Source organism: Spinacia oleracea, chromosome 2, assembly GCF_020520425.1.
Source record: "Spinacia oleracea cultivar Varoflay chromosome 2, BTI_SOV_V1, whole genome shotgun sequence".
NCBI lineage: Eukaryota > Viridiplantae > Streptophyta > Magnoliopsida > Caryophyllales > Amaranthaceae > Spinacia > Spinacia oleracea.
In genome coordinates, this window is record NC_079488.1 from 78,985,122 (window position 1) to 79,057,210 (window position 72,089).

A 72,089-nucleotide genomic window follows, 5' to 3' on the forward strand; every position below is an offset into this window, starting at 1 on the left:
CATATGCATGTGATTTGGTTAATTATAATTATCACCTTATATTCTCTACAGCAAGATTGCAGGTGCTAAATAGCCGGTGTGTTTGAAGTAAGAAAAAGGCTGACATCGCATATCAAAGGTGAAATATGGCAACCAATAAAATGCATGGATGTGATCAGTAGCTTTGGGGAAAATAAATGCCGTAGGGGCACTCCACTGTGAAGCGTAGCAGTCCATAAGGAATGGATGTGATCAGTAGCCTTGGGGAAAATAAATGCCGTTAAGGGCACTCCATCGTGAAGCGTAGCAGTCCAACGAAATGTATGGATGTGATCAGTAGCTTTGGGGAAAATAAATGCCGTAGGGGCACTCCACTGTGAAGCGTAGCAGTCCATAAGGAATGGATGTGATCAGTAGCCTTGGGGAAAATAAATGCCGTTAAGGGCACTCCATCGTGAAGCGTAGCAGTCCAACGAAATGTATGGATGTGATCAGTAGCTTTGGGGAAAATAAATGCCGTAGGGGCACTCCACTGTGAAGCGTAGCAGTCCATAAGGAATGGATGTGATCAGTAGCTTTGGGGAAAATAAATGCCGTTAAGGGCACTCCATTGTGAATCGTAGCAGTCCAACGAAATGTATGGATGTGATCAGTAGCTTTGGGGAAAATAAATGCCGTTAAGGGCACTCCATTGTGAATCGTAGCAGTCCAACGAAATGAATGGATGTGATCAGTAGCTTTGGGGAAAATAAATGCCGTTAAGGGCACTCCATTGTGAATCGTAGCAGTCCAACGAAATGTATGGATGTGATCAGTAGCTTTGGGGAAAATAAATGTCGTAGGGGCACTCCACTGTGAATCGTAGCGGTCCATAATAAAGCAATGATAAAATAAAATATGAAATATAGTGTTGAAAAAAGACCGGCAAGACATATCAATGCAAAAAGGAGGCTAGTCATCCTACAAAAATCAAAGGGGCTAGTCGTCCTAAAAAAAAAAAAAAAAAAATAATAATAATAAAAAAAATAATAAAAAAAATCAAATCAAAGGGCTAGTCGTCCTAAAAAATCAAGGGGGCTAGTCGTACTAAAAAATCAAGGGGGCTAGTAATCCTAAAAAAATAAAGGGGGCTAGTAATCCTAAATATTAAATACGCTAGTCGTCCTAAAAAATCAAGGGGGCTAGTCGTACTAAAAAATCAAGGAGACTAGTCATCCTAAAAAAATCAAAGGGGCTAGTTGTCCTAAAAATTCAAAGGGGCTAGCCGTCCAAAAAAATAAAAAAAAAAAAAATCAAGGGGGCTAGTCATCCTCAAAAATCAAAGGGGCTAGTCGTACTAAAAAATCAAGGGGGCTAGTCATCCTCAAAAAATAAAGGGGGCTAGTAATCCTAAATATTAAATACGCTAGTCGTCCTAAAAAATCAAGGGGGCTAGTCGTCCTAAAAAATTAAAAGGGCCAATCGGCCAGAGCAAACAAATTACATTATTATTTTTATCTGCATATCTTCGACTCATGAGCAGGTAATATCAGTTCTGAAGTAGTTTCAAATATCAACACAGAATTAAGATATCCGCCCATTCTGCGAATCTCTGCAGATAAGGGGGCTAGTTGTATGGGGTGATTACTTTTTCAGAGCAAGCACAACAGTCTAAGACGGTTGTACTTACTCTGAGGGGGCTAGTTGTACGAGATACTCCCGTAGGCCCAGTTCTATACCAGAATACCATATTCTAGTATTTTGGGCACAGGGAGTAATAAAGGCCAAGGCCCAATCCATGACCTAATAATCCATAAAATCCCTATAAATACTCATTTATTGGGGAAGGTAAACTTAACTTCTCTACACTCTCTACTCCCTCTTCTCTGTATTCCATCACTTTATGATATTTCACTAATGTTGGGCGTTGGAGGCTCCGATCCGGGGAACCTCCCCCGGGTTCGGGGTTCACTTTGCAGGAAATCACCTCCACATTCAAGATACGAAGATCCGACCACACCACCCGATTCCAATACCGGAACAGCATGGTTAAAAATCAACGTTTTTTTCTTATGGAAATCGTTAAGCGGTGTTGATTTATAAATTTTTAAGGTGTTTAAATATAATAAAAAATAAGTAAGGTGTTTAATTACAAAAACTAATTTTTTTAAGGTGTTAAATGACAAAAATTCCTAATTTTAATGTTTCATAAGGTTATGTATTGGCCTATTGGGCTATCTATGTTTCTAGGTCCATGTGCCTATTAAGATTTTAGTATACATAACCCTGAAAAACTTTAATATTTTTTTAAAGTAACATAAACTTCCAATCTATAAAAACAAAATTTCTAAACGAATAAGATCATTTTACCAAATAGCGAGCACCCAAGCCAAAGCCCTAATCAAAACCTAGAAACATTGATTCTTATTTATCCGAATAGCGAACACCCAATCCAAAGCCCTAATCTTGACAAAGAAGTTCCTTCAATGGCCACTCTTCCATCAGAGATAATATTATCAGAAATCCTCCCAAGAACAGCCGCAAGATCACTTGTACGGTTCAAATGTGTTTGCAAATCCTTCGAAACACAAATTTCATGTCCCAAATTCATCAACAAACACCTCAATCACTGCCTGTAATACAACAACAATCGCCTTCTTATCGTAAACATCGGTGTCGATTCCCTTTGTTGCTTGGATTTGGATTCGCCGGAATTACCCAAGTTTAACATTCCAAGTTTATACGGCCTGAAAGAAGAATACAAAATTGACAAGGTTGGATCATGTAATGGATTGATTTGCATTAGGGCATTTTACCCTAAGAGCCATAACTACAGGCGGTTGTTCAGATTCATGGTTTGCACCGGGTTTTACCTGTTTCTGGGTTTGGATCCCAAACATCACGCAATCGAATTCTCTACTTTCGGGAATTCGGGTTCGGGTATGATTCTTTGAACCAAGATTACAAGATTGTTGCCATTTTTAATAATTATGAAGAGGGTGGCATTGTAAATGATGGTTTTGGCATTTTGATTTTTAGCTTGAAAGGTAACTCATGGAGATTAATTGAGAAAGATGGTGAATTTCTATCTCAAAATTCATTAGACGAGCCCGAAAACGGCGTTGTTATTAACAATAATTTACTTCATTGGATTCTTTTACTTTAATGAAACGGATGAGCCTAAGATTGGTTGTTTCGATCTGAAGACAGAACAATGGATGAAAGATGGAGTACCATTACCGGACTACGATTACAACCCCGAATTCGCCGACCATTTTTCAAATAAATTGTTTCAGAATAGAGATAAAACAGATGATGTTCTCAAGTTAGGGGTCCTCGATGGATGTCTGTGTGTATCGACTCAGATTCCAGAACGAAGTGGAGTTCAAATGTGGGTTATGAAGGAATATGGCGTCAAAGAATCTTGGGTGAAACTATTGACAGTTTCAGATTCTGATTGTATCTATGGCGTTCCTCTAGCTACCCATAGGATAAAAAAGGATGAAATTTTGGTCATGAGATCAGAAAATAAAAGGAGGAAACTTGTTCCTTTAAAGTTTGTATGGTACAATATTAACACCAAAACTTATCAAATTCTCGACTTTCCTGGAGTTGATAAACTTAATCATGCTTTTATATGTCATGGAAGCTTAGTTGTCCTCCCTGGTGGTGAACTAATTGCGAAAGGAGGACCAACCACACTTTCGGGCTCATAATTTTACAAAATTAGGTAGCCGATTACTTTTAGCGTATAGTTCTACCATAATTTGTGATGATCGATATGATGCTTCTTTTTTGTCCTATGGCTAGTAATACAACTATAATATGTGATGATATGATGCTTCTTTTTGGCCCTATGACTAGTAATCAAATTTGTAACATCTTAAATTTAATTATGTGCACCATTATGGGTTCATTATTCACGACTTCATTCATTTGTAGCTTTTAGATCATCTGGTTGTAGCTAGGGATTAATATGAAATTTATAAAAGTTTCAAGCTAATAGCTAGATCATTGGAATGAAGCTAATAAATTAGCTTATTGCTAGCCATTAGAGCACAAAGTTGCCAAAATTTTCCAAATAATTAATTGACAAGTGGGACCAATTTAATTAACAAGATAGTTGCTAACCATTAGAGCACAAATTAGCTAGACAATGAAATAGCTTGAAATCTTATGTGGCATAACAAGCTAATTGTCAAATTAGCTTACTATTGGAGATGCTCTTAAGTCACATAATAATTAGTTGTTTAGTACATGTAGCATGAAGTTAAACTGTTTCCCTACGATTGGACCGTGGGCCTAACGTGGTGCACCTAGGGGGTGTTTGGTTTGGTCAAGGGCGGAATTAGGGGGTTGACGGGGGACCATAAGACCCCTATGATATGTTTAAAACTTAAATATGTATTATAAAGCACATATAGCTCAATAGGTAATTTTACCTTGAAAGTTGTAAGTTGTTGAGGTATAAGGATTAAATCTTGCATCCTTAACTTTATACTTGTTTATTTTTTCAACTTTTTTTTATTATTGTTATAAAAATCGTAATTTAAGTTTTGGCCCTTTATGTATAATTTGTGGTTCCACCACTGAGTTTGGTACAAAACGATTTTACCCTTTTCAATTATTTTACGTTGTTTAATTTGACAAAGAATTAACAACAATTTCCATAACTCTCTCAAAGGTGAAAATATCTTTTCCATTTAAAAGGAAGGGAAACCATTTTTCCTCTTTACCAAATTAACAAAAGAAAACTAGTTTAAAAATGTATTTTCCATTAGAAAATCATTTTTAACTAAAAAGTTCTACGCCAAACCAAAAGGGTCCCTAGTATACAATAAATTTATTGTATATTTGAGCTTTTATCTAGTTTTAGTAATTAACTTTTAACATGTTTTGGTTAATTTTTTCAATTGTGAAATAATTTTTGATGGATAATAGAAAACAAATTACCATTAAAAAATAAATAACTTTTACATTATATTGGATAGCTTTTAAACATTTTGAGTTAACTTTATATCCGTCTTATAACATGTCAATTTACCAAAATGTTTACAAACGGACTGTTCTCGATTAGACCTGGTTATTGGACAGGGTAGTCCAATGGGTATAAGGATCGGGCCAATTTTAAAAGGGTCTTGACCCTTAACCTTATTATTGGACAGGACCCTTATAGGGTATTTTCTTATAGGGCTTTTATAGGATTTTCTTAAAAGCCCAATAACTTTACACAAAAAATATAAGGGTCAAGAAAAATACCCATGTTGCCTAAAAAAATCATATAAATTAAATTTAAAAAGTTCCAAAAAATAGTACCCAGCGCTTTTTCTCTCTCCTCCTCCTCCATACGCGATCCTATCTCAGTATAATTAGGTTAAATCGCCCTAAAATAATTAGGTTGGATTTTGCTTTGCTAAAATTACTGGGGTTTACTTTGTCTACTATTGTTGTTCTCTTGCTAAGGATTTTTGTTTGTAATGCTGGAGAATACAGATAATTTCATTTTCATCTAACTTTAGTTTGTTTAATTCATTGTCTATTTTGATGAAGTAGGTTTGATTGGAATTTTTTTTGTTGACTTTATTCCAGAATCTACCAAAACATGGAACAACTTGCTATTCCTAGTACCTGTGTCTCTCATAGTTTGAAAGTTCTGGTTCCCGGAAAGTGCATTCAATGAAAGAATAGGTTCAGCAACTCCAGTATATACTGTCCAATTCATCTTCATCCTCCTCACTGTCATTTGAATCTTTGTCTTCATTACTACTAGATATCTCAACAGTGAATAGCTGAGGTTCTTTAAATTGGCACTTATGGGATTTATCATATGGAGCATCACAGTAATAACATAAGCCTTTGGCAATCTTTTCAGCTCTCACATCCGCTGGGGTATGCCTAAAATTTTTAGCATATCTTGGATTGAATTTGGTGATTTGGTTAGGTTTTGTGTTTGGGGTGGGTAGCAAAGCAGGAAGTCCAGAATTCATAGGCTTATTTGAGTTCAAAGGTATGGCTTGAATGGCTTTCTGTGTATAGGAATTTGGCTTGGTTGTATAAGCTTTTTGTGAAAAAAGCTACAGTTTGTTCTTCTTGAATCCTAGCAAATTCAACAGCTTCAGCTATGGTAGTAGGCATAAAAGCCCTAACAAAGGGTTTTACAGTTGGATTTAAGCCTTCAATAAAGCTTTCCAACACAAACTCTTCAGGCAGTCCATGGTGAGTTTTCAAGACATCAGACTTTAAATCTTCAAAATTGTCTAAGTATGACTCTATGGAATCAGTTTGTTGCATCTTATTTCACCCCAATCAACATTTCTCTTAACTGACAGTAACTTGTTACCCATTTTTCAGCCTTGTCAATCATATTCAGTGATGCCAAATCCACTTTATGTTCATCACTCACATTACACAGGCTAAAATATCTACTACACTTTTTAATCCAGACCCTACTGTTTGTACCATCAAATTTTGGAAAAGAAATTTTAGGATTATACCCAAAAGTTTTAGAATGATTACCATCCTTTGTAGTTTCAGTATTCTTGCTGTTCTCAGAACTAGAATCTCTCATTTGATTCTTCATTTCCAGCAACAGACTCATCAAACCATCAAGTTTCTTGGACTGATCTTCAATCTAGGCATATTGATTCTCCACTCTCTTTGATTGCTCGAGCATTTTTTCTTCCAATTGTTTCAAGTGATCATCCATTGCTCGTCGAGCTGCAGGAGCCAGATTTCTACAACCAATCAGTTCCAGTATTTTCTGTTGCTTAATGCAGACCCAATTTCTGTGATCAATCTCCTAGTAGACTACACTAGACTTAGCAATCATCGAGTGTAATCAGAGTGGCTCTGATACCAATGTTGCAGGACAAGAGTCACTGTAGTTGAATGATTCAATCAGAAAGGAAAGAAGAAGATTGCAGAAGCAATTTGAGAAGAAATCAGGGAAGAAGAAGAGAAAATCAGAAGATTCGGAAAGAAAGAGAAAGAGAGATAGAAAGAGATAGATTGAGATTTTAAGAAAGTAATTGTATTATTGATGATTCTTTGTAATTACAATTCGAGTATTTATAATACAAGAAGATCAGCATTGCATTATTACAGCTAGCCTAACAACTAACTGAATTACAAGAAGTCTGTTATAACAGAAATAACATAAAGTCAAATGTTTGACTTTTGATCATCAAAGCTAAAAGTCAATAAATTGACATTGATCATAATTCTCCCCTAACAGTAGTTCATTCTTAACACTCTTGTATGATGCTACCAAAACACTTATTTATCGACCTAAGTCGTTAACTCTTGGATGACAGTTCTTAAACTCATTCTAAAAGGTAATCCATTTATAATGAAAGAATTGCCTGAGTGGCATGGTAATCTGGCTGATAAGGACTTAGATACCCTCTTTTAGCTCTATACAAAAAGAAAAAAGGAAAAGGAAAGAACAATGAAGATTAGTAGAGGAAGAATGAGAACGATCTCTACAAGCTGGAAGTGGGAAATCGAAAGCACATCACGTGCTGCATAATTTGAATTTGAACATTGATGTAATCAAATAGTCCGCGGATAGAATTTTATTTCATATTTCTCCATCCGATATCCAATGAAACTATCCAAAGAATCGTGCGCCAGCGAGTAAGAAACTGATTTTCAATGGAATCACTAGCCCGAAAGCTTCGCTTAAGCTTAAGTTCGAGCTTTAAGATGTTTACAGTTTCATTTGTGAGCGAGTACAGAAGAGTGGTATTCTCAAAACCAAAGCATCAGTGTACTCTGGTCTCAAAAACTTAATTATCGTAATTTTAGGCAGAGGACCAGTAAAAGACCACCCCTAGTATAGTCTACAATACCAGTTTAGCACCGCGGAACGTTTTGCTGCTTGCCTTCTTCCTTCGGAACGAGCCCTCTCCCGATTTGGTTTGAAAGAAAAAGGAAAAAATACTTGATAAAATTACACTCGGCCTTAACCCACTGGCATGTGATAGATTATACTCCGATAGCGCTGATCCAGGATTCGGCCTTCCGTAATGATAAGGTTGGTGGGTCTTCAACTCGTTTTAAAAATATGGTTTGGGTGCATACCATTAGTCCATTCCACTAAAAAGTTCGAGGTCGATTATTTGGTATTTTTGCATTAAAGCATAATTAAACCCTTTTAAGGCTCCGTTTGGTAAGGCGTAAAACATTTTCATTGTAAAATCATTTTTCATGGAAAATATTTTTCAAAGAAAAACATAATTTCAAACTAGTTTTCCTTTGTTTGGTACCTTAAAGGAAAATGGGAGAAGATGGTGAAGATTGAGGGGAAGCAAGGAGATGGAGGTAAGGAGGAAAGAAGGAAAAGTGGTTTCCCTCCCTTTCAAATGGAAAAGAATTTTCCACCTTTGAGGGAGTCATAGACAATTGTTTTCCATCCCTTACCCGACCAAACAACGTAAAATGATTGAAAAAGGAAAAATCGTTTTCTTTGAAAACGTTTTACACCCTACCAAATGGATCGAGCCTAAAAGCAAGAAGTCCCACTTTAGAATAGTACATTGACCTTACCCCTCAAATTATTCTTTGAAAAAATCAAAATTCTCTTAAAAATAGTTTATTGACGGAATTTTCCGTACACATTCCAATTACAATTAAGCCTTTGTTTAGATACCTCCCTTGTTACTTTTGTTTAGTCACGTAAAAGGTAGTTCCATGTAAAATTTCAATTCATCTTTGGCCAATAAATTCTATAAATTCGTATTGAAGAATTGAAGCACCCCTCTTCTCTTTTTCACCAAAAATAAATAAAAAAATTAAGGAATTCAAGAAACTAAACACTCTTCATTCAGATGTGGAACATTTTTTTAACGGAAATTTCATGAGATGTCCCCGAGTTTTGCCATAATTCATCAAACATCTATCAAGTTTCAATAATTCATAAAATACCCTTATTTCAACACTTAATACCCCAACTACCCCTATGTCAATACTTAATATACCAAATACTTTTAATGATGTCATGGACCCTATAATAAACCAATTAACGTCTAATTAACTCACTAGTCCCTAATTAATCCCTTAATTAACTCCTTAATCAACACACACATTAATCCACTAACCCACACATTTATTTTTCTTTTCTCTCTCCTCTTCCTTCTTCCATTAACTCACCATCCACCTCACTATCATGGCAACCATATATGTTTCTGACATCTTCCTCCCTCACCTCCACCTCCACCCTTGTCGACGCCCACCAAAACAACACACCTCCACCCTTGCCGACACCCACCGCCTCCCCTCCCTCTGCTTCCTCTCTACCCTGGTCAGCACCACCCCCAACAACCTCACCAGAATCACCACCAAATCAAAATTGCAATCAAATTAGCATTGCATAAAAATAAATAAAAAATAAAAAAGCCCATCACCAAATAGAAGTTGTTGTCAGAGTAGCATTGCAATCAAATTCCTATCCTCATCTACAGGCCCATTATCTCACAAATATGCTTAAATGAGCATATCATCATCATCATCATCGACGTTTACAATCCATATTAGCATTGTAATCAACATATCATCATCATCGTCGTTTAAATCAGCATATTAGCATTGCAATCAATTCATTAGTTTCAAGCTAATATCATCATCATCGTCGTTTACTAGGTCTCAAGGAGTACAAATTAAGATCCGAAAATCGCATAGAAGAAAATCAAATACTAATTGCTTGGTGGCGGCAGTGAGCAATTGGACGGCCAAGATTTTGGTGGTGGCAGACGAGAATGGCAGTGGGTGGGATTTTGGGAAGAGAGAACGCCGAAAATGTTGGGGAATACAGTTAAACATAATAACATGTGCGGAACAATCCCCAAAGCCAGGAAACATGCATAAAGCACAGATTAAGCAAACTTACATTCGAAGCGTGTTTTCCACAATAATCTGTCAACGAACACGAACAAAGAACCCCACTTGTCGTTCCTCTACTTGGTTCACCGGCATGTTCAGATCCGTCTTGATAATCGTAGCTTAGACAATCATTTAAGAGTTTGTGCTTTTGGGAAGAACACATCCATGGAGGCTAAGAAAGAATTTAGGTTTTCTCTCTCTTCCTTAGGGTTTGATGTGTATATTCTAAATTAGGTTTTCTGATTGGAAAAACAACTAGTAAGCGTGGAATATAACCCTAAGGTTATATTTTGTGTAACCGGCTAAGGCACAAGCCCTAACCGGCCACACAAGCCTACACTCACCGAAGCCCATGTGTGCAACAACCAAGCAACGCAGTAGTGGGCCGCAGGCCTTGCTGCTTGCTTGTTGCATTGCTGCCCAACTGCGCGCACATGCAGTGCCGCGGGCTGGCTCGTTGCTGCGCACAATCTTGCTGGCTCGTTGGGCCTCGCGCGCATGCATGCTTGGCTCGACGGGACGGCAATTCCATTGCGGCTCGTATTCGCGACTAATACCTTACGGCTATTATTTATCGTATCGTATTCAACGAATCACCGTCGTACGATACGATTATTCGTTTTGCCCAGCTTACAAATATTCGTGATACGATATACGATTCTGATCCAACGTCATATCGTATATTATGTTTTTCCGAACTAATTCCCGAAAAGCTATTAAATGAATTTCCGATTCATTTAATCCGGTGATCTGTTACATGCCATTGGTGTGACCTTGTAGGTTAAGTCAAGAGTAAGTTGTGAGCTTAATATTCATTAGAACTCACTGATCGGAAGCATTGCTCCAGCTAGCTGTTCCGATAACTTGATCTCACTGAATTAATTGTTCGCAATTAATCTGAACTTTTGGTATTAGACTTAATGCACCTTAGATGAAGGACATATTTCCTTCAATCTCCCACTTGTCATTCAAACAAGTGTGCGTCCACATTTCTTTGTCAATTAGTGTTACTTACTGAACATAAGGTAAGATCCAAGCCATCCTTATTAGGTCCAGAAGTGTTTCTCGGATTACAGGGTTCAACTGTCAAACTTTTGCAGAAGGTTAAGCCTAACCATTCTGAGCACGGCCATGCATTTTACAGTATCTAACTCTCCGAGAGGCCTTGTTACCCAACAACACCATATCCTATCAAAGATAGGAGGACAATCCATTCTTGCAATCTATGAACACTCACTTTGATTCATAGTACGCCCAATAACTGCTTTTATAGCCTCCTTTTACGATGTGACGTTTAGCTAGTATCAAAGCGAACTAATTCTCAAACGAGCAGACATAATCGCTCATGTTCTGAGGAACGGTTTCTAATCACCATTAATGAGAACTACCTATGACATGACTTTAATCTCTTAAAGTGTTCTCATGGTCAATCCGATACAAGATCCAATAAGTATCTATGCAAAAGATTCTGACATCCAGTCACTCTAGTTCAAGAAACAGAACTAAGTAATCTACTTGCAATCTAATCTTCATTAGTCATTGGTCGTCCACCTTTCAATGACCTGGATTAGGGATCCTTTGTGACTTCAATATTCAAGTTAACTTATGGGTGTTTCTTTGTCGAAGAATCCATCTTGACATCCCATTTGAATGATTTGAATCACATGGACTTATCATTTAATACTAAACCAAGATTAAATGAACTATGAAATATAATTTAATAAATGATAAATTTTTAAACCAAATGCAGAGGTTTAGTTTATCATACTTTGCTATCCTTAGTATCTTTCTATCGAAAGCCTTTCGATGTAAGATGAAAAGATCTTTGAATATGTTTCTAGAATGATCTAGTCTTTCGTTGCTGTTCAGAATGATAATCATATCTAAAATAGAAAATCATCCAGGTAGCAGACTTGTGATCAACCTGAGTTCATTGAAGAACTCCCACTAAAAACAGTTCCCTTTTATTGCTTCTTAGGCAATAATGAAGTCATTTCAATTATGTAGAATTTCAAATGATGCTTCCCTTTTGGAATACTCCAACCAGTTCACATGGATGTGGGAGATACATTTTTCAACTGAGAACTTGGAAACTAATCATTGATTCAGTTTCCCATGCATCACATATGGTTTAGAACCTATGTAACCACCTTTTAATCACGACGCCTAATTGCCCGTGTATCTTTGTGGTTTGCCTAACAACAAGATTCAACTTTTTCTTAGGCAAATGCATGTAGCATCAAAACTTTAGTTATCTTCACTTCCTCTTATCAAGTTCTCTTCCTACATCTCCAAATGTATTGGATGTTCTTGACACTATTCCAATGATCTTTGATCCAGATCAATAGAGATTGGTATAAACTCGTCACTATCCAATGTTCACTAGTTTTCTTGGCGATCTATATATCACATCATACATGATTGATTGTAATGCAAAAACCATTCGCATTTTAAAATCTATCCATGTAACTTTGAGCTTTATTCTGTTTCAAGAGATACTGAATCTTTGCTAAAATCTTGGCATTGCCATGTGACATAAGGTGAAGGCACCTCTTCAAGGTCCTTCATGCTTAACTCTAGTGATAAAAGCCTAGCTTTATACTTAGTTAAAGCATTCATAACTTAGACTTGCTCATATGGGTTGAGAGTCTCTTTTGAGTCTCTCCATTATGTTTGATTTAGTAATTACTTTTACAGAATCCAAACAACGCTTTAGATCCCATCCAATAGATCTTTAACCCAGTATGTTCTAAGTTTCGCCATGGTTATAATATTGACAAATACTTTCAAATCTAACCATTTAGAATTTGAATGTCATTTTCAATAGAGAGATTTGTATATCATATATAGAACCAATAAACATGACTTAGCTTCCACTAAACTCCTCATCTATAAGATGATCCATATTTTCATAAAGTTATGATTGCTCAATAGCCTTTTATACAAATATGGTCCAATTCCCACTTGCATGCTTTAATCTACGAATAGATTTCTTAAGCTTGCTCTTTTATCTAGCATCCAAAACTTTTACATTGTGTGATGTACACAATTCCTTTCTACAAGTCTAATTGAGTAAGGTGTTTCGTTTTCCAATTGCCATATTGCCATATGCAATGATTGCTAGATTTATCCAAAATAGTTCAAGCATTCCGACTTGGTGAAAAAGATTTCAACATTATCAACGCCGTGAAGTTGTTTACAATCTTTAACAACCAATCTAGCTTCTCTTTTGTATGTGTATACAATATCATCTCTGTATGTTTTGAAAACATGTTTGCAACCAATGGGAGTAAACCCTTTATGCAAAACAACGTTGTATGTTTAGAAAACATGTTTGCAACCAATGGGAGTGAACCCTTTATGCAAATCAACGTTCTACGTTTAGAAAACATGTTTGCAACTAATGGGAGTGAACCCTTTATGCAAATCAACCAAATCATAGATTTGATTCTCTAAGATGAAGGTACTTTGGATGAAATGGCCTCAAACCATTTTGTATGGCCTCGAACCATACTTATGTTTTTGATGGCCTCAAACCATACTTGGGAATTTTATTTTGTCGTAGCTAACCCGTAAGTCGTATGTTTTAGAAGCATTTTCCAAAGTCTTCATAGTTTTCATTCCTCAAGATATCTATGTATCTATCCTGGTTGAATTCTATTCCTTATACGATTTACCTGGGTATTGAACATCAAACGCTAGTGTCTATAAAGACATTACTCAAGTCCTTTGAGTATTAGGATTCTCTTGAAGCACTTCTAAAGTATTCATGAAGCTCTTCCAAAGGCTTCTAAGTATGGAGTTTTTCCAAAGACTCCTAAGTATCCTACATTTGTTTGTTGCTTGACTCGAAGTCCATTCGAGGTCATTTTTCTCCCACTTGCCTTTTTGGAAATATGATGGTTTCCTAAAAGACGTTATCTTAAGCAACAACCATATGTTCTCAGATTTGCGGTAGAATCAATACCTTTTGTTTCTGTGAGTCACTCATAAAGAAACATATATCTATCCTTGAGTTTGTTTGATGTAAACACTAACTCCCACTGGGTTTGACAACCCTAGATATATATGTACTGAAAAGATGTACTGAACCGAAGTTCAATCCTTATGACGTCTTATCCTTAGCTTTGACAACTTTGTTTAGTGTGAAAGTCACTTGAGAGTATCATTTAGAAACTATATAGGAAAATAGTCGTGATTATCATTAATCGAAATAGATTCGGATTTCTCCATTTGGACATACCATATTCTTATGGAGCTTCGATTGTTATAATGCCATATAAACAATCTAGATAATCTTTCTTGGCTCATGCAAACATCACCTTGACCCAGCCTAGATGTTCCAAAATTCTTGCCAAGTTGATTTTATACCCTTTTGTGAATTGCATTGAAGCATTTCACATATTTCACTTTGAGTAAATATAGCCATATTTTCTCAAATTCTTGTGAAATAGGTAGGTCATAAAATCCATCTTTGGCTCATGAACTTCATTGTCTAGAAACTTCTAACAATAGTCCATTTCTATGTCATGTTCAACAAGCAAGACCCACGTGTCTTTAATTAACCAACTTTCAGAAATCCATGTCATGGAATCATAGAATGTTGACTTATTGATATGGTCGTATGACATTGCCAAAGATATGTGGAACACAAATCAAATGTTTGATTTGAACCTTCTGAAGTTTGAGTGTAAAGAGATTCGTTTGTTTATTAATAAATCATATGACTCAACCCTTAAATGACCATTTCATTCAAATAAACACTCAACGAATGTTTTTGTTTACTTTGAATGTGAGTCTTTCCGTTGTCCAAACAGAAACTGATTATGATGATTAATGGAACATAATACCATTAAGTTTTAGCCTTTAGAAGGACTTTAAAACAAACATGATGACCCTACAATTAATGTAGCACAACTTTGCTTCATTTCCTACTTGTAGCTCAATAACCGAACTTAGCTCCCGGAATTTGAGTTCTTAACAAGAGTTTAGAACCTCAAGCGGTAATCTAATACCATAGGAGTGTAGACACCTACTTTTGTCCCCGTTCCCGCAAGGGAAAGGTTCGATGATGAAAGCGTAAAAACTCCACTTGACAACGCATCTCCTATAAAATAAACGAATCTCGATTCCCCATTTCATTTTACCCGAAACCTGCTATTTATGGAAACCTGCTAAAAATAGTAATTGCCGTAAAAGGTAGCTTCTAAAAGTGGCAAATCATAAAGGATAGAAACCTGTCAGAATTAGGTGTTGCATTCCAACATAAATCCTAAATGAGATAGAAAACCGCGAGAATCCTATTCCTAATAGGATTCGGAAATAAAAGTCACGTATTAATTAAAATCCTAACGAACCTAGAGTTCGTAACGGGCCCAGACGCATTCCGTCATAAAATACGCACTAAAAGACTCGAATTAATCTCAAACTCTACGGATTTTAGGAATCCGAATCTGACTAAACAAAACTGCCCATACCCTATTTTCAACGCCTGGCTCTGGGCGCCGAAATCTTCGGCGCCCAGGCCTGGGCGCTGAAAATACCTGGGTACGTCTCTTTTCCTAATTCTTTGTGGATTAGAACTCTGCGATTCTATCTTTCCACGAACTCTTCCCTATAAATAGGCCCCTAGTTTCGACGTGAAAGAACACACAACAACACATAACTATATTCTGAGTATTGACTCCAACCCTTAGCCTAAGCCTCTCGCTGCGAAACTGTTCACGCGTTCTGTCGCAATCGATCCATAAATCGAACAGAACGCATCCTATCCCATAATTGAGATTCGTTAAATAAAAAGGAGAAATAGCAAAGTCAAAGTGCTTAGTTTTCTAAGAACCGTGGCACACCTCTCAAGGGTGCGTCGTAATGTGTCCCTTTTCGATGATTTAACTGCTTTCCTCGCCCTTTTTATGAACTGTTAAACTAACCTAATCTGATTATTCTATCACGCCTAACAAATATAATATTTTTGGGAAATCGGATTATCATGCTAGGTCCCTTAATGCTATTTAAATCAGATAATCACGATCGAATTAGTATTATATGTTGCATATTGCTAAAATCAAACTCAGATTAGTTTAATAGTTAACGCATGTCCCTTCAATTATTTATGCTGAGCTAGTAAGGATATCCTGCCTCTGGAGTTATCGACGAGCGAATTACTCCTCTCGGTAGTTACAGTCCCCCGAACCCTCAATCTCTACCTTGCGGGTGTATATTGAGAGATCCCCACACCAGGGATCACAAGGGAACCTACGGCCGTCGTGGTCAAACATAATTGCACTCCCTTTATGTCACGATAACCGGGTTTTGTCAGTTTTTCTCATTGTCGTTAAAAACTGAATGGCGACTCCTATATTACTAGTCAATTGGGTGTATACTCACAGGAAATCCAATTACACTTGATTGAATAAAAAGAATCGTCACACCCACGAGGGACAAGGTCACGCATTAGCCTCGCGCCTTTTCGACCCCCTCACAGTGGTGACTCCACTGGGGATAGTGAAGGAAATACTCGTGCTTGTAGGTAATCAAAATAGCCGAAGGGTGAAATGATCCTACCCCGCGTTTATTTCCCCATCAAGTTGGGACGAACTGAAAATCAGCATATTAATGTGAACGGGCAGAACATCATAACGAATCTCGGCTCCCTCGGGAGTTGGGACTAAGGATACCTTTTTTTCGCCAATAGGGGGGTGCATACGCCACACATGTTTCCCACTCAGTACTTGTGCAGGTAGTACACCTATCCCGAACCCAATCGCTCGCCCATTAGGTCCCTCTCGCCTGCATGCCCCCTTGGCTTGCACTTACGGGTTGGCCTCTTGAGCGAAATTCGTCTGTTGAAGACACTACCTCGACCGGGGCATGTGTTGGATCTACGATAGAAGCGGTACCAAGCCAGGCGCAAATAAACTACCTATAGAAGCCTATCATAAACTACGTGGCATAGTTAATTTTTAAATCCATGTTTGTAATGTAGTTATGTGTAGCGAAATATGTGATTGTGTGTGACAAACTATCCTAGAAAACCAACGACCTTAAAAATTGCCCAAACATTCATAGACTAATTTGCCAAAGAGTTATACCGAAACACGTGTTCCGCAAACCCGAATGATCGCCACAAAATAAGCGACGCTCGGGATGGCCTGTAACGAATCCCACAAACGCTGTTACGCGTAAAGGACGTTATTAGGCAAGCACGCAAATCGAAGTCGCATAAACAGAAAACAGAAAACGAGAACCAGCCAGGGACGCATTTTCAGCGCCCCTGGCTGGGCGCCAGAATTTCTCACGCCCCTAGCTGGGCGCTAAAGTTGCTGCTTGGCCTTCTGGTCAGGCGCAGCAGCCTCGGTGCCCAAGCAAAAGGAAAATACGTAGCACAAAAAATGTTCATCAAAAGAATTGCTACGAGGGCGTAAGAAAAGCACTCGATTTCAAAAGGCGACTCGTGAAAAATTAATAACTCTTTGTGTCGTCGTTAGGCCTCCTACGACGGCAATGCTCGGCACCAAAACCGAACATGCTAACAACTATGAATGTCACACGGGCAAGTGTTTCGAAAATCCAAAGAATGACCAAAATAAAAAAAAAACCCAAAAAGTGTACCGACAGAAGAAAGAGCAAAAAACCAATTTAGAGAGTCGAAGTCTAGACTAAGTAATGCTTGAAACTTTCGGAACCTAAACTTTAGCTCATCTTATGCCCAGGACTGGTCCTGCCACTTGGTGCCGATCAGGGAATCAACGGTTAGTGCGTCTCGAAGATACATCACCAACACCAGGTTTAGTAGCTCCAAGCTCCGTCCGTCGTCCCTCATTTCAAGGATCTCCGCTTCCCCAACCTCGATTCGCACCTTCAAACATGTCCATCGAAGATTTGCGAGACCAGATGGTCTAAATGACCCAACTTATGGGCCAACTGAAAACGGAAAATGAAGCTTTAGCGGCTGCGCAAGCCAAAAATGACCTCGAAAACGAGAAGAGGATTGAAAAAATGGTCCTACAGCAAACCATGGGGAGCAAATACTTCTCCCTCGATCCTGAACCTTTTCCTGGCAAATTACCAGAAAAGTTCAGTTCATCTGACTTACCAAAGTTCAAGGCCACGGATAACCCCCGTGATCATCTACTGAGCTTTGTGAATACCATGAACTTGAAAGGCGTGGACAAGTCCATGTACTTACCTGCTTTTCCTTTGTCCTTGGAACCTGTGTCGCTCAAATGGTACTATCACCAGGACCCTAAGCTCTTCCCCACTTGGGAAGACTTTGTTAATGTCTTCATCAAGCAATACTCGTCGAACATGGATTTCCAAGTCACCATGCGCGAGCTGGAAGTTCTCTTCCAAAAGAAAAATGAGGGTTTCACAACCTACTTTGCTAGATGGAGGGACCAGGCGGCCCAGCTAATCAATAGGCCTCCCGAAACAGAATTGGTCCAAAAATTCATTGACAACCTGGACCCAGCTTACAGACAACACCTTAGGTACCTGGGACTCGACACTTTCAAAAGAGTTTATGATGTGGGAATAAAGATCGAGGACGACCTCGCCAAAACCATACAAAGAAAACCCACATATAAGACCAACACCTATAATCGGGGTAACACATCCCAAGCCCAAGAAGTCCATGCTGTAGAAGAGGCTCCCGCCCGAAGAAACCGTGTAAGATGGGTCCGAGACCGAAAGTTTGCCCCTTTCGGGTCAACTTTGGTACAAGCCTTTGAAAGACTAACCAATCAAGGAAAGTTGAGACCTATAGGCCCCACCCGTGACACTCCTGTCAAAAACAAATATTGGGTCGAAGGTACTTACTGCAAATTCCATCAAGGAAATGGGCATGACACTGAAACTGCTGGACTCTAAAACATACGATCCAGGACATGATAGAGGATGAAGTAATACCTCTCCCTAACGTTGGCAAACCCAACAACAACAAGAGCCCACTCGGCTCTTGTCACATCTCTCTCGACCAACCAGAAAATTTCGACCCCACGATGTATATTACACCTCAAGGTGCACCACTCGCTGTGGTCCCTATGGATCGAATCAAGAGGGAAGTGTGCGGTGTGTGGAACGATGATGCTAAAGATATTTACCTATCTCAAGTCTCGGGCCAGGACTTCTTCACTGAAACTTGGTCCGGGTATGCTCTCATTGACACCACCCCTCAGGAGCCCGAGGTCGACAACCTCACTCGATCCGGAAGAATATACCAACCGGACATTCACCCACCTCCTATGAACGACATCCCGGTTAGGCAAACTCCTGAGAACGGACGGCACGCCACCGTCGCAGAAGTCATTGAAAATCCTCTCCTGAAACAACTAAAAAGAACCAAGGCTGAGATTACCATCTGGGATCTCATGTGTACTTCAAAGGAACATCGCGAAAAGCTTATTCGCTCATTCGACCTCATCTCAGTACCTACAGATATCACACCTGACTCATTGGTTAGCCATGTCAAGAGAGATGCCGGAGAAAAGGCCATAGTTTTCACTGATAAAGACTTACCCAAAGAGGGGGGTGCTCACAATAAAGCCCTTTACCTAGTGGTTGGATGCAATGGACAAAACATCCCCCTAGCGCTCGTAGATAATGGTTCGGCGGTTAATGTCTGCCCATTGCGAACCGCCCATTGCTTGGGGCTAGGAAACGATGACTTCCAAACCTCCACACAAGGGGTACGAGCTTATGATAACACCCGAAGGCATGTATTGGGAGAAATCAACCTTACCATACAAACCGGGCCTGTGGCACGCACCACGGAATTTCAAATTATCGACATCAAGCCCACTTTCAACCTCCTCTTGGGGCGACTTTGGCTCCACGACTTAGGAGGTGTGCCTTCAACCTTGCACCAAATGGTTAAACTTAACCATAACGGGGTAATACTAGAAATCCGCGCCCCTCCTCTCGACGTCAGTTGTACTATGGTTGGAACGGCTGAAACTGCAGACGACCTTTATCGATTTCAAATGGAAGAAACAATCCAGTTCATCGAAGATTATGATCCAGCATTCCTAGACCCGCATGCATCCCGAGTCATCCCTGGAATGCTGTTAGCTCAAGGCTATTTTCCAGGAACCCCATTGGGCATAAGGAAGAAGGAATGCACATTCCATCCTTTTCCCGACAAATCTACTCCCTTTGGCTTAGGTTATGAACCAACAAGAGGAAGATATTGCTGACCGCCTATCTAGGCTACGCCTTAACAAAACCAAACAAACCACCCTCCTTCCCCCATATCAAAGGACCCTTAACGGGATGTTCATTCGGGAAGGAGAAGAACACCCATGCTGTGATTTTCCTGAACCCTTCGTTCAGGATGGCTTGCTAAAACCCGGATTTGAAATTTTCCATGACTGCCACACCTTGGATGAGGCACCCCACCTCGCCAAGGCTAAAACAGCTGAAATATTGGACAACCAGGCTCTATGGACATTGTTTAACGAATCGAGGCCTATGGAGAACGAGACTGTGATGACTACCCTAGCTTTACAAGATGAAGGTTTCGATCCAACCCGGTTAATCTCTCCTGCATCAACACTAGAAGAGGTCGAGAACGGATGGGTGAAGACATATCAGTGGGTCAACGCAAAAGGAATGGAATTCAATATGAGTACCGGTGAAGGACCGAAGTTTTATGAGACTAAACCCCAGGCTTGAGCCATATAGAGCACCATTAGTAAAAAACGCCTAGTAGTTCTTTAGATTGATAGAAAAAATAATAGAGACTTTAGATGGTCCTAAGGCCCCTTAGAATATGGGTCAGTTTTATTTCAGTGTGTTTTCCTTACTTTCCAAATCAATAAAGGCGTAATATTTCTCCTAAAAATTTTGTTCTAACACTAAATAAACACCAAATGTACTTGCAAAATACAAAAATAAAGAGGCGGCCCACTCTAGGCCCAACAAAGAAAGCCCACTCGGTTTTGAAATAGTGCCATGGGAACTAGTTCCCAAAACCCACAAAATAAACCACATCCCCAAAACCTAAAAAGCCAACCAATGTCATCATAAGAGCCAATCCATGCAACCCAAAATCAAAGGAAATCAAAAATTTAAAACAAATGCAAATGTTACCAAAAAAATAGATTCATAAAACATAGATTCCATCATACCCTTCAATACCAACCTACCTCCAAAGCCTACACAAAGATCTTCGTAAACTCCGCACCCTGACGCCATTTTCAAAATTGTTTTGAGTCACCGATAGAAAAAGTTAATCTGGACAAAAATGCGTTTCACGCTAACAGTCAAAAAAGCCTCCAAAATAGCCTCAAAATTAACTTTAAATACGAAGCAAAATACCAAGGCACAAAAAAAAAGAGAAATAGAAATAAACGCAAGAACATGTGAAGCAAAACGTCAAAAATTGACCGCCCAAGTCATTTTCAGTGCCCAGGGCTGGGCGCCGAAATTTCGGACGCCCCAGCCTGAGCGTTGAAACTCTCTGCTTGCCAAAGGTTTTCTTTTTCGGAAGTGCTCGTCATTTTATCCGCACACAACGGAAAAACAACGAACACTTGGGGGGTACAGTACGTATCCAAATAGGTTTACCAACAAATTAGTCGAATTTTACGCAACCTATGGCAAAAAAAAAACGGCAGATGAAAATAATGATAAATACTTCACTCATTTGACCGATTAAGTAATATGTTCCCACTTCAGGACATATTTACCGAAATCCGGCATACTAGAAATTATTCTAAAGCTAGAACTACGCGCGACCTGATTCTGACAAGATACGTAGGCAATCCTTACCAAGGATTCGGTCCAAATAAAAAAAATATTCTTTGTGTAAAAAAAGTGTTAGACATATAAAAGAGGAGAAACAAAATTAAATGAAAACTAAAATACGCCTTTATTAAAATATAATAAGAAGGAAAACAAAGTGCTAGAAATAAAAAACAAACACAACTGAAATAAATAAAGGGCACCTACACCCTAGTAAGAACTACACTACTCTAGTTCTTCCGGATCATCAAATAAAGTCTTGTAGAGAGCAATGTTCGCAGGATCCACCCCCACAGTCTTCTACGCTGCCCCAATATCAATCTCCATAAGAACCGGCTCCTGGACACTAACTTCCAAAGATGTCAAGGCTTCAGAAACATTCTCAATTATAGCCCACTCAGCCTCGAAGGCACAGGCAATGATGGGAGAAGGGTTATTATCATCAACTGGGCTAGCCACTGTTTCTACAGGCGGCTGGGCCTTCCTAACCCATACATTGTTCCGGCGACGATCTCCGCGAGAGCTTGCATTTCTTTTAACAACAGCAGGCCCCTTCATGTTAGGCATCTTTTTAGGCCTGACACTGGAACGGGGAGGAACTTACTTTCGCTTTCGATCAGGACGAGCTTTCACAGTCTTAAAACTATAGGTACGAAGTCTGGCAGAATCAGGACCCTCATACTTAACACGAATACGAGGTATCAAAAGCTCAGCCGGCTTCCCATTTCGAGCCTCGGTCCTCACATCTTTGTCATCGGAACTCATCCACAACTTATAGTTTTCAGAAAGACCCACAAAGCCATTTGTAGCTACGGCCCAACGCGGGAGACCATCATAATACCTAGCCCACGCTAAGACCCGTGTTTGTGAAAAGGCCGCTACCTTAGGTGGTACCGTATCAGAAAAGGGGATAGTCTGCCTTAAACCATATTGACGCATGACTCGGTAAGGGAAAATATAAATGGGACGAGATAGCCCCAACAAAGAAACATAAACCGATACATCAGACCCCCCTGTCATAGTATTCAAACCCCACCATGGTACCACCCACTTAATAGAACAAATGCCATAAGTAAAAAAAGAGGTCCATTCTGCAAAAACAGGTACGATCGAATCAAAAGAATGAAAAGAAAGAAAAAAGGGTTCCTGGGGCGCAGTTTCAACGCCCAAGACCAGGCGCCGATTATTCCAGCGCCCAGCCCTGGGCGCTGAAACTCAGCCCCAGGCAGAAAGAAATATGTGCAAAAAAAATTCATGTGCGCAAGGAAAAGATCGATTACCTGCAGCAATAGGGGACTCCCCTTAAAATATTCAGATTTGACGCCCTTCTTCAGTTCATCCGCACTCAGCAAAGTCTCAGCAACAACCAACGGCATAATAGAATAGCAACTTTCCATCTGGCTAATCAAGGGGATCAACCTTATGTCACCGAACTCACCATTATTATTCGACAGCAAGTAATGATTCAGCAAGCAAAATACAAGGGCTCGAATGTTCAATTTTTTTTCGGCCATATTCTTACTAGGCCTAAAGTGATGTTTTACAAGTTTCGCCAAGTTAACCTTATCATCTACAACAATTTCAGCAAACATGTTATCATCTAGACCTAGGAAAGCCCTTATGGTTGTTTTACCCTCTTCAATAGTGCCAGGGGTAACAGGAGTAGCATTATAGGATAACCAAGGATCGCAGCAAATTCATCAGGCAAAGGACATATTTTATTGCCCCGAAAGGAAAAAACATGATGATCGGAGTCCCAAAAACTTAGGGCAGCATGCAGAAAATTATAATCAATATTAATTTGTTGTAAACCTAAAAGTGCCTCTAAGTGGTATTCTTTTAACAAAGCTTTTTCTGTGGGAGTAAGGGCTCGTAGCCAACGCCTAACAGTCCGTTGGAGTGAGAAAGTAGGGATCGACATGGCAAAAGCAGTAAATAATTAGAGCACAGCAAAAAGAGAGAAAGAATTTGAGAGTGATGGAAAATAAGGACGTATCTTGCCCCTATATATAGCTGAACGCACCCAATAACATCCTGATCCCATTCGGAAACGTGTTTAGAAATCCGAAAATCAAATATTACCAGGAAAGGACATTCAGCGCCCACGCCTGGGCGCCGAAATGTTTGACGCCTGAACTTGGGCGCTGAAAATGCGGCCCAAGGCCCAGATTTCACAAAACACGGAACGGGAAAGGATTTAAGACCGTGTTGCTAAAACACGAGGCCCTATTGCAAGTAGGATTAAGCCCAAAGCACCTTTAACTCCCAAATAAGCAAAAAACATATATAAAAACTTAGTTGAAACTTAGACTCGTCTCAGAAAATGCTTGTGTAAACTTTCAAAAAAAAGCAATTGAATATCATGGTCATTCTTCGAAACACCAAAAATATGTGTCATCAAGTCATTGGTTTTCCAAATAAAAATGTTTGTCTGTCAAAGGGTTAACCGGGCCAAGCTAAAATCGGATGTCGCCTGAAAACTAAAGTCGCACTCCACGGCTTCGTTAAAATAGCACACTACTATAGGAGGTCACTCGCACATACGAGCATGACCCCAAACATGATTACAAGATGCAAAAAAAAAAAAAAACAACCGACGAGCCCCAGTGCTTGGGGGCTCGCAAAAAAAATAGACTCCAACGAGGAGCGCTCGATCAAAATCACATTCCCGGACTGCGCCATACACCATGTCATGTTTGGATATCTCAAAGAAATATATTGTTAAACAAAAATATACACAGTGTGGACCCACTTATAGGACACATCTAATCAGGAAATATTACGACCCACCAACAGGTTGTAATCACAAAAGCCCTTCTACATAGGCAAAATAAGAAATTCAAAATGGGCTCGCCCACCCTCAACGAGCGGGGTCTGCGTCACTAACCGCGCAGGTCCTCAGTTTTCGAAAAATAAAGTCTTCAAATTTAAAATAGGCTCGCCATCTTCAGCCGGCGGGGTCCACGGTGCAAACCACGTAGGTCCTTATTTTCAAAAAAAAAAAACAACAAAATAAAATTTCAAAATAGATTCGTCCACTTCTAGCGGACGGGGCGTCCACCGTCAGCGGGCAGGTTCGCCATCTTCAGCCGGCGGGGTCTAAGTCACAAACCGCGTAGGTCCTTATTTTCAAAAAACATCAAAACAGATTCGTCCACTTCTATCGGACGGGGAGTCCACCCTCAGCGGACAGGCTCGCCCACCTTCAGCGGGCGGGGTCTGCGTCACTAACCACGCAGGTCCTTAGTCGCTGCAGCGATAACTTTTTTCGGTTTTTCCTTTTTCCAAAAATTAAAGGATTGGTTTTCCCTTTTTCCAAAAATTAAAGGATTGGTTTTCCGTTTTTCTAAAAAAGAACGATGTGCTGGATTTTCCTTCGTTTTACGTCCTATAAAAACAAGGGGGTTTTCTCGTTTAGTTAGCCCTGAAAATGAGAATCTTTAAAAACGTTTTATCTCGTGATTGGGCTTGGCCACGCCCAATTACACTTTACAGCTTTAATTTCGAAAACATCTGTAGTTACTCCCAATGACAAAGTGAGGGAGTTTCTACGCACCTTTAGATCCTTCCAATGACAAAGTGAGGAAGTTTCTATACTATCAGTTGACAAATCCCAATGACACGTGAGGAATATGTCGACACTTCAAGTGATGACCCTTAAGTCAAATGTTATCACTCGGGGGCTCGTGAGACCCTCGCAAAATAGGTCACATACACCATGGCTTGTGTGACGCACTCCGTCTAATACTTTGACCATCGTCTTACTCCAAGACTCAGTCAAAGTGGGGGCTAACTATAGACACCTACTTTTGTCCCCGTTCCCGCAAGGGAAAGGTTCGATGATGAAAGCGTAAAAACTCCACTTGACAACGCATCTCCTATAAAATAAACGAATCTCGATTCCCCATTTCATTTCACCCGAAACCTGCTATTTATGGAAACCTGCTAAAAATAGTAATTGCCGTAAAAGGTAGCTTCTAAAAGTGGAAAATCATAAAGGATAGAAACCTGTCAGAATTAGGTGTTGCATTCCAACATAAATCCTAAATGGGATAGAAAACCGTGAGAATCCTATTCCTAATAGGATTCGGAAATAAGAGTCACGTATTAATTAAAATCCTAACGAACCTAGAGTTCGTAACGGGCCCAGACGCATTCCGTCATAAAATTGATACGCACTAAAAGACTCGAATTAATCTCAAACTCTACGGATTTTAGGAATCCGAATCTGACTAAACAAAACTGCCCAGACCCTATTTTCAACGCGTGGCTCTGGGCGCCGAAATCTTTGGCGCCCAGGCCTGGGCGCTGAAAATACCTGGGTACGTCTCTTTTCCTAATTCTTTGTGGATTAGAACTCTGCGATTCTATCTTTCCACGAACTCTTCCCTATAAATAGGCCCCTAGTTTCGACGTGAAAGAACACACAAAAACACATAACTATATTCTGAGTATTGACTCCAACCCTTAGCCTAAGCCTCTCGCTGCGAAACTGTTCACGCGTTCTGTCGCAATCGATCCATAAATCGAACAGAACGTATCCTGTCCCATAATTGAGATTCGTTAAATAAAAAGGAGAAATAGCAAAGTCAAAGTGGTTAGTTTTCTGAGAACCGTGACACACCTCTCAAGGGTGCGTCGTAATGTGTCCCTTTTCGATGATTTAACTGCTTTCCTCGCCCTTTTTATGAACTGTTAAACTAACCTAATCTGATTATTCTATCACGCCTAACAAATATAATATTTTTGGGAAATCGGATTATCATGCTAGGTCCCTTAATGCTATTTAAATCAGATAATCACGATCGAATTAGTATTATATGTTGCATATTGCTAAAATCAAACTCAGATTAGTTTAATAGTTAACGCATGTCCCTTCAATTATTTATGCTGAGCTAGTAAGGATATCCTGCCTCTGGAGTTATCGACGAGCGAATTACTCCTCTCGGTAGTTACAGTCCCCCGAACCCTCAATCTCTACCTTGCGGGTGTATATTGAGAGATCCCCACACCAGGGATCACAAGGGAACCTACGGCCGTCGTGGTCAAACATAATTGCACTCCCTTTATGTCACGATAACCGGGTTTTGTCAGTTTTTCTCATTGTCGTTAAAAACTGAATGGCGACTCCTATATTACTAGTCAATTGGGTGTATACTCACAGGAAATCCAATTACACTTGATTGAATAAAAAGAATCGTCACACCCACGAGGGACAAGGTCACGCATTAGCCTCGCGCCTTTTCGACCCCCTCACAGTGGCGACTCCACTGGGGTTAGTGAAGGAAATACTCGTGCTTGTAGGTAATCAAAATAGCCGAAGGGTGAAATGATCCTACCCCGCGTTTATTTCCCCATCAAGTTGGGACGAACTGAAAATCAGCATATTAATGTGAACGGGCAGAACATCATAACGAATCTCGGCTCCCTCGGGAGTTGGGACTAAGGATACCTTTTTTTCGCCAATAGGGGGGTGCATACGCCACACATGTTTCCCACTCGGTACTTGTGCAGGTAGTACACCTATCCCGAACCCAATCGCTCGCCCATTAGGTCCCTCTCGCCTGCATGCCCCCTTGGCTTGCACTTACGGGTTGGCCTCTTGATCGAAATTCGTCTGTTGAAGACACTACCTCGACCGGGGCATGTGTTGGATCTACGATATGATAGAAGCGGTACCAAGCCAGGCGCAAATAAACTACCCATAGAAGCCTATCATAAACTACGTGGCATAGTTAATTTTTAAATCCATGTTTGTAATGTAGTTATGTGTAGCGAAATATGTGATTGTGTGTGACAAACTCTCCTAGAAAACTAACGACCTTAAAAATTGCCCAAACATTCATAGACTTGTAGTACCCGCATTACATAAAAATTGCCCAAACATTCATAGACCATATTTAAAACTTTACATTCAAAGATAGAACGGTACGCATACCGTATTTAACTATTCTAAATTGCCATACTAGTCACTTGTAGTACCCGCATTACATAAAATATACATTCTATGCATTCACCCATTCGTGTACTAAAACGAATGGCCCATGTAAATATGCAAGTATTTACGTGAATTAATTAAAATTCACGTTCACATAAACACGTCCTAAAAGATTAATCAATTTCCAAATTATTAATCCTTAGACTTTATTCTAATTAAAATTGAATTTAATTGAAATAATGCGACCTACGAAAATAATTTAAATAATTATTTCATTTTAATTTCATTTAGTGGCTCCCACTCAAACCAATAATTATTCCGGATAATTAATTATGAAATATTAAATTAAAACTCGCGGCCCGGCCCAAGCAAATAAAATATTAAATTAAAAATTCCGTTAGCCCAAATTAATGCAAATATACGAAGCCCAACGAAATAAACAATTTTCAATGAAAAAAGTCCGATTACGTAGTTGGGCTAGGCTTGCGCCCAGCCCTATGCCTTGCGTGTGGCCCAAGAGGCGCACGAGCAAGGCTCGCACACCCCCAGGCCCTCGCGCGCGCGCGTGCCCGCAGTTGTCGATGCCCCTGTGCTGCGTCGTTGTGCCTTCGTGCGCTGGACGTCGCATGGCCTTGTGCCTTGCTTCGTCGCAGCCCCCGCAAGCAATGCCTGCCCCTTCCTCGCCCAGCGCGCACGAGGCACGCAACATGCTTGCTGTTGCCCGTGTCGCATGCGGCTCGGCCTAAGCATAGCAGCCCGTATGGCTCGACGAGCCATACGTCCACCATACTTGTGTTAGTGCCCTTGGTTCGTGATACGGACCAACTTAATTAAAATTTAATTTAATTTCACGAACTTGCATTAATTTTATTTTTCAAAAAGATACGATTTTTATTTTCGAAAAAACAACGATTTAATAAACTTTAACGACAATCCAATTTCGTAAAATTATTAAATCAATGGCTAACAATATTCAAACTTTTAAGAACGAAAGAATCAACATTTAATGTTTGAACTTTTAATTAATAAAATCCGAAGCTTTAAATCGTTCATAAACAATTAAATTTCAGATTTTTAATAATTTGGTTTAAGTGCGATTAAAATTAACGAAACCATTCAAAATTTTAATCCAATAATTTTTAAAATTAGCCACTGACCCTTGAAATTATATCCCCTTTCCCAATTAACCGAATTATTAAACCAAAATGAATTAAAATTCAATTAGGATTTCAAATTTTACGAATTTGGGAAAGGCAAAACTAGGGTTTATACTTATCGGAAAAATCTGAATTTTTTACCGTAGATCAAGAATATACCCAGAAACATTGTGTCAAAATTTCAAGCAATTCCGAGTAGGTTAGGTCGACCTTTTAATTGAATTACTGTCCAATACTTTTAATTTTTAATGAAAAATTAACAAAAACGCCCAAAAAACGGCACTTCGAGGCCTCTTTTTGCAATTCCGTTCTCATGATTTGATCTTAGAAAATTGTTTTCAATCAAATTAGGGTTTTAAAACTCGAAAAAACGAACATTTTTTATTTCGGACCTGATTATTACGCAATTCATCAAATAATTCGTAAAAATTCCGAAAAATCAACAAAAATTCCAAATTTTTCGACAGATGCAAAAACAATAATAATCATGCTAATTCATGCTTTGAATACATAAGGCTCATGATACCACTGTTGGGGAATACAGTTAAACATAATAACATGTGCGGAACAATCCCCAAAGCCAGGAAACATGTATAAATCACAGATTAAGCAAACTTACATTCGAAGCGTGTTTTCCACAATAATCTGTCAACGAACACGAACAAAGAACTCCACTTGTCGTTCCTCTACTTGGTTCACCGGCATGTTCAGATCCGTCTTGATAATCGTAGCTTAGACAATCATTAAAGAGTTTGTGCTTTTGGGAAGAACACATCCATGGAGGCTAAGAGAGAATTTAGGGTTTTCTCTCTCTTCCTTAGGGTTTGATGTGTGTATTCTAAATTAGGTTTTCTGATTGGAAAAACAACTAGTAAGTGTGGAATATAACCCTAAGGTTATATTTTGTGTAACCGGCTAAGGCACAAGCCCTAACCGACCACACAAGCCTACACTCACCGAAGCCCATGTGTGCAACAACCAAGCAACGCAGCAGTGGGCCGCGGGCCTTGCTGCTTGCTTGTTGCGCTGCTGCCCAACTGGGCGCACATGCAGTGACGCGGGCTGGCTCGTTGCTGCGCGCAATCTTGCTTGCTCGTTGGGCCTCGCGCGCATGCATGCTTGGCTCGACGGTCCGACAATTCCATTGCGGCTCGTATTCGCGACTAATACCTTACGGCTATTATTTATCGTATCGTATTCGACGAATCACCGTCGTACGATACGATTATTCGTTTTTCCCAGCTTACGAATATTCGGGATACGATATACGATTCCGATCCAACGTCATATCGTATATTATGTTTTTCCGAACTAATTCCCGAAAAGCTATTAAATGAATTTCCAATTCATTTAATTCGGTGATCTGTTACATGCCGTTGGTGTGACCTTGTAGGTTCAGTCAAGAGTAAGTTGTGAGCTTAATATTCATTAGAACTCACTGATCGGAAGCATTGCTCCAGCTAGCTGTTCCGATCACTTGATCTCACTGAATTAATTGTTCGCAATTAATCTGAACCTTTGGTATTAGACTTAATGCACCTTGGATGAAGGACATATTTCCTTCAGAAAACGTTGGTGGTGGTGGTCAATTGGGGATCTGGGAAGAGGGTGGAAGGGGCAGGCATGGAGAAAAAGTCAGGGAAGAAGAAAGTGGGAGAGAGAAAGAAAAAGGGAGAAATGGGTTTATGGGTGGGTTAATTAGGGGTTAGTGGGTTTAATTGGAGTTGATGACGTCACTAGGGTAGATGGGGTATTAAGTATTGAAACTTGATGGGCGTTTGGTGAATTATGGCAAAACTCGGGGGCATTTCATGAAATTTCCGTTTTTTTAATTGACTAGTTACTTCATTCAAGATAAAAGAAAATGACGAAATATTTTTTTTCATATACTCCCTCCGTTTCTTTTTGTTCTTTACGCTTTCCTTTTTGGGTGTTTCAAAATGTTCTTTACATTTCATTTTATATTATCACATAAATACTTTAATATTCTATCAAAATTTGTGTTCAATGATTATTTAACCAATTAAATTCATTGGGTCATTTAATCTTTCACACTTTTCCATTTGGACATTAAAATTTTCTCATTTCCCCAATATTAGACTTTTGAAAAAGTGAGTATAAATAAACGTAATGTGTCTTGCTTAAATAAAAAAGATAGAGGAATCTCAATGTACATTAATTAGTCGTTAATAAACGTGTAAAAAACCAAACGTAAAGACCAAAAAGAAACGGAGGGAGTATATGTTTATTAGATGCGTTTAATTATATATATTAATATATATATTCAGTAAGTTAGTTGACATCAAAATTAAAGAAATAGCACGAGGTTAATATATCTTATGTGCGGCTGTCAACTAGCTTAATTAGTTGGTAAAGTCTTAAAAGGTGTACGATGTATCTAAGACATGAGATCGAATCCCGTTTACACCACTTGTCGCCTTGCACTCTGTGCCTCTATACACCAACAATTAAAAAACCCTTGTACAGTCAATTATGTACCACTTACTAACTGTGGTTGGCGTGAGTGGTTAAGTGTCTCTTGCTCCTTAACCAAGGTCTCAGGTTCGAGCCATGGGCATGGAAAAACCCTCGATTGGGAGGGAGCGATGGTACCAATGCAAACTCCCATGGGAGATTAGTCCACTCGCCGAAGGCTTTGGGAACTCCTCGTAGTAAAACCAACAAAAATTATGTACTACTTGTGTGCCAACTACTCTCACTGGTTTATATTAACGTAATTTTAGATGTAAAAATAAAAGTGATTGACTAACTATAGATATCGACCAATAAAAACGAGTGGTACATAAATGATGTGGTAGAGGATTTCAACTCGTTTCTAGATGTGTCACTTAACTCGGTACTAAAAATACAACCTACTTAAATCATGAGTGCAATGAATTAACTATCTCCCAAAAAAAAAATCACATGACATTAATGGCCACCATATGTGGCTTACATTATTGATTCCAAATTCCCAACAAGCAATAAGAATTCCAACACAACAATGTACAAGAACATGAATGCAACATTTTATGATGAAAATGTGACCACAAATGCAGCAAAAAAAGGTTACCACTTACGCCCACACATTCTCTTTTACGCTAATGTACACCAAAATGTTTATTCCTTATTTAGTACTCCGTACTACCAATAACAAGTGTCACATGCTCTTAACTTAACTAATCCACTATTTATTTTTTCTTCTTACTTTGAGTATTATATTAAATCTATTAGCCTATGTCCAATCCAAGTGTCACACGGGTGATTAATGAACCAACAATATGATATTGCCCCAGATGAACCAAAATCAACTGAATTGAAATTAAATATGAACTAGCTTTTAAGTCCGTTTAAAGAACGGACGGTTATATATTGGTTGTTCAGATGTCTTTTGAAGTTTTAATTAGTGAGTACTTGTGATTTTTGGTAACATATGAATTAAATAGAGGTGTAATTTAAAGGTTTGAAAAATATAAAAATCATAATGATGAATAAATATTGGATGTTAAAGTGGTGGAGTGGAAGAGACTAATAAGTATAGTAGACTATTAATAACTTGATGTTGAATAAGGAAAATGGAGTGGAAGAGGCATTAGAAGTTGTAAAACATAGAAACAATAAAGAAAAATTGAAAAACAAAACAAAACAAAACAAAATGATGGATGAAAGGAGAGATGCCACATGGCTTCTAATAATGAGATACCACGTATGTACATGGCTTCTAATAACCTATTGTTTTCCTTTTTAAATACTAGGGGGGCGTTTGGTTCGAACAGGTTAAAGGGAATGGAATCAACAAAGGGAAAGAGGGAGAAAGGAATGAAAATCCCTTTGATTTGGTAGGTTGTTTGGTGATATTTTCATTCTCTTCACTTCTCCCTCCTTCCTCTCCTTCTTCCTCTCCTCTCTCCTCCCCCCACCGCCAGAACTTCTTCTCCTCCCACCGCCGCCGACGCCGCAAACTCCTCCCACCGCCGCCGCCGTATCCTCCCTCTCCTTCTCCCTCCTCCCGCGGCCTTTCCTTTTCTTCCTCTCCTCCCCCACCGTCGGAACTGATTCTCTTCCCACCGCCGCCCTTTGCTCTCCTTCCTCTGCTTCCCCCCTCCTCCTGTCGCTGTTCCTTTTATTATCTCTCCTTCCTCTCCTTCTGCCTCCTCTTGCCGCCGTTCCTTTTCCTCTCTCTCCTTCCTCGCCTTCTCCCTTTCGTCCCGCCGCCGCCGCCCTTCCCTCTCCTTCGTCTCCTTCTCCCTCCTCTTGTCGTCGTTCTGTTGTGGTTGGTGTTGGAAATAATGCAAATAAAGAGTATTACCATATTGTGAAAATGTCCCACATTGGTAGAAATGAAAAGGAGGCTTTTCAAGTGGAGTATTTAAAGAAAATGACTTTGTCCCACATGGAAAGAAAACAAGCTTTTTCCTTTGTTTAAATATAGGGAAGTAATGTTTATACTTTGAAGTACTTCCCCAAGTGTTGTGGGCTAGAAGGGGGAATCCCCACGCGCGCCGCCGCCGCCCGTCCGGCCGGTTCGGTTCGTGTTCGTGTTCGTGGCACGTGCGCGGTGTGGTGGGGCCTCCTTTTTGGGCCAAGTCGTAGCTGACGGTCCAGTCTTTATGAGGCCGATCAGTTACGTAGCTCACTCCACAATCGTAACGGTCGTATTTATTACGTCCCTTGATTTTCGCTTCCGTTTTAATTACTCAAATCAATTCTGATTTTCAGTTATCAAAAGTTTTATTACATGATCAATTCTGATCAGCGGTTACAGGTGCTTTAATTACCCAATTAAATGTTAATTTTCGGTTACAAAATCTTAGTGGCTTTATAATCAGTTTGGGGATCAGTTTTGAAAGTACACCGAAAATCAAACTCTCTCTACTCCTATTCTGAGCATTATTGTGAGTTCCATGTTTCTCCTTAGTTGAGTGCACATTTTGGAGAGACGTTGTGTAAAATCTTGGGGGGCAACGCCTTTTCCGATTGCACCATAGTCGGGGCGAATTTTGCTTCTAAGACAGTGTTTCGTAACACGTCACAGCTTTATTTACATCAAATATTCGGCCCACATTTTATTAACATTTTCGGATTTTACAGTCTTATTTCCTACAGTTGGTGGTGGTGATTTCAGGTGGTGGTTGATTTGTTTCGGAGTTGTTAATGGTGGGGGTGGTTGATTTCGAGGTGGTGATATGTTTCGGAGGTGTTAATGGTGGTGGTGGTTTGTTTCGGGTGGTGGTGGTTGGTTTAGGGTGGTGGTGGTTGGTTTCCGGGTGGTGGTGGTTGGTTTCCGGGTGGTGGTTGTTGCAAGGAGTGACGGTTGTGGTGTTGGAGTTGGGTGGTGGTGTGATGTATAAGTTGGTCACCGTTGGTCAAGGAATATGAGTTGAAGAGGATTTTGGGAGTAAGGTTGATTCCCTGGGGGGGGGGGGGGGGGCGGGGGATCATGGTAGAGAAAAATTGGGGAATGGGAGGGGTAAAAGGGATGATTGAAATGGACAAACAAACAACAACAAAAGGAATGGGAGGTGTTGATTCCCATTCCCTTTCCCTTTCCTGAAGACCCCCAACCAAACGCCCCCTAGGTATAGACTAGGTATAGATTAACAATCGATTGTGCTCTTAATCTACACGCTTTGAGTTTGGTTCTATTTGTATAGTATTATATGCACGCGATGCGTACGAATATAAGAAACAAATTTATGTTATTATATTTAAACCTAAAATAACATGTACAAAATATAATATAAATACTATAAGTTGGATAGAGCCGAACACATATAAACATATTGATTAGAATGGTAAGAATTTATTTAAGGGGCTAGATTGATTAAAATGCTTCTTTGGGCTTTTCCTATTTGGTAGGTTGTTATTATATTCTCTATTCTATAAGTGTGGAAGGTGTTTTAGTAATCCAAAGGGAACACCAAAAGTGAAGTTACACAGTGAATTTCGAGTAATTTGTTGACTTGATTTCGACGCAAAATCTAAAAATAATTGTTGAAACTGAAACGAAGATTGAAATTAAGAGAGCGGTTGAGAGAGGAGAGAGAAGTTGAGAGAGGAATGAGAAGTTGAGAGAGAAATTGCAGAAGATGAAAACTGAAGAAAGAATATTAAATTGTTTATATACTTGAATAAAGGCACGTGACACTCCCATCATAGATTATTACTCCTCTGCCCTGTTCCACGCTAAGTTAGCGTGGATCATGTTTATATTAGTGTAAATGTTTGTAGAATTTTAATAAATCTACTGTACACCTTATGCGTGCAAAACCTTTTGTAAAATTATAATCTCATAAGTACTCTCATTGTTCATCCCACGGGGCAAATGTGGCAAATTAACCCCATAACTTAAATGTTATGGGCAGATCAACCTTTTAACTTTTAATTGTAGCAAATTAACCCCACAACTATCATGCAATGTGTAATTTACTACATGGATTTAAATACCACCGGAAAAGATAATATTTGCCTACTACTGCCGCATTATGAACCATAAATTAACAAAAAGAAGAATAATACAATCATTAATTTCATGCACATCTCGCATACATACCCTTTCACAGAAAAATATGTACATATATCTCATATACATATATTTGTATAAGATTAAAATCCAACATCCATGCGACAACCACAAGACAAAGTAAAGATGGCTGTGGGTCGGGCCGGCCCAACACGGAAAAAGCCCGGCCCGACACGAGCTCGAAAAAAGCACGGCCCGGCACGGGCACGAAGTCGTGGGTCGTGGGCCGAGCCTGGACCTTAATTTTTTGGAAAAAGCACGACAAGGCACGACACGACTCGACCGGGCACGACAAAACACGCTAAATTTAGTAAAATTAGCCTTAGGCACGACGGGCCGACTCGGCACAAAAGGCCGTGAGCTTGGGCCGGGCCCGAGTCTTTTTTTTAACTTTTCGGTCCGGTACGCCCGGCCTGGTTAGGCCCACGGCCCGTGGGCTCGACCCGAAGCCCGACCCGGCCCACGACCATCTTTAAGACAAAGTATAAGATAAAAGAATTGCAGAAGCCAGCAACTACTCTTTATCATTGAATGGGTTTTATGGGTACATATTCATTGTAGATTTGCAGATCAAGAGGAGTCACGGTAGGTAGAACTCCGTAGAAGATGAAGACATGAGACAACAAATAAAGAGGATTTGAGTGGGTGAGAAGCGTGAAAATATACTAAAATCAGAAAATTCAGATATTTATAAATGAGCAAAACAAAATTAATTTAAGTTTTTTCTGGCAACAACCATTGTTCCAGTTGATTTCTGTCGAGAAACGTCATTAAGGAGTAAATTGCACTTTATATGATAGTCGTGGGATTAATTTGCTACGGAGTACATGTTAGAGTTAGAGGGCTAATTTACACATAACACTTAAGTTATAGGGTTAGATTTGACCAAATTCGCCAATCTTACACTCTTACCTACCTAAACAAAAAAATTAGTCTTTCCGATTCGTGCATTGTACGATTTTAAAAGGCAAGTTTGTACACAGTGAAATTTCCCTGGGTTAAATTGAGATTAACGTCAGAGTCCCAACTATTCTGAAATCTGAAGTTGTACTAAAACCAAAAATTGTGTAACATTCTTTCGGAACAACACGAAACGAATCTTCAAACTTCGCCATCTTCTTTTGGCAAACGGCGCAAGAAACCAGCAATTCAGTCACCTTCAATCACATGTGACAAACACAGAAACAAACACACGGCCTTCAAACTTCTCTTTCTCTCTCCTACCCAAATTTACAGTTGTCTGAGTGCTGTCAGTCGGAGGGCTTCCGTTAATGACTGAATTGGAAGACTCAGAGGACACCACCAATTGGGTTTTTTCACTATTCAAATCTACGCCTGGGTTTCTTAAATTTTCCCCAATTTGAGCTCGTCGATTTAGGGTTCATTCAATTTCAAATTTGCTGGGTTTTTTTCCTGGGATTTTGTCAATTGGTTGGATTTTGGTCGGAATTCAGTTTACAACATGGGATTTCAATTTTGGAGGTAATGCAGCAAAGTTGGTGTTTGATGATTTTGTTTATTGGTGAGATTTTTATACTGTTATTTCTTGAAAAGGGGGCAATTTAACTTATTTTTTGTGATTTCCCCCTTTTTTATTTGATTCAATTCATTGTTCTGTTTTTGTCTTACCTAAAACTTATAATTAGGTAGAGAATTGTTCTTGGAAGTAGTTGAGAGGAAGTAGGATTTATACTGCAGAGTATTATTGGGAAAAAATTGATTCTTGTAGAATTCAGAGGTTTGATTTTTTGGTGGGTGGAGTTGATTTGGAGCTCTTGATTTAGCTGTGTGAATTATGTCTGGTGGGAGTGGAACTCCTGTTGGAGCTAATTTCATGAGGCAGAGGCATAGCTGGGGTTATGCCTCCGGCGGGGATGATCTCGAAGATGATGCATGTTCGAAACCAATGCCTTCAACGCCTTCGATTCCTAGAGCTAAGACATGGATTGAGATCATGGAGAATGTTCTTTGGATCGGTTCAGCAGTATTTATCATATATTTTGGTGATTGGCATTCAAATCTTGTGTATGTCCTGTGGCACGATGATCGGATTAGGAGGTAAATTCATCTGCCTGAGATCTCATGCTTACTAGTAATTCTTGATTTTCGATATTTTAATACATCGCTTTTGGCTTGTGATGTTCTTGTACTCTTAATCCACTTTACTTTAGGTCCTTATATCTAGATTCACTTTACTTTTGAGCTTTTTGGCTTCACAAGCATGATTATGGATTTGGCATTTATGTATGGAACTGTGGATAGAAAAGCTCCAAATTTGATTTGTCTCACAGCTGTCTTGTGATTAAGGCTCTTGGAGTTGCTTTAAGTTCTTCTAATACATAAGATGCCTTGAGTGGCTTTATAAGCATTGACTTGTTGCCTTTTTTTTTTGTGCCAAAAAAACTATCATGGACAAATAGTATTTTTCCTGTGTAGATGCAAAAAAGGAGAATTAGGGGAACAATACCATGTTTATAGCTTATTGGCCTAGCATTCACTGTATCTAATGCTTTGGCATCTCCTCTACACTTTAAACATAGAGTGAACTTAGAATTTTTGTTCGCTTTCAGTATTTCTCAAACCTTAATTAACTAATTCTAAGTTATCATGGGCGGGCATGCCTGGACGAGCATGCAGACACAGTTTTTGGGTGGTTTTATCAACCAGCCGGTTTTTGTGGTGAGCTTAATACAAGTCCTTCTAGCTTCCTTTGACAGGCCTGTTTTCATCCTACATGGTGTAAGGTGTAACTTATCATCAAATTGCCTTGAAAATTTTGACCCATGAATGCAATATGTTGATTTTGCATAGGCCGCCTACCATGTTCCTAGAAGAGAAAGTAATTGGGCGATGTATGGTAAATCTAAATTAGATGTATGTGAAGTTGAGTTGTGTGACTGTCAGAGAATTGTACCTGTGCTTGACAATTGATTTATAACCTCCGTGTCCTTACCAACAATGTTGTAGCATGTCCTACAATTTTGTGATGATATGCTGCATATATCCAACTGAAAATTGGTGGGAAAAACATTTTTTTGCAGAGAGGAGTAATTAAAAACTGTTCTCACTCTTGAATATCTACAATTCATCGTATTTTTTGTTTTGGGAAAATAGATGAGGATGGATTCTCAGCAATTTAATTACAGTCGTGTTGCCAGGGTTTGTTTTACTACCCAGCAAAGAGTTGTGAACCCCATGTGCTTTTTCTAGTAGGATTAATCTACATTCAACTAATCAACTTGACTTATGACTTGGCCAAATGGGCTTCTGTGCCCCTTTTTAATAATAATAATCAATATTTTGTGCAGGCAGTAGTCTCTGACCCTCTATGTTGGCCAAAGTTCATAAGGGATATCGTGTTGAAATAACTTTATGCACTTTTGTTCATTGTTTTTCTCTTTATCAAAGTGGTCCAAAAGCATCCTCCATTCTCAGTTTGCATTTCTGTTTTACATTGAACTATTGAAGACATCCGTCAGTAAACCAACTTTACTTTCCTTCTTCTAACTTGGATTTAGTTTTCTCCAGAGCATAAAAATATTAACTAAATACAATGCTACAGTTAGTTGTATTCGAGTTACATCCTAGAAACAATATATCAGTGTTCAAGGTGTCAATACAACCTGGTGCAGGACTAGCAGGAGACAATTCATACTTATAAGGGCCAAGTTTTAGACCAATTGGTTGCCTGGTACTGTCCTTTCCTTCCACGATCCTTGTCCCAGTAATTTTTCTAGTGGTAGCATCCCAGCTCATGTGACAGAGGCTTTTCCTTTCTCTATAGAATTCTTTCATCCCACAAGTATATTGCAACATTAGGCTTGTTTTATTTGGAGCAGCCTATACCGTAGTTGAAGGATATCATTGTTTTACGATACTTGGTAGGCTGAATTGATCCCTTCCTTGGCTAGAGGCCTAGAGTTCCATACAGGCTGCCTCCACAGCTCCCTAATTCTGAAGGCAAATTCAATTGCACAACAGATAGAGACACTTTGTTTTCTTATTGCAGAGATTGATTAAAACAAGGGATGGAGAGATGATAATAAGAAATTGTCCTATAGAGGAATGAGCAGACATACTTCCTTAGCCCTTGGGCATTCCCTCAAATAGTGCAAGGTATATTCTTTATCATGGGGAAAACGTTAGATGATAGGGCCTTCCTTCTTTCTTCTAGGTCATTAGTGATCAGTGGGTAATTTTTCTTAACTACTCCCTTCATCCCTAAAAGATTGCCCCAAATGCTTTTATTCACTTTATGGAACTGGGCATTCCCAAAAAGCAAGTTGGTGAATATATTTGTCTTTAACTTAAATTAAATAATTGTGTGTGAGGAGAGACATGTAAGGACCACAACCCATATAAGGTATGGGGCTAACAAATAAGGATATCCATTTATTGTATGCGGTGCAATCTTTTAGGGACGGAGGGAGTATCAAGCAAGGACATGATAATTTGATTTGGGAGGACAATTAAACTCCTAGATCCTATCATGACTATCAGAGGAAATTGTAGGTTTTTTAAACCTCAAAGTATTGGCCTAAAGCTAAAATACAGACACGTAATCATGCCCAAACGGGGGGGGGGGGGGGGGGGGGGGGTATTGGAATAAAAGAGATAAGAGAGTTTTAGGGGGAAGGGTATCCTTTTTCTTTACGGCTTAGTCGTGCCTCATTATTGTTTATGTTCGCTACTCTTGGAGCTTTCCTAATCTATTATCTTCATAATTAAGATAGTCTAAGCCCCCCTCTATGTTGAACCAAGTATGTGGTTTCATAAGAAATCATTTTCTGGCTTGAAAGTGTTGGTGTAACTCCATCTGTTCCTCCCCCCTCAAAAAATAAAAAGTTCCATCCGTTTCTAGCCATTTTTCCTGATGTTAGGTGACATCATGTTTAGTTAAAATGTAATCCCTCCGTCCTCTTTTTTTTTGCCCAATGAGGGTCTTGTTACTTTTTTTAATTTGGTTGGATGGAGTTGGTGAGAGATAAAATCCCACCTAGACATTTTAGAACATGTTCATTGAGGGTCAAAGAGGGAGAAAATCAAAATTCAACTCTACCGCAACAGTGGGGATCTTGAATGGCTCTTGAGTTTCAGGACGGCTCTTGGCTAAGCAGCACTTTCTATTTCTTGAGAACTAGCTCTATCTCTAATTGTGTGACAAGTGTCCAAGAAGGACCATGACTCTACAATATTTTTTCGGCGGTAAATTTACATGGAGAAACACTCACCATTTTTGGGATTATTTGTATATGTATCTTGAGGATATATATATATATATATATATATATATATATATATATATATATATATATATATATATATATATATATAGAGAGAGAGAGAGAGAGAGAGAGAGAGAGAGAGAGAGATCAGATCTCTTCTCTCTCTACAAGATATATATCCTAAAAACCCTAACAATTGTGACTTCGTGAGTTCCATGTAGATCTACCGGTGTGTGGGCCAAAAAAATATATTTCGTTGTCACGTAACTAGAGATAAAGCTAGATCCCAAAAACAAAAAAAGAGACTCTTTACGAAGAGCTACTCAAAATCAATTCAAGATCCTAGATCCCTTTTGTTGTGGTAGTGTTGGTTCTTGATTTTCTCTCTTCCTGTGGTCTTGGAAAGCTACTTCAAGAGCCCTGATAAACATACTTTACAGCATGTCTGATTTTGTATATATTGTATGGAGCCCATATTTAAGACGTACCTCTAAATACTCCTAATCTATAACTATCTCAATATTCTTAATTTGGTTGCACCAGTAGGAACTTGGAGTAGATGTGTCACCTCTCTACAAAGCTGTAGGAAAGAAAAAGGCTATCCTTCCTCTTTGTTCGATCTTCACATTTGCTCCATCCCTAATAATCTCCATGCTTGAATATGGCTTGGAGATTAGATGTGGACATGTGGTTTTTACAATTTAAGATAAGAAAATTAGAAGTTGATAAATAGGTAATACGAAAGTCTTGGAGGAAGAGAGAAGAAATGTTGATGGATGAAGAGGGAAAAGTGGATGTTGTTATTTCACATTTAGACTTTAACTTGAAATGAAAGTGTGAAATTTATGTTGGGTTATCCTTGTAATAATAAGAGTAAAGTGTTTTATTGAATCATAACAACTTAGAACTATATTTCTGGTGAAGTGGTGATTTTTTATGTGCTCCCCTCTATATTCCCGTAATGGGGCTGGCTTCTAGACTACAATCACTTTCAGAGAGAAGCAAAGTTGAGTACTGGAAACTGGAAAGTGCATAGTTAGTGCATTACTTGAATTGGAGAGTAGATCCCTGGCCAGTCTTGGTTAGTGCATTTATGAAATGACTAGATCTTGACGAAGACAAGACATGCGAGGTCTTTGTATGTTGTAACTTTTCAAGATCTGATTTTTCCCTTTTCCTTTTGCAAATCAAGAGAGCAAAAGTTCTTTTTCTTTTACTAACACAGAGGCTGTATGTTAGTGATGGGTGAAAGATTGTTTTCTGGACTGTTCAAGTTGCTGTCAGAGTCATTGTTTATTGAAAATATGGAGTCATTCTTTCAACATATATATCACTTTCTTCACTATATCTCTTTCGATGTGATCATCTAACAAGTACTCCCTGAACCTGAACCAATACCTTGATCATGATTTTTTATGTTATTGCTTTAATACTTGTGCTGGATGGAGGTGATGTGGAATTCATATGCCCTGAGTTAAACTGGCTAGAATATTTACATACACTACGGTTCCAGCTTCTGGATTAGTCCTGCAATGAGCGCAACCCTCGTGTATAGTTGCCTCATATTCTCTAGGCCGATCCTGACTGTTATAAGTACTTCATCCATTGTCATGATGTCATGGCCTGTATAGACAACAACTTATAACCACCATCGATGTTATTTGGAAGGTAGACATGTTTTGGAGGTCCTATACCCTAATTTTGCCTGCATTGCAGTAGTTCGTCTAAGTTTATATAGGTATAATTTTAGGTCAGTCTTGGAGAGCTCGCGTACATATTAAGTTGAGTGTGTGAACATCCCTTCTCATCTGTTTTGACATTAATTTTGTTATGCGTGTATTTTTTTTTTCTGTTTGCTTGAGTCGTCTCTTACTGTATACTGATGGCCTGAATTCTTTTGATGGGTCCTAGTATTATACTTGTTGCACACATTGTCTAATCTCATCCGAGTTCCGGCCTGATTTGCTTTCTTATCTTGCAGGATACCCTTATACCTAGGGTTTGGAGGTGTTCTTTTGAGTGCTGCTTATTTCTTTTTTACGAGCATGTCAACATCGAGTTTTAGAAAATCGAATGAGAACTGGGACATACTTGGTGCATCTGCGTTGCCATTGGTTACTCTGCTGGGCGTAACTTCTTTTTGCCTGTGAGTAGGGACAACGATATTATTTTGGCATATTCGTGAAATTACTCTTAAATATGTGCTTACTTAAGCTGGGTCTATTGCAGATTCACGTGGGCTTTGTGGCCGATTTGGAGCTTCTTAACCTTACCTCTTGTGGTATGTTTTCATTCCTTTCCTCATCATAACACCCCTTGGCCCCTGTGCAACAAAAAAACCCTAATTTAATTTGTCATGCTCATTCTGCAGTTCACACTCTTCATGGCCTGCATGGTTATATCGCCTTATTTGATTAGTGGGACAGTAAAGTCACAACCTGAAGTGCTCCGCCTGGATTGATGGTTGATCTGTTGTGAGAATTTCAGGCGAATGGCAACTTGAAAACCTAATCTCTCTATGATGCAATCCTTCCCATGTTGGTGCTAACCACTATATTGGCTCTGTTCTGATCTTAACATGTTGTTCGTGTTGTGTTTTCTTTACTTAGCAGGCCAATTGAATGAAGGGATTAGTTTTAAATAGGCCTACATTGTGTTTGCCAGATCTCACAATGAAAAGGGTGTTTTTTGTTATTTTGTCTATGATCTAGCACAGCACCTTCTGTAAAGAATTATCAAATATAGTGTGTCTTATGAGTTTCTCTCCATGTTTTCGGGAGATTATTTAGCGCCATTGGATAAATATGCAACATATTTAGCTCGGGCCAGCCAGGCGCTGATACGCCAATTACAGCAATTTGCGCCTCTGGATCCAGTCGTATATCCTATGAAAATCTCAAATTTTGTCCAAAATGTATCTCCTTTCTCGTTCAAATTCACTTATACTGATTTTTTCACACAGTTTGCCTGATGATTTTACATGAAACGTTGTTGTTTGCTTATTATTAAATTTATTATTATTATTACGTACTATATTGTTTTAGTGTTTCTTGTATTCCTCCGTGGTGCTTGTTTGGTAGACAACGATGACTGGTACATATGTTTGCGTACATTTTCCTAATATTGTCCATATTATTGCTTCTTCATCCTAATTATACAATTTTCTTCATCAACTTACCTCGTTGCCTCTAAACTTGAAGTAATTGGATATAAAATTTATCAAGAATAACATATACTTGGAGACATAGATGTGTTACCGTGGACACTGGCATCGCGATTTTTCTTTGCAAAATTACATACTCCGTATCACGTAAATTTGTATTTTCTAAAGGCAAATTTGTTAAAAAGGACCTTTTATAACCCAAATTTTGCGAGAAAGGACCTTATATAATTTTTTTTGTGAAATCACACCTTAATGTAAATTTTTTTGCGAGAAAGGACCTTATATAATTTTTTTTGGTGAAATCACACCTTAATGTACTTTTTTTTTGCGAAAGACAACCAAAAGTAAATTTTCGGCATTGACTGAGCTTTTCCGGCCATTGACTTGCACGTGAGAAGCACGTGTGGCTTTATTTTGCTAATTACACCCAATTTTCCTCCAAAATTCTAAGATTTAAAACCTAAAGTTGAAAAAAAAGTCGAAATAAAATCAAGTTTGAAAATTCAAGACTCGGGAAAATCAATGTCTTTAGCCAACGTAAGCCACGCGTGCTGCTCACGTGCAAGTCAATGGCCGGAAAGCTCAGTCAATGCCGGAAAATTTTCTTAGGTCCTTTCTCGCAAAAAAAAATACTTTAAGGTGTGTTTTCACAAAAAAAATTATATAAGGTCCTTTCTCGCAAAATTTGTGTTATAAAAGGTCCTTTTTGGCAAATTTGCCTTTTCTAAACAATGGAGTAAATATGGCCATGAGTCATGTCGGGTTGTGCCTCATATTGAGCCCATGGGAGTAGGCCTGGCCCATTCCATTTCCACTTATCGTGTTGGGTCGTGCGGTGCCAAAAGTTTCAAAGGGGATGTCCAAGTCTTTGTGTCGTCTTTTGTGTATAAAACTAATTTCACTTAGTTTAACGTGTATTGTCGTTTTCGTCCGTGTCGTGTCTTGTCATGCATTTTCCAAAAAATAATGAGACCCAAATTTAACCCACGGCCCTCTACTTCGTCCATGTTGGAACCTACTTTTCTCGTGTTGAACCATGTTGTGTTTTTTCTTGCTGGGCCGTGTCGTTCCTCGAATCCGCCTAACCTAATGCCATCTATAGACTAGAGTGACACCAAAGACGAACCACCAACAGAGGTTGTTTGGTTGACATATAAAAATGGGGGAATTAGAAATTGGTTAATTGTTTGGTTGACATAAAAAAATAAAAACGGAGGAAATTGGAATTCATGGGAAGTTTGAGTTCCTACAAAACATGGGAAGTAAATTACCTTTACAAATTCCCATAAATTTAATAAGGGAACTAATTTTCCCTAAATTACAATTTCTTATGGGAATTAAATTCTCATGTCAACCAAACATGCCTTAAATGGAATATTCAATCTAGCTCTTCAGTGCCTTTCAGGAAAATAGGTGTGGGGTGGTTTTCTCTCCTTGCGTCACATCTACCCTCAAAGTTGACCTCTTATTTTGGAGAAATGATTGTGTCTTCTTTGTGAGTATCATAATTATTTTTAAAAGAAGTTAACTACAAATAATTAAATGTTCTCTTTCTATCGTATCAACTGAAATATAACATTTTGTTGTTTTTTAGACATGTTATAATTCAGACGTAGAGAATGAATTTAAAACGATTCCGCTCAAACCAATACAGGATAAAAGCTTACTCAACATAGTAATTAAAATATACAGAGTATATGTCAATTGATACGAAATGGAGTAATTAAAAATTTCTTATGACTAATTGTGATTCTTTTACATTTATACTCTTAACATAAAGCTTATTCAACATTTTAACCCTAATTTTGATCATTTTGATCGACGAAAAATAACTTTCTAGTTTTGTATAAGTTCTTTGCATTTGTTCACTGTTATGACCTAATCAAAAACCAAACGTTACATACTCTTAGACGTAAAGATAATGTTCCACGATAAAAATGTCAAATTAACACAATGTCTCAAGTGTTCCCATTAATCTCAATCGTATATATATTACACAGGAAGGCTATTTCAGTAACTCTGTATATCCTAGAATATTTTATATTAACATAATATACTTCGTATATATCGTAACATCCCCCCTCAAGGTGGAGAATGAATATCTCGAATGCCCATCTTGTTAAAAAAAAACTCAAATTGCGCATTCCCCAATGCTTTTGTGAAAATATCCGCTAACTGAACCTTCGTTGATACATACGAAGGACAGACGACCCCCTCCTTTATAGCATCACGAATAAAATGACAATCCGACTCAATATGTTTTGTCCGCTCATGGAACACCGGATTCTGTGCAATATGTAAAGCAGACTGACTATCACAAAACATACTCATACCTTGTTTGTGCAAAACTCCCAAGTCACGTAGTAGTTGCTTTAACCACTTTAGTTCACATGTCAATGCCGCCATCGAACGATATTCTGCCTCGGCAGAAGAACGAGAAACTGTATGTTGTTTCTTAGTTTTCCACGATACAGGTGAAAGACCAAGTAACACAAATAATCCTGTCAAAGAACGACGAGTCAAAGGACAACTCGCCCAATCAGAGTCGCACCATCCTTCTAGTTGCAACGTACTATCACTCCGTAAAAGTATTCCTTGACCCCGGACAATTTTTTTCAGGTACTGTACTACTCTCAACGCAGCCTCCCAATGTTCCTCTCGTGGGTTTTGTATAAACTGTGACAAAATGTGGACGGAATACGCTAAATCAGGCCTAGTAACAGCCAAGTATATCAGACGCCCTATCAAACGTCGATATTTCTCTCCGTCCGCTAACTCCTTTCCGTCTGCAAGGGCCAGTTTGTGATTCTGCTCCATCGGGAAGTCTGCAGGCTTCGCTCCCAGTTTCCGAAATAATGTCCAGGGCATATTTTCGTTGACAAACATAAAATTCATGCTTGCTACGAGCTACTTCTAATCCCAGAAAATACTTCAGAGCACCCAGATCTTTCATTTTAAAACATTCTGTAACACCCCCAAATTTCTCTCTTTTTTAAAAACAACATTTAATTAAATAAGACCAATCTTGAGAAAAACTTAGGAGTATTACCGCTACGTGATTACGTTAAAGGCTAATTAACTCAACTAATGCAGCGGAATAACTCAAATACTTTTCTTTATTGAATAATAATAGTCGAAATAATAATAGTGTATATTTGATAAACCCTTGACATTTAAATACTAAAATCCGAACTCACAAATGACACCAACTTAGAAAAATAAATCCTAACTAGTGAACTCTCCATTAATCCCATATGCAAGCATGTCACATCATCACATCAAGTTCCTGAAAACTGCTCACCAAAAGGTGAACAGGGCCAAGCCAAAACAAATAGGAAATATGGGTTAGCAAAAGCTAAGTACGAATATATGCAAGACATGTAAAATATTTATATATAGTTGAACATACTTTCACAAACCATTTAATTCAAACTTGCTTACTTGAAATCATAGAAGATTCATTTTCTAAAATTAGTAACTTTCCATAAATAGAAACTTTCCATAAATAGTAACTTTTCAAAAGTATAAGCATTTCAAGAATTAAGATTTCCAAAATAGAAACTTTCCAAAAGTAGAAACATTCCACGAAAAGAAGTATTCCAAATATATAAACTTTCCAAATATAACAATATTCCAAAAGTAGAAACTTTCCAAAAATAGATTCCAATTAGAATATGAAAATCAAACGCCTCTTCTTATCTCCCCTTCCTTCCTAAATGTGCACACCCCAAGCTAGTATTCCATCACAAATCTATACATTGGGGTACTAACCAAATAATAGTCAACAAGTGACCCTCGACTTACACAACAAGTGATACGTACTCCCTCCGTCCCTTAATACTCGCACCGGTTTGACCGGTGCGGAGTTTAACATATTTGAACTGACTTATTAATTTAATGGTGTTAGTTGATAGTGGTGTATTTTTTTTAATATTGTTAGTGAGAAATGTGTAAGAGGTGGGGAGTGGTGAGTTCAGGATGTGAATTTTTAAATAATTTTTTGTAAAGAATAGGGGTGTAGGTGGGGTAGTAAGTAAGTGTGAGAAATAATATAATATTGATAAAATTTCCATTTATAGAAGCGGTGCAAGTATTAAGGGACGGTCCGAAAAGGAAAGCGGTGCAAGTATTAATGGACGGAGGGAGTATGAACATAAAAGTTCCATGAAATCCATTTCACCTTGATACTTTATAAAAGTATAATAATGTCATGAAAGACCATCCAGTTCCAACCATATGATAAACCAACAATCCTCCTTTTATTTAATCAAACGTATTTTTAAAGAAAACAACGTATTTTGAAATAAAGATTTATAACTCATCAAAACCAAACAAACTATTTCAAACACAACTTGAACAAATCCATCATCATATTAAAATCAAGAAAAATATTTAACCTTTCAAAAATCCTCAAACAATTTACACAAATCAAGAAACAATTCAAAATCACTAATTCACAATTTTCAAATCGAAAACAATTAATAATTCGAAGTTAATAATCAAACCATACATAGATTTCAATCTATAACAATCTAGCCACATACACGTACCTTGATTAAATAATAGATCACACAAAGATAAATTTGATCCTGCTACGGATCACTCATGAGTTCCTAACAATTAATAAATAAAACCCTAATTAAGTCCTGATTGAACAATTAAATTAATAAAAATAAATCTAATGCCCTTAAATTTAATTCATGAGTTATGCATGCATAATAAAAGTATTATCGATCAAAATTTCGAACTATGGTTTAAAAATAAACTTTTAAAAATTACGGCATTAATTTAGAAGAGTTTAAATAGTAAAAACTGACCGTAAAAGAGAAGGCTTTGAAAACAATTGGGGTGTGTAAGTCACGACACCAAGAGGTAGACGTCGGCGGCAAGGAGTGCACGACGGGGGTGTCGTGGTGGTGGTATAAGGGTTTTAGGTAAGAAGGTTTAGAGCCAAAGAGGGAGAAGAAGTTTAAGAGCGGGCTTGGGAAATCTCTCAACTTTTGGTGTGAGGAATGATGAATGAAGCAGGGGGTACTTATAGGTATAGGATTAAGGTTAGGGTTAGAATGGAACCCTAAGGGGTATTGCCGTGGTTGGTGTTCAAGCTATGATAGGATTCTGAATCTAGTCATGATTTTGGTGATATTCGGTTTAGAGTAAAATTGTTTAAAATAGAAATACAAAATATATAATCACGAAATTTTAAACAGAGGCTTGAATAATTAATTAAGATTTATCCTGAAATTTTCAGAAATTATCTCAAAGAATTCGGATTTTTAGGGAATTTTGAATTGGTAAAACTCTTTAAATCCAATTTTAAATAGAATTATCTTATTTTTCCAAAATAAATCCGAAATATATTCTCATAAATATCTTATTTTATAAAAATGATTATATAAAATACTAAAAATAATTATCGGATTTGTAAAATAATTTTAAGTTGATTAAAACTCTTTTTCTCCAAAATTGATTCCTAATAGAATTAGGAATTAATAAAATCCGAAAAAATAATTTAAATTCAGTTTTGAAAATAATATTCCCTCTAAGACATTTGAATATTTTCCCTCCAAAATATTGGAATATTTTTTTCCCTCCAAAATAATTTAATATCAAATATATATTAAAAAAAATGCATAAAATGATTAATAAAATGCTTAAAAATATGGGGTATTACACATTCGCTCAAATATGATTTAAAACTCTCCAATGCAAACTTATTATTTCCTGCAATAATCGTATCATCCACATAAATAAGAACACTCAATTGCAGCTCACCCTTGGATAATGTGAACAATGAATAATCAGAGTATGATTGTTTAAAGTCGTATGTCTTCAGAGCCGTAGAAAGTTTCTCAAACCAACATCGGGGTGCCTGTTTCAATCCATATAAGGATTTTCTCATTCTGCAAACTTTGTCTGTATTATTTGTCTGAAATCCGGGTGGAATTTTCATATAAATCTTTTCCTCTAAATCACCATGCAGAAATGCATTGTGGACATTCATCTCGTGTACCTCCCAATTTTTAACAGCTGCTACGGCCAGAAACATACGAACGGTCGCCATGTTCGCCATCGGAGCAAATGTTTCATTGTAATCTAACCCTTCTTCCTGATGATTTCCCAGACATACTGACCTTGCTTTCAATCTTAGCAAATTTCCATCTTCGTCCCGCTTTCAGTGTACACCCATTTGCTCCCGAGTGCTTTCTTTCCCTCGGGCAAACTTTCCAATGTCCAGGTTCCTTGTTCCTCAAGTGCATCTATTTCTGTCGTTATGGCCTGTCTCCAACCCTCATGTTGCATAGCCTGTTTAAAAGTTTTAGGTACCTTTGCTTCCTGCAACGCTGCAATAAAATTTCTTTATTTTGACGAAAAACGTTCATAATTAACAAAATACGTGATAGGATAAGGAGTACCTGAGAAGGATGACGTAGTAGATGAATTTTCAGGAGTACTATATTTTTTTCCGTATCGTATGAAGAACACAATCTCGCAGTTTTGTCGAAGGGAATTTTTCCCTTTTTCCTCTCCCCATTGCTTCTTCCTCAATCTCACTGACGTTTTCATCTTGTGGCTGCAATACCCCTGCACCAATCTCACTATGACTTGTTGTTGGGACACGCTGATGTACAGCGTCACAAGATCCAGATTGTTGCGCATCTGCCTGTGCATGATGAAGCGCATCACTCCCAGAATGCAGCACCTCACCTGCTGCCTGACGCTGTGCCTCACCCTGCACAGACTGCAGCGCCTCCCTAGACCTTTGCAGCGCCTCACCTTGCACTGGCTGCAGCGTCTCACTAGGCCTGTGCAGCGCCTCATTACTCACAGCACCACTCACTGCCCCCTGCATCATGCCAGCAGCAGGCACATGAATGCCCTCACCCTCACCTGGACATACATCTTCCTCCACACCATTCTCCCAATGATCTACACCCTCATTAGTAGCTCGCAACTCATCAAGTCCCACAATGAGCGCGGAATTTCCATTATCCTCCACAAAAGGAAAAACACGTTCATGAAATTTCACGTCGCGGGAAACAAAATACTCCTTACTTTCCAAATCATACAATTGCCATCCTTTCTTTCCAAACGGATACCCAAGAAACACACACTTGCGACTTCGTGACTCAAACTTGTCTCCCTTACTCCGTAGATTATACGCATAACATAAACAACCGAACACACGAATGGACTCATACGAAGGTAATTTTCCTAACAACATTTCATACGGGGTTTTATTGTGAAGAATAGGTGAAGGTGTACGATTAATCAAATAAGATGCTGCAAGAATATATTCTCCCCATATTTTTTTCGGTAAATTACCCTGAAAACGTAAAGCCCTAGCTAGGATTACGGGGGTGTGATAGAGATATTATTCTATTACGGGGGTGTGATAGAGATATTATTCTATTAGGATATTCACCTAAGATATTTGATGTATATTACTCCCTGCATTTCTTTTTGATGTATCCATTTGGAATCTGGTGTGGTTTTTAAGAAAATTGGAATATTGGTTTGTATGTGTATAAGTGTAATGATTGGGTGTAAGAGAAATGATTGGGTGTAAGAGATTATAATAAATAAAGGAGTGAGAAAATAATAAAGAAATAAGGTAAGAGAGAGGAGTGATAATGATGGGTGATAAAGGAGGTGAGAGAGTGGGTATATGGGGAAGAGAAAAGAATTAAATATTATGGGTGGGGAAAATTAGGTGGGAATATGAGTAGAATCTTTAGGTATTTTGGTAATTAGATAGAAATGTAAGGGTATTTTAGGATAAAATATATGTCCAAAAATAGAATAGATTCTAAATGGATACAACAATATGAAACGCTTAAAATGGAAACGGATACAACAAAAAGAAACGGAGGGAGTAGAATTTTAGTCATATTGTAGACACCTACTTTTGTCCCCATTCCCGAAAGGGAAAGGTTCGATGATGAAAGCATAAATCTCCACTTGACAACGCATCTCCTATAAAATAAACGAATCTCAATTCCCCTTTTCATTTCACCCGAAACCTGCTATTTATGGAAACCTGCTAAAAATAGTAACTGCCGTAAAAGGTAGCTTCTAAAAGTGGCAAATCATAAAGGATAGAAACCTGTCAGAATTAGGTGTTGCATTCCAACATAAATCCTAAATGAGATAGAAAACTGCGAGAAACCTATTCCTAATATGATTCGGAAATAAGAGTTACGTATTAATTAAAATCCTAACGAGCCTAGAGTTCGTAACGGGCCCAGACGCATTCCGTCATAAAATTGATACGCGCTAAAAGACTCGATTAAGTCTCAAAATCTACGGATTTCAGGAATCCGAATCTGACTAAAGAAAACAGCCCAGACCCTATTTTCAACGCCTGGCTCTGGGCGCCGAAATCTTCGGCGCCCAGGCCTGGGCGCTGAAAATACCTGGGTACGTGTTTTTTCCTAATTCTTTGTGGATTAGAACTCTGCAATTCTATCTTTCCACGAACTCTTCCCTATAAATAGACCCCTAAATTCGACGTGAAAAGAACACACACAACACACAATTATATTCTGAGTATTGACTCCAACCCTTAGCCTAAGCCTCACGCTGCGAAACTGTTCACGTGTTCTGTCGCAATCGATCCATAAATCGAACAGAACGTATCCTGTCCCATAATTGAGATTCGTTAAATAAAAAGGAGAAATAGCAAAGTCAAAGTGGTTAGTTTTCTAAGAACCGTGACGCACCTCTCAAGGGTGCGTCGTAATGTGTCCCTTTTCGATGATTTAACTGCTTTCCTCGCCCTTTTTATGAACTGTTAAACTAACTAAATCTGATTGTTCTATCACGCCTAACAAATATAATATTTTTGGGAAATCGGATTATCATGCTAGGTCCCTTAATGCTATTTAAATCAGATAATCACGATCGAATTAGTATTATATGTTGCATATTGCTAAAATCAACTCAGATTAGTTTAATAGTTAACGCATGTCCCTTCAATTATTTATGCTGAGCTAGTAAGGACATCCTGCCTCTGGAGTTATCGACGAGCGAAGTACTCCTCTCGGTAGTTACAGTCCCCCGAACCCTCAATCTCTACCTTGCGGGTGTATGTTGAGAGATCCCCACACCAGGGATCACAAGGGAACCTACGGCCGTCGTGGTCAAATATAATTGCACTCCCTTTATATCACAATAACCGGGTTTTGTCAGTTTTTCTCATTGTCGTTAAAAACTGAATGGCGACTCCTATATTACTAGTCAATTGGGTGTAAACTCACAGGAAATCCAATTACACTTGATTGAATAAAAAGAATCGTCACACCCACGAGGGACGAGGTCACGCATTAGCCTCGTGCTTTTTCGACCCCCTCACAGTGGCGACTCCACTGGGGATAGTGAAGGAAATACTCGTGCTTGTAGGTAATCAAAATAGCCGAAGGGTGAAACGATCCTACTCCGCGTTTATTTCCCCATCAAGTTGGGACGACCTGAAAATCAGCATATTAATGTGAACGGGCAGAACATCATAACGAATCTCGGCTCCCTCGGGAGTGTGGACTAAGGATACCTTTTTTTCGCCAATAGGGGGGTGCATACGCCGCGCATGTCGCCCACTCGGTACTTGTGCAGGTAGTACACCTATCCCGAACCCAATCGCTCGCCCATTAGGTCCCTCTCGCCTGCATGCCCCCTTGGCTTGCACTTGCAGGTTGGCCTCTTGGGCGAAATTTGTCTGTTGAAGACACTACCTCGACCTGGGCATGTGTTGGATCTACGATAGAAGCGGTACCAAGCCAGGCGCAGATAAACTACCCATAGAAGCCTATCATAAACTACGTGACATATTTAATTTTCAAATCCATGTTTGTAATGTAGTTATGTGTAGCGAAATATGTGATTGTGTGTGACAAACTATCCTAGAAAACCAACGACCTTAAAAATTTCCCAAACATTCATAGACTAATTTGCCAAAGAGTTATACCGAAACACGTGTTCCGCAAACCCGAATGATCGCCACAAAAATGAGCGACGCTCGGGATGGCCTGTAACGAATCCCACAAACGCTGCTACGCGTAAAGGACGTTATTAGGCAAGCACGCAAATCGAAGTCGCATAAACAGAAGACAGAAAACGAGAACCAGCCAGGGACGCATTTTCAACGCCCCTGGCTGGGCGCCATAATTTCTCACGCCCCTCGCTGGGCGCTGAAGTTGCTGCTTGGCCTTCTGGTCAGGCGCAGCAGCCTCGGTGCCCGCGCGAAAGGAAATTACGTAGCGCAAAAAAAAATGTGTTCATAAAAAGAATTGCTACGAGGGCGTAAGAAAAGCACTCGATTTCAAAAGCGACTCGTGAAAAAATTAATAACTCTTTGTGTCGTTATTAGGCCTCCTACGACGACAATGCTCGGCACCAAAACCGAACATGCTAATAACTATGAATGTCACACGGGCAAGTGTTTCGAAAATCCAAAGAATGACCAAAATAAAAAAAACCAAAAAGTGTACCGACAAGAGGAAAAGTGAAAAACCAATTTAGAGAGTCGAAGTCTAGACTAAGTAATGCTTGAAACTTTGGGAACCTAAACTTTAGCTTATCTTATGCCTAGGAGTGGTCCTGCCACTTGGTGCCGATCAGGGAATCAACGGTTAGTGCGTCTCGAAGATACATCGCCAACATCAGGTTTAGTGACTCCAAGCTCCGTCCGTCATCCCTCATTACAAGGATCTCCGCTTCCCCAACCTCGATTCGCACCTTCAAACATGTCCATCGAAGATTTGCAAGAGCAGATGGCTCAAATGACCCGACTTATGGGCCAACTGAAAATGGAAAATGAAGCTTTAGCGGCTGCGCAAGCCAAAAATGACCTCGATAACGAGAAGAGGATTGAAAAAATGGTCCTACAGCAAACCATGGGGAGCAAATACTTCTCCCTCGATCCTGAACCTTTTCCTGGCAAACTACCAGAAAAGTTCAGTTCATCTGACTTACCAAAGTTCAAGGCCACGGACAACCCCCGTGATCATCTACTGAGCTTTGTGAATGCCATGAACTTGAAAGGCGTGGACAAGTCCATGTATTTACCTGCCTTTCCTTTATCCTTGGAACCTGTGCCGCTCAAATGGTACTATCACCAGGACCCTAAGCTCTTCCCCACTTGGGAAGACTTTGTCAATGTCTTCATCAAGCAATACTCGTCGAACATGGATTTCCAAGTCACCATGCGCGAGCTGGAAGTTCTCTTCCAAAAGAAAAATGAGGGTTTCACGACCTACTTTGCTAGATGGAGGGACCAGGCGGCCCAGCTAATCAATAGGCCTCCCGAAACAGAATTGGTCCAAAAATTCATTGACAACCTGGACCCGGCTTACAGACAACACCTTAGGTACCTGGGACTTGACACTTTCAAGAGAGTTTATGATGTGGGAATAAAGTGTTAGGTTATGATACATATGACAATACATAAATCATGCGGAAACAACCATTAAGCCAGGAATACATATTATTTACACATAATCATATAGCATAATTTAGATGCATACTCTTTGTTGCGTGCCTTCCCTAGCTGCGCCCGAACCGAACAAGAACAAGTCTTTAGGACTCCAAGTGTCGTCCCTCCGTAGATAGTCCACAGCACGTCCGGATCCGCCTTAAGATTGACCAACTAGAATCGCCCTTAAGGTACTAGAATTTTCGGCACTATTGAGCAAGGAATGTGGCTGAATTTTTCTCTTAAAACTCACTTTGAATACTTGAATTAATCTCTGAAAATATGTGACCCTAGGCACGTATTTATAGAGTTATGGAAAGGGAATTGGAATCCTAGTAGGATACGAATTAATTAAACTTAAAATCCTATAAGAACTCTAATTAATTAATTTATCCTTTTAGGAATAGGAATTTAATCATATATTAATTCTAATAGTTTTAGGAATCGTGCATGAACACAAACTCACACACACACACGGCAGCCACGAGGGCCGCCCATGCGTGCGTGCGAGCAGCAGCCCACGCAGCGAGGCCCATGGCCTTAGGCGCGCGCTGGGCCTGCCTTGCGGTGGGCCTGGGCGCTGCCTTGGCTGGGCGCGCGTTTGGCTTGCTGGGCGATGGCCCGACTTCGTGCTGGGCCTTCGTCCGGCAGGCCTCGTCCGATGCTAATTCGTACGATACGCTTCCGATTAAATTCCCGGTTCTGGAATTCATTTCTGATACGAACAATATTTAATATTTCCGATTCCGGAATCAATTTCCGTTTCGAACAAATATTTAATATTTCCGTTTCCGGAATTATTTTCCGATTCCGATAATATTTCCGATTCTGACAATATTTCCGTTTCCGGCAATATTTCCGATTCTGGTAATATTTCCATTTCCGATAATATTTTCCGATACGTACCATGTTTCCGTTTCCGGCAACATCTACGACTTGGATAATATTTATATTTCCGATACGATCCATATTTCCGTTTCCGGCAATATCATCATTTCCGGAGTATTCATTTCTTGCCTGTGACGATCTCAGCTCCCACTGAAACCAAGATCCGTCGATTCCGAATATCCATAGATGGAGTATCTAATGCCATTAAATACTTGATCCGTTTACGTACTATTTGTGTGACCCTACGGGTTCAGTCAAGAGTAAGCTGTGGATTAATATCATTAATTCCACTTGAACTGAAGCGGCCTCTAGCTAGGCATTCAGCTCACTTGATCTCACTGAATTATTAACTTGTTAATTAATACTGAACCGCATTTATTAGACTTAACATAGAATGCATACTTGGACCAAGGGCATTATTTCCTTCAGTCTCCCACTTGTCCTTAGGGACAAGTGTGCATTTCCTAATTCCTTTGTCGCTCGATGCTTGCTCTTGAACATAAGGTAAGAGTTGTCATCCTTATTATGTCCAGAGGTGTTCCTCGGTTTCAGAGTTCAACTGATCAAATAAACAGATAATCATAGCCTATGATTCATCCGAGCACGGCCATGCATTTCACAGTTTCTAGCTCTCCGAGTGGCCTTGTACAACTTTTAAGCATCTCATCCCGATTTATGGGAGGACAATCCCAATCTTGCGATCTTGAGATTAGACTTCGTTTGATAGGTGATTACCTGAGCGTTGCCTTTATAGCCTCCTTTTACGGTGCGGCGGTTGGTCAACGTCAAAGCAACCAGTTCTCAAACAAGTAATCTCAAATCACTCAGGTATTGAGGATTTAGTGTCTAATAATTTAATGAAATTTACTTATGACAGACTTTCATCTCTTACAGTAAAGTTTCATAGGTCTTGTCCGATACTAGTCTTCCCAAAGTAAGTATCTATGCAAATGATTATGACATTGCCATGTCCACATAGTTCAAGAAACAGAACTACTAGTCATCTTGCATTCTAGTCGTCTAACGTTTTCTATGCGTCCAATTTTATAGAAAACTCCGATTAGGGACCATTTTCATCATTTGACATTCAAGTTCACTTGATAAACATTTCTTAGTCATAGGACTGGTCCTGACAGTCTATCTTGAATATATCGTCAAATTGAAGGGACTCATCATTTAATAAACCACAAATTAAATGGAAAAATGAATTCTTTTCATTTATTGTGAATGATTAACCAATAATGTTTTACAAAGATTTAAACTCTAAAACTTCAAAACATTAAACAGAGACATCAAAGCCATTCTCCAATATGCTTGATTCCCATAGCTGCAGTGTGCGAGTTGTGCTTCGCCTGCGGTAGAGGTTTAGTTAATGGATCTGATATGTTGTCATCAGTTCCAATTTTGCTTATCTCGACTTCTTTTCTTTCAACGAACTCTCGTAGAAGGTGAAATCTACGAAGTACATGCTTGACTCTCTGGTGGTGTCTAGGCTCTTTTGCCTGTGCAATAGCTCCGTTATTGTCACAATACAGGGCTATTGGTCCTTTAATGGAGGGGACTACACCAAGTTCACCTATGAACTTCCTTAGCCATATAGCTTCCTTTGCTGCTTCATGTGCAGCAATGTACCCCGCTTCAGTTGTAGAATCCGCAATGGTGCTTTGCTTAGCACTTTTCCAGCTTACTGCTCCTCCGTTGAGGCAGAAGACAAACCCAGACTGTGATCTGAAATCATCTTTGTCGGTTTGGAAACTTGCGTCCGTATAGCCTTTAACAATTAATTCATCATCTCCACCATAGACCAGGAAGTCATCTTTGTGCCTTTTCAGGTACTTCAGAATTTTCTTGGCAGCAGTCCAATGCGCCTCTCCTGGGTCTGACTGGTATCTGCTCGTAGCACTGAGTGCGTACGCAACATCCGGGCGTGTACATATCATAGCATACATTATTGAACCAATCAATGATGCATATGGAATCCCATTCATTCGTCTACGCTCATCAAGTGTTTTTGGGCACTGAGTCTTGCTTAGAGTCATTCCATGAGACATGGGTAGGTAGCCTCGCTTGGAGTCCGCCATCTTGAACCTATCAAGCACCTTATTGATATAAGTGCTTTGACTAAGTCCAATCATCCTTTTAGATCTATCTCTATAAATCTTGATGCCCAATATGTACTGTGCTTCTCCTAGATCCTTCATCGAAAAACATTTCCCAAGCCAAATCTTGACAGAATTCAACATAGGAATGTCATTTCCGATAAGCAATATGTCGTCGACATATAATACTAGGAAAGCAATTTTGCTCCCACTGACCTTCTTGTATACACAAGATTCGTCCGCGTTCTTGATGAAACCAAAGTCTTTGACTGCTTCATCAAAACGTATATTCCAGCTCCTGGATGCCTGCTTTAATCCGTAGATTGATTTCTTTAGCTTGCATACCTTTTTAGCATTCTTTGGATCCTCAAAACCTTCAGGCTGTGTCATAAACACAGTTTCTGTTAAAACGCCGTTTAAGAAAGCAGTTTTGACATCCATCTGCCATATTTCGTAATCGTAATATGCAGCGATTGCTAACATTATCCGAATAGACTTTAGCATTGCAACTGGTGAAAAGGTTTCATCGTAGTCCACACCGTGGACTTGCCTGTAACCTTTTGCAACCAATCTAGCTTTGAAAACTTCAAGTTTCCCATCCTTGTCCTTTTTCAGTTTGAAAACCCATTTGCTTCCAATGGCTTGGTAGCCATCTGGCAAATCGACCAAATCCCATACTTGGTTTTCTGACATGGAGTCTAATTCAGATTGCATGGCTTCTTGCCATTGCTTGGAGCTAGGGCTCGTCATAGCTTGTTTGTAAGTCGCAGGTTCATCACTTTCAAGTAATAGAACGTCATAGCTCTCGTTCGTCAAAATACCTAAGTACCTTTCCGGTTGAAATCTATATCTTTGCGATCTACGCGGGGTAACATTTCTAGATTGACCATGATTCTCACCAGATTCTTCTAAAGATCTCTGAGTTTCATCCTGAATGTCATCTTGAGCATTCTCTAGAGTTTGTTGTTCGACTCGAATTTCTTCGAGGTCTACTTTTCTCCCACTTGTCATTTTGGAAATGTGATCTTTCTCCAAAAAGACACCATCTCGAGCAACAAACACCTTGTTCTCAGATGTATTGTAGAAGTAATACCCCTTTGTTTCCTTTGGATAGCCCACAAGGATACATTTGTCAGATTTTGGATGAAGTTTGTCTGAAATTAATCGTTTGACGTATACTTCACATCCCCAAATCTTAAGAAAAGACACATTTGGAGGCTTTCCAAACCATAATTCGTATGGAGTCTTTTCGACAGCTTTAGACGGAGCTCTATTTATAGTGAGTGCAGCTGTATTTAGTGCATGTCCCCAAAATTCTAATGGAAGTTCGGCCTGACCCATCATTGACCTGACCATGTCTAGCAAGGTTCTGTTCCTCCGTTCCGACACACCGTTCCATTGTGGTGTTCCAGGAGGAGTCAATTCTGATAGAATTCCACATTCTTTCAGATGGTCATCAAATTCATAGCTCAGATATTCACCGCCTCTATCAGACCGCAGTGCCTTAATCTTCTTGCCTAATTGATTCTCTACTTCACTCTGAAATTCCTTGAATTTGTCAAAGGATTCAGACTTATGCTTCATTAGGTAGACATAACCATACCTACTGAAGTCATCAGTAAAAGTGATAAAGTAGCTGAAACCACCTCTAGCATTTGTACTCATTGGTCCACATACATCTGTATGGATTAAACCCAATAGTTCATTTGCTCTTTCTCCAACTTTAGAGAAAGGTTGCTTTGTCATTTTGCCAAGTAAACATGATTCGCATTTACCATAATCCTCTAAGTCAAATGGTTCTAGAATTCCTTCCTTTTGAAGTCTTTCTAAGCGTTTCAAGTTTATATGGCCTAATCGACAATGCCACAGATAGGTGAGATCTGAATCATCCTTTTTGGCCTTTTTGGTATTTATGTTATATACTTGTTTGTCGTGATCTAATAAATAAAGTCCATTGACTAATCTAGCAGATCCATAAAACATCTCTTTAAAATAAAACGAACAACTATTGTCTTTTATTAAAAAGGAAAATCCCTTAGCATCTAAGCAAGAAACTGAAATGATGTTTTTAGTAAGACTTGGAACATGGAAACATTTTTCCAGTTCCAAAACTAGCCCGGAGGGCAACGACAAATAGTAAGTTCCTACAGCTAATGCAGCAATCCGTGCTCCATTTCCCACTCGTAGGTCGACTTCACCCTTGCTTAACTTTCTACTTCTTCTTAGTCCCTGTGGATTGGAACATAAGTGTGAGCCACAACCTGTATCTAATACCCAAGAAGTTGAATTAGCAAGTATACAGTCTATAACGAAAATACCTGAAGATGGAACGACTGTTCCGTTCTTCTGATCTTCCTTTAGCTTCAAGCAATCTCTCTTCCAATGCCCCTTCTTCTTGCAGTAGAAGCATTCGGATTCAGAAGTGGGTTGACTGACCTTCCTCTTTACAGATTTGGCGCCAGTTTGCTTAGTTGGGCTGGCCTTGTTGCCACCTTTCTTAGCATTCCTCTTCTTTCCAGATATCTTGAACTTGCCCCCACGCACCATAAGCACATCCTGCTTATCACTTTTGAGCGTCTTTTCAGCGGTCTTCAGCATACCGTGAAGCTCAGTGAGCGTTTTGTCCAGACTATTCATACTGTAGTTCAGTTTGAACTGATCATACCCGCTATGAAGAGAATGGAGGATGGTGTCTATAGCCATTTCCTGAGAAAACTGCTGATCCAGCCGACTCATATTCTCAATGAGTCCAATCATTTTGAGAACATGTGGACTTACGGGCTCGCCTTTCTTAAGCTTGGTCTCAAGAATTTGCCTATGAGTCTCGAATCTTTCGACTCGAGCCAGATCTTGGAACATGTTCTTCAACTCACTGATGATTGTGAAAGCATCTGAGTTGATGAACGTTTTCTGCAGATCCGCACTCATGGTGGCGAGCATTAGACATTTCACATCCTTGTTGGCATCAATCCAACGAATGAGGGCTGCCTGAGTGACCCCGTCGCCTGCGGCTTCGGGCATCGCCTCATCTAGGACATACTCCTTTTCTTCCTGTATAAGAACTATTTGCAAGTTCCTTTGCCAGTCAAGGAAGTTTTTCCCGTTCAACTTCTCCTTTTCGAGAATTGATCGAATGTTGAATGAATTGTTGTTTGCCATATTAAAAACTACAATTGAAAAGAATAAACAAATAAATAACCATTCACAGTTTCTCTTAATAAACTTAAATTCTAGCATACATGCATAATTCAATGTTTATTAAGCATTTTATTCAAGTTATGTGTTCCGGCAGGTGTGAATAAAATGATTCCAAGATCCTAAAATCATTGAAGAACTAAGCACGGTTTGTCGACTTAATCCTAGAACATCTTAGGTAAGCAAAAGCCTTTTGCTAATAGTCTAGAAACTATTCTTGGTTGATAGGTACGTCTAAGAACTTACTAGGTAAACCTATCGATTTTGCCACGACATAAAAGGACTCCTTACTTATATCGTTGAGTTTCACCAAAACTAACATGTACTCACAATTATTTGTGTACCTTGCCCCTTTAGGACCAATAAGTAACACCTCGCTGAGCGAAAACTATTACTAGATTGATGTAAAGGATATCCAAGCAAGTGTATATTTTGGCATGGCACCTTTTAACTCAATTTTTAAGTTTGGAACTTAAGGCTCTTACTATGTTGGTTAGATTTTAAGTGAACTAAAATCCTTAATCATGCAACATAATCAAGCTTTTGATCTCATGCATTTTAAGACATATTTAAAAGCAATAAATAACTTAAAACATGCATAAGATAAATGTGATCTAGTATGGCCCGACTTCATCTTGAAGCTTTGACTTCAAAGTCCGTCTTGAAAATCTCCGTGGGAGGCACCATTTTCTTCAAATAGGATAAGCTATAACTAATTACAACTATTTGATGGTACGCAGACCATATTTGAATTGAAAAATAACTTTGGTACTTTAGACCAATTACATTCAAATTAATGGTACGCAGACCATATTTTCTATCCTATTTGGGCCATACTAGTCACTTCATAACCTGCAAAACAGTACATATACAATGTATACCATTCACCCATTCATTATCATGAATGGCCCACATAGCTGGTTAGTAAAACACATTATGCATCACGTAAACATTTGCAGCAATTAATCAAGGGCACCAATAATCTACCAATTATTCAGTCCTTATTAATTCTAATCAAGTTGTTTTAACCTTAAGGATTTGTAGACCTAATCAAGAGTTTTATGACTAAAAGGGCTCCCACTCAAACCAATAAATTCATATGCCTTACTAATTTTAAACATAAAAATGTATTTCAAGTCTAACCGGAAACATACAAATTTAATTAAAATTTAAAGCTCATATAAATTTATAATTGAATCCAAAAGTTTAATTTAATTTCAGTCGTATTTAAATTAATTCATGATTTTAATTTTAGTAAAATAATTAGAATAAATAAAATTTATTATAATTACAATATTCAAAATTAAAATCCTAGAAAATAATTTAAATTATTAATTTTAAAATTAATTAAAATTACGTAAACTGAAAATTTTCAAATTAAACATTCAAAACGATCTAATCGTAACGCAAACACCCTACGCATCGCACGCCCATGGGCCGCACGCACACAGCCATCGCTGGCCATGTGCGCGCAGCCCATGCGCTCGTCGCATAGCTGCTGCATCTACCATCGCAAGCCATCGCACGCTTTGGTGCTCGCTGCGCGCGCTCCATCGCTCGCTGTGCGCGCGAGCCATTGCTCGCTGTGCGCGCGACATCGCTCGCTGTGCGCGCGAGCCATTGCTCGTTGTGCGCGCGACATCGCTCGCTGTGCGCGCGAGCCATTGCTCGCTGTGCGCGCGACATCGCTCGCTTTGCGCGCGAGCCATTGCTCGCTGTGCGCGCGACATCGCTCGCTGTGCGCGCGATCAACGCTGGGCGCAGCGCTCGTGGCACGCGAGCTTGCGCTCGCAGCGCTCGTGGCACGCGAGCTTGCGCTCGCTGCGCGCGAGGCTGCGCGCTCTTGCGCGAGGCAGTGCGCGTCGTGGCGCAGCTCTCTTGCTGCCCACACGCGACTGCCATGGCTCGCCTTTCGCCCATGCCCATTCGTCCATAGCTCGTGGCCCACGACACAAGGCAGGGCTGCTGCCTTGTGCTCGTGCACCATGCCTTGCTCATTGCATTCGTGCCGCACGGGCGACGAGCTCCCTTGCTCGTCGTCGCATGCCCGCACTATACAACACCCTTTAAGGGTAACACGAAGCGTCCATTGCTTTGTGCGTGCAAGTTATATGAACGAATCGCATAAAAATTTAAAATTTATATTTAAAATTAATGACAAATTAATAAATAATATTAATTTAATAATTTTAGGGCGAAAAATCGAAAATTTATTATTCAATTGATTTCCGATTGTCTTGGATTCAAGTCTAGGTCATAAAAATTTAAAATTTATCATAAATTTACAATTTTTATGGTGGTTTTTAATCATAGGTCACTAATTAAATTATAATTAATTATGAAAATCAAATTAATTCTAAATTATTCTAATTTTCAACAAATTAATCATAATTACAAATTAGATTGCATAATTAACAAGGCTAGGCATTCAAACTTGTTAAACATATACAGTAGGTCAATCAAAAATTCAAGATTTATCAACAAGAATCGCAAATATTTAATTTAACATCTTAAATTTACGAAATTTTGCATTCGAAAAACTAAAACCTTCGAAAAGTCATAGTTAGGCTTCGAATTTGAGAATTCTGGGTTCGGCAGAAAAATATTAATTTTGTCAAAATTTTAGAATGCCTTTTACATGCGGAATTGACACAAAAATCACTCGATTTGGATGAGTAACGAAGAAACTGCCGAAAAACTGCGTACGTATAATTAAATAAACGCAATTTGCAATTAATTAACAATTACGAAAATTAATCACCCCTTTTAATTCATGCAAATTTGTAATATTTAACCATGTTCATGCAATTTAGATTATGAAAATAATAAGGGGCTCTGATACCACTGTTAGGTTATGATACATATGACAATACATAAATCATGCGGAAACAACCATTAAGCCAGGAATACATATTATTTACACATAATCATATAGCATAATTTAGATGCATACTCTTTGTTGCGTGCCTTCCCTAGCTGCGCCCGAACCGAACAAGAACAAGTCTTTAGGACTCCAAGTGTCGTCCCTCCGTAGATAGTCCACAGCACGTCCTGATCCGCCTTAAGATTGACCAACTAGAATCGCCCTTAAGGTACTAGAATTTTCGGCACTATTGAGCAAGGAATGTGGCTGAATTTTTCTCTTAAAACTCACTTTGAATACTTGAATTAATCTCTGAAAATATGTGACCCTAGGCACGTATTTATAGAGTTATGGAAAGGGAATTGGAATCCTAGTAGGATACGAATTAATTAAACTTAGAATCCTATAAGAACTCTAATTAATTAATTTATCCTTTTAGGAATAGGAATTTAATCATATACTAATTCTAATAGTTTTAGGAATCGTGCATGAACACAAACTCACACACACACACGGCAGCCACGAGGGCCGCCCATGCGTGCGTGCGAGCAGCAGCCCACGCAGCGAGGCCCATGGCCTTAGGCGCGCGCTGGGCCTGCCTTGCGTTGGGCCTGGGCGCTGCCTTGGCTGGGCGCGCGTTTGGCTTGCTGGGCGATGGCCCGACTTCGTGCTGGGCCTTCGTCCGGCAGGCCTCGTCCGATGCTAATTCGTACGATACGCTTCCGATTAAATTCCCGGTTCCGGAATTCATTTCCGATACGAACAATATTTAATATTTCCGATTCCGGAATCAATTTCCGTTTCGAACAAATATTTAATATTTCCGTTTCCGGAATTATTTTCCGATTCCGATAATATTTCCGATTCTGACAATATTTCCGTTTCCGGCAATATTTCCGATTCTGGTAATATTTCCATTTCCGATAATATTTTCCTATACGTACCATGTTTCCGTTTCCGGCAACATCTACGACTTGGATGATATTTATATTTCCGATACGATCCATATTTCCGTTTCCGGCAATATCATCGTTTCCGGAGTATTCATTTCTTGCCTGTGACGATCTCAGCTCCCACTGAAACCAAGATCCGTCGATTCCGAATATCCATAGATGGAGTATCTAATGCCATTAAATACTTGATCCGTTTACGTACTATTTGTGTGACCCTACGGGTTCAGTCAAGAGTAAGCTGTGGATTAATATCATTAATTCCACTTGAACTGAAGCGGCCTCTAGCTAGGCATTCAGCTCACTTGATCTCACTGAATTATTAACTTGTTAATTAATACTGAACCGCATTTATTAGACTTAACATAGAATGCATACTTGGACCAAGGGCATTATTTCCTTCATAAAGATCGAGGACGACCTCGCCAAAACCATACAAAGCAAACCCACATATAAGAACAACACCTATAATCGGGGTACCACATCCCAAGCCCAAGAAGTCCATGCTGTAGAAGAGACTCCCGCCCGAAGAAGCCCTGGAAGATGGGTCCGAGACCGAAAGTTTGCCCCACTCGGGTCGACTTTGGTACAAGCCTTTGAAAGACTAACCAATCAAGGAAAGTTGAGACCTATAGGCCCCACCCGTGACCCTCCTGTCAAAAGCAAATATTGGGTCGAAGGTACTTACTGCAAATTCCATCAAGGAAATGGGCATGACACTGAAAACTGCTGGAATCTAAAACATACGATCCAGGACATGATAGAGGATGAAGTGATACCTCTCCCTAACGTTGGCAAACCCAACAACAACAAGAGCCCACTCGGCTCTTGTCACATCTCTCTCGACCAACCAGATAATTTCGACCCCACGGTGTATATTACACCTCAAGGTGCACCACTCGCTGTGGTCCCTATGGATCGAATCGAGAGAGAAGTGTGCGGTGTGTGGAATGATGATGCTGAAGATGTTTACCTATCTCAAGTCTCGGGCCAGGACCTCTTCATTGAAACTTGGCCCGGGTATACTCTCATTGACACCACCCCTCAGGAGCCCGAGGTCGACAACCTCACCCGATCCGGAAGGATATACCAACCGGATATTCACCCACCTCCTATGGACGGTATCCCGGTTAGGCAAACTCCTGAGAATGGACGGCACGCCACCGTCGCGGAAGCCATTGAAAATCCTCTCCTGAAACAACTAAAAAGAACCAAGGCCGAGATTACCATCTGGGATCTTATGTGTACTTCAAAGGAACATCGCGAAAAGCTTATTCGCTCACTTGACCTCATCTCAGTACCTACAGATATCACACCTGACTCATTGGTTAGCCATGTCACGAGAGATGCCGGAGAAAAGGCCATAGTTTTCACTGATAAAGACTTACCCAAAGAGGGGGGTGCTCACAATAAAGCCCTTTACCTAGTGGTTGGATGCAAAGGACAAAACATCCCCCTAGCGCTCGTAGATAATGGTTCGGCGGTTAATGTCTGCCCATTGCGAACCGCCCATTGCTTGGGGATAGGAAACGATGACTTCCAAACCTCCAAGCAAGGGGTACGAGCTTATGATAACTCCCGAAGGCCTGTATTGGGAAAAATCAACCTTACCATACAAACCGGGCCTGTGGCACGCACCACGGAGTTTCAAATAATCGACATCAAGCCCACTTTCAACCTCCTCTTGGGGCGACCTTGGCTCCATGACTTAGGAGGTGTGGCTTCTACCTTGCACCAAATGGTTAAACTTAACCATAATGGGGTAATACTAGAAATCCGCGCCCCTCCTCTCGACGTCAGTTGTACTATGGTTGGAATGGCCGAAACTGCAGACGACCTTTATGGGTTTCAAATGGAAGAAGCAATCCAGTTTATCGAAGATTATGATCCAGCATTCCTAGACCCGCATGCATCCCGAGTCATCCCTAGAATGCTGTTAGCTCAAGGTTATTTCCCAGGAACCCCATTGGGCATAAGGAAGAAGGAATACACATTCCATCCTTTTCCCGACAAATCTACTCCCTTTGGCTTAGGCTATGAACCAACGGAGGAAGATATTGCTGACCGCCTGTCTAGGCTACGCCTTAACAAAGCCAAACAAACCACCCTCCTTCCCCCGTATCAAAGGACCCTTAACGGGATGATCGTTCGGGAAGGAGAAGAACACCCATGCTGTGATTTCCCTGAACCCTTCGTTCAGGATGGCTTGCTAAAACCCGGATTTGAAATTTTTCATGACTGCCACACCTTGGATGAGGCACCCCACCTCACCAAGACTAAAACAGCTGAAATATTGGACAACCAGGCTCTATGGACATTGTTTAACGAATCGAGGCCTATGGAGAACGAGACTGTGATGACTACCCTAGCTTTACAAGATAAAGGTTTCGATCCAACCCGGTTAATCTCTCCTGCATCAACACTAGAAGAGGTCGAGAACGGACGGGTGAAGACATATCAGTGGGTCAATGCAAAAGGAATGGAATTCAAGATGAGTACCGGTGAAGGACCGAAGTTTTATGAGACTATACCCCAGGCTTGAGCCATATAGAGCACCATTAGTGAAAAAGCGCCTAGTAGTTCTTAGATTGATAGAAAAAAATAATAGAGACTTTAGATGGTCCTAAGGCCCCTTAGAATATGGGTCAGTTTTATTTCAGTGTGTTTTCCTTACTTTCCGAATCAATAAAGGCGTAATATTTCTCCTAAAAATTTTCTCTAACACTAAATAAACACCAAATGTACTTGCAAAATACAAAAAAAGGCGGCCCACTCTAGGCCCAATAAACAAGGCCCACTCGGTCTTGAATCGTGACATCGAAATTCATCAAACCCCAAAAGAACCACATTATCATATTGCCACAACATGAGGGTCTAACCCATGCAACCCAAAGAAATCAAAAGGAAGTCAAAATTCAAACAATACAAATGTTGCTCAAAAAAAAACTCACAAAAATAAACGCCGCCCCCGGCATCAACACGCACCTCAGCCCACTCAAAAGCCTACACAAAGATCTTCATAACTTCCGCACCCTAACTCCATTTTCAAAACTGTTTCGAGTCACGAATAGAAAAAGTTAATCCGGACAAAAATGCATTTCACGCTAACAGTCTAAAAAGCCTCCAAAATAGCCTCAAAACTGACTTTAAATACGAGCAAAAATCAAGGCACAAAAAAGAAATAAATGCAAGAACATGTGAAGCAAAGCGTCAAAAATTGACCGCCCAAGTCATTTTCAGCGCCCAGGGCTGGGCGCCGAAATTTCTGACGCCCCAGCCTGGGCGTTGAAACTCTTTGCCTGCCAAAAGTTTTCTTTTCGAAAGTGCTCGTCATTTTATCCGCACACAACGGAAAAATAACGAACACTTGGGGGGTACAGTACGTATCCAAATAGGTTTACCAAGAATATAGCTATACAAATTAATCGAATTTTACGCGACCTATGGCAAAAAAAAGAGAACGGCAGATGAAAATAATTATAATACTTCACTCATTTGACCGATTAAGTAATATGTTTCCACCTCAGGGCATATCTACCGAAATCCGGCATACTAGAACTTATTCTAAAGCTAGAACTACGCGCGACCTAATTCTGACAAGATACGTAGGCAATCCTTACCAAGGATTCGGTCCAATATAAAAAAACAAATATTCTTTGTGCAAAAAGTGTTAGGCATATAAAAACATAAAAAAAGGAGAAACAAAATAAATGAAAATGAAAAAATAAAAATACGCCTTTATTGAGAAATAATAAGAAGGAAAACAAAGTGCTAAGAATAAAAACAAACACAACTGAAATAAATAGAGGGCACCTACACCCTAGCAAGAACTACACTACTCTAGTTCTTCCGGATCATCAAATAAAGTCTTGTAGAGGGCAATGTTCGCAGGATCCACCCCCACAGTCTTCTGCGCTGCCCCAATGTCAATCTCCATAAGAACCGGCTCCTGGACACTAACTTCCAAAGATGCCAAGGCTTCAGAAACATTCTCAGTTATAGCCCGCTCAGCCTTGAGGGCACAGGCAATGGCGGGAGAAGGATTATTATCATCAACTAGACTAGCCATTGTTTCTAAAGGCGGCTGAGCCTTCCTATTCCATACATTGTTCCGGCGACGATCTCCGCGAGAGCTTGCATTTCTTTTAACAACAGCAGGCCCCTTCATGTTAGGCATCTTTTTAGGCCTAAAACTGGAACGGGGAGGAACTTCCTTTCGCTTTCGATCAGGACGAGCTTTCACAGTCTTAATACTATAGGTACGAGGTCTAGCAGAATCAGAACCCTCATACTTAACACGAATACGAGGTATCAAAAGCTCAGCCGGCTCCCCATTACGAGCCTCGGTCCTCACATCTTTATCATCGGAGCTCATCCACAACTTGTAGTTTTCAGAAAGACCCACAAAGCCATTTGTAGCTACGGCCCAACGCGGGAGACCATCATAATACTTAGCCCACGCTAGGACCCGTGATTGTGAAAAGGCCGCTACCTTAGGTGGTACCGTATCAGAAAAGGGGATAGTCTGCCTTAAACCATATTGACGCATAACTCGGTAAGGGAAAATATAAATGGGACGAGATAGCCCCAACAAAGAAACATAAACCGATACATCAGAACCCCCTGTCATAGTAGTCAAACCCCACCATGGTACCACCCACTTAATAGAACAAATGCCATAAATAAAAAAGGAGGTCCATTCGGCCTCGTCCTGGCCTTGGTGCAAGTATTTTCGGTTACCCAAGGCTATGGGGCGATAATGTTTAGGATCGGCAGGAGCTTCCAAAAGTCTAAGCCGTTCCGCAAGCCAAATCTGCAAAAACAGGTACAATCGAATCAAAAGAATGAAAAGAAAGAAAAAAATGGTTCCTGGGGCGCAGTTTCAACGCCCAGGACCAGGCGCCGAAAACTCCAGCGCCCAGCCCTGGGCGCTGAAACTCAGCCCCAGGCAAAAAGAAATATATGCAAAAGGGACGTGTACGTGCGCAAAGAAAAATCGATTACCTGCAGTAATAGGGGGCTTCCCTTAAAATGTTCAGATTTGGCATCCTTCTTCAGCTCATCCGCACTCAGCAAAGTCTCGGCAACAACCAGCGGTATAACAGAATAGCAACTTTCCATCTGGCTAATCAAGGGGATCAACCTTATGTCACCGAACTCACCATTATTATTCGACAGCAAATAATGATTCAACAAGAAAAATACAAGGGCTCGAATATTCAATTTCTGTTCGGTCATATTCTTACTAGGCCTAAAGTGATGTTTTACAAGTTTTGCCAAGTTAACCTTATCATCTACAACAATTTCAGCAAACATGTTGTCATCTAGTCCTAGGAAAGCCCTTATGGTTGTTTTACCCTCTTCAATAGTGTCAGGAGTAACAGGAGTAGCATTAGTAGGATAACCAAGGATCGCAGCAAATTCATCGGGCAAAGGACATATTTCGTTACCCCGAAAGACAAAAACATGATGATCGGAGTCCCAAAAGCTTAGGGCGGCATGCAAAAAATTATAATCAATGTTAATTTGTTGTAAGCCTAAAAGTGCCTCTAAGTGGTATTCTTTTAACAAAACTTTTTCTGTAGGAGTAAGTGAAGGAAATAATGCCCTTGGTCCAAGTATGCATTCTATGTTAAGTCTAATAAATGCGGTTCAGTATTAATTAACAAGTTAATAATTCAGTGAGATCAAGTGAGCTGAATGCCTAGCTAGAGGCCGCTTCAGTTCAAGTGGAATTAATGATATTAATCCACAGCTTACTCTTGACTGGACCCGTAGGGTCACACAAATAGTACGTAAACGGATCAAGTATTTAATGGCATTAAATACTCCATCTATGAATATTCGGAACCGACGGATCTTGGTTTCAGTGGGAGCTAAGATCGTCACAGGCAAGAAATGAATACTCCGGAAACGATGATATTGCCGGAAACGGAAATATGGATCGTATCGGAAATATGAATATTATCCAAGTCGCAGATGTTGCCGGAAACGGAAACATGGTACGTATCGGAAAATATTATTGGAAATGGAAATATTACAAGAATCGGAAATATTGCCGGAAACGGAAATATTGTCAGAATCGGAAATATTACCGGAATCGGAAAATAATTCCGGAAACGGAAATATTAAATATTTGTTCGAAACGGAAATTAATTCCGGAATCGGAAATATTAAATATTGTTCGTATCGGAAATAAATTCCGGAACTGGAAATTTAATCGGAAGCGTATCGTACGAATTAGCATCGGACGAGGCCTGCCGGACGAAGGCCCAGCACGAAGCCGGGCCATCGCCCAGCAAGCACGCGCGCCACAAGCCCAGCCAAGGCAGCGCCCAGGCCTACCGCAAGGCAGGCCCAGCGCGCGCCAAGGCCACGGATGCGTGGGCCGCGCTGCGTGGGCTGCTGCTCGCACGCGCATGGGCAGCCCTTGTGGCTGCCGTGTGTGTGTGAGTTTGTGCTCATGCGTGATTCCTAAATCTACAAGAGTTAGTGTATGATTAAATTTCTATTCCTAATTGGATAAATTAATTAAATAGAATTCATGTAGGATTCTAATTTCAATTAATTCGTATCATACTAGGATTACGATTCCTTTTCCATAACTCTATAAATAAAGGCCTAGGGGTCATTATTTATACACAAGTTTTAAGTATTCAAAACTAAGATTTTTAAGCAGAAAAATCAGCCAATATTCTTGCCTACCTAACCGAAAATATTAGAACCTTAAGGGCGATTCTAGTTGGTCAATCTTAAGGCGGATCCGGACGTGCTGTGGACTATCTACGGAGGGACGACACTTGGAGTCCTAAAAGACTTGTTCTTGTTCGGTTCGGGCGCAGCTAGGGAAGGCACGCAACAAAGAGTATGCATCTAAACTATGCTAAATGATTATGTGTAAATAATATGTTTCCTGGCTTTATGGTTTTTCCGCATGATTTATGAACTGTCATATGAATCATAACCTAACAGTGGTATCACGAGCCCCTTATTATTTTCATAATCTAAATTGCATGAACATGGTTAAATATTACAAATT

General features: G+C 39.5%; 1 protein-coding gene across 1 annotated transcript; it reads left to right on the plus strand.

Moving 5' to 3' along the window:
• Nucleotides 1-36,202: 36,202 nt before the first annotated feature.
• Nucleotides 36,203-43,210, plus strand: LOC110777865 (uncharacterized). The gene is made up of 4 exons (XM_021982449.2): nt 36,203-37,255; nt 42,404-42,568; nt 42,652-42,703; nt 42,794-43,210. Exons 1-4 carry the CDS (start codon nt 36,993-36,995, stop codon nt 42,881-42,883), a joined length of 570 nt encoding a protein of 189 aa, XP_021838141.1. The 5' UTR covers nt 36,203-36,992; the 3' UTR covers nt 42,884-43,210.
• Nucleotides 43,211-72,089: the final 28,879 nt, after the last annotated feature.

Coding starts and splice junctions, on each gene's coding strand:
- LOC110777865 (XM_021982449.2), top strand. CDS start 36,993: ATGTCTGGTGGGAGTGGAACTCCTGTTGGAGCTAATTTCATGAGGCAG. Junction 37,256..42,403: donor CACGATGATCGGATTAGGAG/GTAAATTCATCT, acceptor CTTATCTTGCAG/GATACCCTTATACCTAGGGT. Junction 42,704..42,793: donor TCTTAACCTTACCTCTTGTG/GTATGTTTTCAT, acceptor CTCATTCTGCAG/TTCACACTCTTCATGGCCTG.